At 34.3% G+C, this 72089-nt stretch overlaps 3 protein-coding genes, 2 long non-coding RNA genes and 1 other non-coding gene across 8 annotated transcripts; 3 read left to right on the top strand and 3 right to left on the bottom strand.

Annotated features, from left to right (window-relative positions):
• Positions 1-2578: 2578 nt before the first annotated feature.
• On the top strand, positions 2579-2685 carry LOC120092228. Its single transcript, XR_005485940.1, has one exon. It is a non-coding gene; the product is annotated as a small nucleolar RNA R71 (small nucleolar RNA).
• Positions 2686-22761: 20076 nt separating this feature from the next.
• Positions 22762-24044, top strand: LOC120090400. The gene is made up of 2 exons (XR_005485533.1): positions 22762-22984; positions 23098-24044. It is a non-coding gene; the product is annotated as an uncharacterized LOC120090400 (long non-coding RNA).
• Positions 24045-26801: 2757 nt separating this feature from the next.
• On the top strand, positions 26802-31604 carry LOC120090396 (IQ domain-containing protein IQM6-like). Of its 2 annotated transcripts, XM_039048032.1 has the most exons (9): positions 26803-27198; positions 27982-28596; positions 28720-28834; positions 29518-29583; positions 29664-29752; positions 29839-29926; positions 30051-30290; positions 30549-30650; positions 30794-31604. In XM_039048032.1, exons 2-9 carry the CDS (start codon positions 28127-28129, stop codon positions 31538-31540), a joined length of 1917 nt encoding a protein of 638 aa, XP_038903960.1. In that variant the 5' UTR covers positions 26803-27198; positions 27982-28126; the 3' UTR covers positions 31541-31604. The 2 variants fall into 2 exon arrangements, with proteins under 2 accessions (XP_038903959.1, XP_038903960.1); XM_039048031.1 differs by having other exon boundaries at positions 26802-27198; positions 27982-28834.
• LOC120090399 lies at positions 29446-31915 on the bottom strand. Its single transcript, XR_005485532.1, has 6 exons — positions 31611-31915; positions 31302-31511; positions 30998-31159; positions 30826-30869; positions 30467-30579; positions 29446-29954 (listed from the first exon to the last, which is right to left on the bottom strand). It is a non-coding gene; the product is annotated as an uncharacterized LOC120090399 (long non-coding RNA).
• A 308-nt stretch (positions 31916-32223) lies between these two features.
• LOC120090397 (homogentisate solanesyltransferase, chloroplastic-like) lies at positions 32224-37487 on the bottom strand. Of its 2 annotated transcripts, XM_039048033.1 has the most exons (10): positions 37089-37486; positions 36047-36168; positions 35796-35942; positions 35106-35331; positions 34535-34608; positions 33423-33515; positions 33059-33176; positions 32924-32986; positions 32671-32703; positions 32224-32513 (listed from the first exon to the last, which is right to left on the bottom strand). In XM_039048033.1, exons 1-10 carry the CDS (start codon positions 37302-37304, stop codon positions 32439-32441), a joined length of 1167 nt encoding a protein of 388 aa, XP_038903961.1. In that variant the 5' UTR covers positions 37305-37486; the 3' UTR covers positions 32224-32438. The 2 variants fall into 2 exon arrangements, with proteins under 2 accessions (XP_038903961.1, XP_038903962.1); XM_039048034.1 differs by lacking the exon at positions 32924-32986 and having other exon boundaries at positions 32249-32513; positions 37089-37487.
• Positions 37488-50970: 13483 nt separating this feature from the next.
• On the bottom strand, positions 50971-60331 carry LOC120091489 (probable homogentisate phytyltransferase 2, chloroplastic). Its single transcript, XM_039049554.1, has 10 exons — positions 60092-60331; positions 58535-58671; positions 56724-56870; positions 55448-55673; positions 55079-55152; positions 54103-54195; positions 52511-52628; positions 52028-52090; positions 51335-51367; positions 50971-51217 (listed from the first exon to the last, which is right to left on the bottom strand). The coding sequence occupies exons 1-10, from the start codon at positions 60281-60283 to the stop codon at positions 51143-51145; spliced, it is 1158 nt and encodes a 385-aa protein (XP_038905482.1). The 5' UTR covers positions 60284-60331; the 3' UTR covers positions 50971-51142.
• Between the last annotated feature and the right edge of the window lie 11758 nt (positions 60332-72089).

Here is a 72089-nt window from a genome sequence, read left to right as displayed (position 1 = left end):
TTCAGACAAACTTCATACATTTGCCCTTAAACTGAGAAATCGTCCATAAAGATTTCCACTGAGTCCTCGTGATACTCGGAGAAGATTGCCATCATGCACCTCTGGAACGTGCTCGACGCATTGCATAATCCAAACGACATGCGACGAAAAGTGAACGTGCCATATGGACAGGTGAATATGGTCTTTTCTTGGTCTTCTGGTGTGATTATAATCTGGTTATAGCCCGCATACCCATCAAGAAAACAGAAGTAGTCATTTCCTGATAGTCGGTCTAGCATTTGATCAATGAAAAGTAAAGGGAAATGATCTTTTTTCGTCACCGCACTAAGATTCTGGTAGTCCGTACAAATCCTTCAGCAAGTGACGGTCCTCATGGGGATTAACTCGTTGTTTGCATTGGGGACTACTGTCATTCCGCCCTTCTTGGGAACGCATTGCACGGGTTAACTCACGTGCTACCGGCGATAGGTTATATGATCTTGGCGTCTAAGCATTTAATGATCTCTTTGTTTACAACCTCCTTCATCGCAAGGTTCAGTCTGTGTTGAGGTTCTATAGAGCCTTTCTGGTTTTCTTCGAGCAAAATTATGTGCAAGCAGTACGTCGGGCTAATACTTCTTAGATCTGCTAGTGTCCACCCTATTTTTTTAATATACTTCTTCAGAATACTGAGCAACACATTTTTTTCTTCCGATAACGTAGAGGATATTATTACTAGCAAGGTTTCATTACGGCCAAGGAAAACGTACTTCAAATGATTTGGCAGAGTTTTCAGTTCCAGGGTAGGTGGTTGCTCTAAGAAAGGTTTCTGTGTTTTTCTCTCTTCATTCAAATTCAACTTTTCTTCGTTATTCACTGTCTCCGTTATTACATGGCAGGTTTCTAAGGATGCTATCGCATCCTCTCTATCTTCATCTTCTTCTTCGGACTCCAACTCTTCATCACAATTGTGTTCATCGTCAGACTCCGATAGGCCTTCATCTTCTAGAAACTTCATCGCCATGATGATGTTAAACCTGAGCTTCTTTCCATTGATGCTCATCGTGATCTCTCCTTTATGCACATCTATTTGGGCACGACCAGTAGACAGGAATGGTCGTCCCAATATGATTGGCACATCTTTGTCCGCCTCATAATCTAGAATGATGAAGTCTACAAGTAGAATGAATTTATCGATTGTGACCAAGACATCCTTCAGCTTTCCTTCAGGGTGTATTAGGGACCTGTCTGCAAGCTGGAGAGTCACCGTCGTGGGTGTCAGCTGTCCTATATTCAATTGTTTGAAGATTGAAATGGGTATTAAATTTATGCTTACCCCAAGATCGCATAATGATTGACCGATGTAGATCCCTCCTATTGAGTAGGGTATTGTAAAGCTTCCTGGCTCGCGCATCTTCGGTGGGATTATAGTGTTTGATTTTTGTGTTAATGCCACCGTAGTGAATTTTCCTGTGCTTCTTTTCTTCGACACCATATCCTTAAACAACTTGGCATATTTCGGCATCTGCTCTATTGCTTCTGTAAATGGAATATTGTTGTGTAGTTGTTTTAATATTTCCATGAAGCGATGATACTGACCTACATCGTTTTGCTTCTTTTTCAATCTTTGCGGGAATGGCAGTAGCTGCACTTTCACCGTTCCATGGTCTGGAGGCTTAGAGGTGGTTGCAACTTCAGGTTCCATCATCTCAGGCTCCTCTGACTCATTTTGCGTCAACCGTTTCTTTGATTTCATCGCATTTGAATCGGTCCTGCTAGGCTCCTTCCTAACTTTCGCAGTTGCCTTTCCACTTCTCAGGGTGACTACTTGACATTGTTCTTTCCCTGTGTTTCCCGGGTTTCGTGGGAGCACAATTGAGCTCGGCAGGGTCCCTTGCGGTCTATTTTTCAGCTCTCCCACAATCTGTCCTATTTGGATTTCTAGATTGCAGATGGAAATCGCTTGGTTCACGAGGACCGTCTCATTCTTTTCGATGTACTGTTTTAACAGGTTCTCTAAAGAGGATGATGGTGGTGCTTGAGAGCTGCTAGCTTGTTGTTGCTATTGACCGTTAGTTTGTTGGAAAAATCTTGGTGGTTCTTCTTTTTTTGCCATAGGTTGGTAGTCTTGTTGTTGGTTATTTTTCCAAGCAAAATTAGGGTTCTACACCCGGGGTTATATGTATTTGAGAAAGGGTTGTTCTTGACAAAGTAGATTGACTGCGGGTTTCGTGGACACTCTTCACTCGAATGCGATTCTCCACATGTAGCAGAACTGGTGCTTGTCTATTCTAGTGCGTTGACTTACCCTCTTTGCATTCCAAGATTGTTGATTGCGATGCCCTGTAACAAATTTATCATCGCATTCATTTGATTTTGCAAAGTTGCAATGGCACCATTATTTGCGTTACCTTTTCTGGGTTTTACTCGTTGATCGCTTTCTTGCCAATCCTCATGGTTTTTCGATATGCGATCAAGAATGTTCTTTATCTCATTATAAGTCTTATCTAGCAGACCACCTATTGTTGCTGCATTGGCAGCTGTCTGAGATGCAAGATTTAATCCATGATAGAAAATTTCCATCTGGAGGCAATCCAACAATCCATTGTGCGGGCAATCTCGCACTAATCTCTTAAACCTCGCCCACGCATCACTGAGCAATTCGTCTTCTTTTTGTTCAAAATTTGTGATTAACTTCCTCTTTCTGGCATTCTCTATTGGAGGGAAATACTTTTTCATAAACTTCTCCACAACCTATTCCCTTGAAGTTATCTCACCTGGTTCGAGGGAGTATGCCCATTTTCTTGCTTGATTGCACAGTGAAAATGGAAATAGCGTGAGTCGAACTTCTTCAGTGGAGATATTAGGGAACATAAAAGTGTTACAAATTTCAATGAAGCTTCAGAGATGGGCGTGCGGATCTTCGCCACGCCGTCCACCAAATTGTTCTGCTGTCTGGATCATTTGTAACATTATCGGCTTCATCTCGAACCTCGATCCATCCAATGCTGGCCTCATGATTCCTGGGGAGAAATCATACAAGTTTGGTGACGCATAGTCCCGGATGGATCTATTGCAATCATTTGCCAATAGGTTAGGATTTCCCATTATGTTATTTGCATTCGTGGCTCGTTCTTCCAGTTGTTCAGCCATTCTGTGAGTTTTTCCTTGTTGTCGGTGGTTATTTCTCTATCTTCTTCAAAATGTTTTTTCGATCTCTGGGTCGTAATTGGGCTCAAGAGCGTGTCCTTCACTCATGCGACGCTTGCTTCTTCCTTTATCGAAGCAATGGCACTGCACAGAGGTCAAAAGCTGCAAAGAAAATCAAAGAGGTTTGCTATTAGCGCAATATATACTGTAGTCCCTAGCAACGACGCCAAAAACTTGATGCGTAATATTATGATGCGATGATGGTGTAAGTTTGTGATAACGGATAGAAATACAAGTTATTACAGCTCAAATAAGTAAAACTGTGAGAGAATGTGATAGTAAAATAAGCAATATCATGTCCAAAAGTGCTAAACTGAAAGGAATTGCGATCGCATGCGCTAATCGCATAAAAGCAGTTAATTTACTTATTTTGTGCAGGAAAAATGCGATGCCGCAAGCAAAATTGCAATCCAAAGGAGCTAAGCATCAACGCGCTTGAAGATTGCGATCGCGAAGTCATGTGATCGTATGCGATCGTGAGAACTTTCTTAAAAAGGTGGTCGCATAAACACTGCGCATCAAGGTGACAATATAATAAATCATGATGGGACGAAAAGCTGATGATGGTCGAATCCGAATTTAGTTGACAAGCCGTTAAAGCCACACTGTTGCAAGTACACTCAACTTTCGGTGGCCATTAATCGGCGCATCAGAGCAAGAGAATTAATACCGCCCATCATTGCAATCATTAGAAAGAAAGGTTGCTTCACCTTGAGCTCTATAAATACCGAAGGCTACTAGTGTAAAAGGAGAACAAGTTTTAGAGCTTAGAATATACAAGGGAGAGAGCCGTTAGTCTGTTCACGTACATATTTATACTTATACTTAGAGTATGAAGACGAGGAAGCCGAGAGATCATTCCCGGACAGATCGAGAGACTGCCAAAAAGTGTTACAAAGGAGAGAGGGCCAACACTTGCGAGAGCAAGAATATACATCTGGAATAGAGTTTGAATAAGAACAGTGTAAAAAGCCATGGGAAGCAAGACATTGCTGACCAGACTTCTTATCTCTCAATTCCATTTGTTATTTTGTATTCAATACTTTATTTATAGAAAATGGAAATCTCAATTCAATCTATGTTCTATCTCTCCATATTCCGCATGAGTAGCTAAATTTCTGAATGGGTTGAAAAGTATTTAGTTAGCATGACTTAAGATTTACATTTTATGCAATCATCTTGTCTTATGTATGCGTCATTCACCCTTTAGAGATACTTGAGAGAGTAGTCTAAAGATAGAATCTACACTTGAGAGAGTCAGATTAGAATCTAGGCTTGAGAGAGTCAGATTAGAACCACATAAGCAAGAAATAGAAACTTAGACATAAGTTCTATCGCTATTTACATATCGCATGCACCCTAGAAATAGGATATGATTATATGTGGTCACCTTGTTTCATCACATAGACAAGAATAGAGGCTTAGACATTAGTCTTATCGACTTTTTCGTATACATCGCATGCGTCCTAAAAATAGGAATTATGGCATTTTGCATTGAGAGATGACGTGCTGTTATTTGTGTGTAGCATGATCGCATAACTTATGCATAATCTTAGGAAGTGTTAGCTAAACCCCTTTTCATCCCTTTCATTGTATACTCATTGTAACTCTTGATTTCATCAACTCTGTGTTCAACTCCGTTCCATAGGAAAAATCTTAATCAAAACACCATCCAACTCATTTGTTTTCATCACCGCAAGAGAATCAAAGTGACTGTCACAAATTTAGTTAGTATTCCCTGTCTTTGACCCTGGACTTACCAGGAAACCTAATAAGGCTTATACTTGGGTCTTGTTAGGAAAACTTGCATGTTCACCGCATAACACATATCACCACAAACTCACATCATAATCGCATCACAAGTCCAGGATTGAGAGATTAGTGAAGAATGGCCTTCTAAGTGGGTCAGAAGAAAGTTCTTTACTGGTGTGCGAATCTTGCCTTGAGGGTAAGATGATTGAAATACCTTTTACTGGAAAAGGTTATTGAGCCAAAGAGCCTTTTGAATTAGTACATTCTGACCTTTATGGTTCTATGAATGTGCGAGCCCGAGGTGACTATGAGTATTTTATCAATTTTACTGATGATTACTCTAGGTATGAGTATGTTTATCTGATGCAACGGAAGTCTAAATCCTTTGAAAAGTTCAAAGAGTTCAAGACTGAAGTTGAAAACACATTGGATAGACGGATTAAAACATTTCGATCAGATCGAGGTGGAGAGTTTTTGGACTCGACATTCCAGGACTATTTGATAGAACATGGAATCGTTTCCTAACTCTCAGCATCAGGTACACCTCAGCAGAATGGTGTAGCGGAGAGGAGAAATAGAATCTTGTTGGACATAGTTCGTTAGATGATGAGTTACGCTTCCTTTACGAACTCGTTTTGGGGTTTCACAGTGGAGACTGCGACTTACATACTCAACTGTGTTCCTTCTAAAAGTGTTACGAGAACACCTCTGAAGTTGTGGAACGGGTGTAGAGCTAGTTTATGTCACTTCCGCATTTGGGGTTGCCCGACACATGTGCTTGAGGCGAATCCTAAGAAGTTGGAACCACGATCGAGGTTATGCCTCTTTGTAGGCTACCCCAAATGTACAGGAGGGGGTTGTTTCTATGATCCGTCGGAAAATAGGGTGTTTGTTTCCACGAACGCTGCTTTCTTGGAGGAGGATCATATTAGGGAGCACAGTCCACATAGTAAAGTCGTGTTACGTGAGCTTTCCAATGACACTACTGAAACTTCAACAAGAGTTGTTGAAAGACCAGCTTCATCAGCAAGAGTTGTTGATGATAGTTCATCTAGTAGGTTGGTTCCACCTCAAGAGTTGAGGAAACCTCGACGCAGTGGGAGGATTGCGAACCCGCCTATTCGCTATCTGGGTTTCACAGAAATCCTTGCTATGGTAGCAGATGGTGATGTTCAGGAACCGTTGTTTTATCAGAAGGCAATGAAGGATGTAGACCAAGATGAATGGGTCAAAACCATGGATCTCGAGATGGAGTCGATGTACTTCAACTCAGTATGGGATCTCATAGATCAACCTGGTGGGGTAAGACCTATAGGTTGTAAATGGATCTACAAGCGCAAACGGGGTGTTGATGGGAAGGTGCAAACCTTTAAGGCTCGATTTGTGGCAAAGGGTTATACCCAGGTAGAGGGAGTCGACTATGAGGAGACTTTCTCATCTGTTGCCATGTTAAAGTCGATCCATATCCTCCTGTCTATTGTAGCTTATTATAATTATGAGATCTGGCAAATGGACGTCAAGACGACCTTTCTGAATGACAATTTTGAGGAGACCATTTACATGGTGCAATCCGAGGGATTCATTGCCCAAGGTCAAGAGCAAAAAATTTGCAAACTGAATCGGTCCATTTGTGGGCTGAAATAGGCGTCTAGATCTTGGAACATACGGTTTGATACTGCGATCAATTCGTATGGCTTTGACCAGAACGTTAATGAACCTTGTGTCTACAAGAAGATCGTCAACGCTTTAGTAATTTTCTTAGTGTTGTATGTAGACGATATACTACTCATTGGGAATGATGTAGGTCTACTGACTGCAATTAAGAACTAGCTAGCGACCCAATTCCAAATGAAAGATTTGGGAGAGGCTCAGTTTGATTTGGGTATATAGATCTTTCGGGATCGTAAGAACAAAGTCCTAGCACTGTCTTAGGCATCGTACATTGATAAGATGTTGCACAAGTACTTGATACAGGACTCCAAAAAGGGCCTACTTCCGTTCAGGAATGGAGTCACGTTGTCCAAGGACATGTGTCCTAAGATGCCTCAAGAGGTTGAGGAAATGAGACGAGTCTCATATGCATTTGCTATTGGCAGTTTGATGTACGTGATGCTTTATACTAGACCAGACATCTACTACGTTGTGGGCATAGTCAGTAGGTATCACTCTAACCCAGGCCAGGGTGACTGGAACGCAGTGAAGAATATCCCCAAAAATCTTTGGAGAACGAGGGACTACATGCTCGTGTATGGATCTAGGGATTTGATCTGTACTGGATACACGAATTCTGACTTTCAGATTGATAGAGACTTTGGTAAGTCCACTCAGGGTTAGTTTTTACTCTTAATATAGGAGCTGTAGTGTGGCAAAGCACTAAGCAGGGGTGCATCGCTGACTCTACTATGGAGGCGAAGTACGTAGCGGTTTGCGAAGCTGCTAAGGAGGTCGTCTGGTTCAGGAAGTTCGTGACAAAACTGGAAGTTGTTCCAGATATGTCTAGGCCAATCACCCTCTATTGTGACAATAGTGGGGTTGTGGCAAACTCCAAGGGGCCTAGGAGTCACAGGTGCGACAAATCACATAGAGAAGAAGTATCACATGGTCTGCGAGATAGTGTATCACTCCGAGAATATTGAGGGCTTCGAGTGGTGGTGTAGTCCCCGTTGCCTTGTGTTCATGCCTGTTGTTCGTGTAGACGACCGTGGTGTTGTTGGGCATTTACTTACTGGACGAGAAAGAGCGTGAGAAATTAGTTCACTGTGAGACTGGATTCTTGTGAAGAAAGTATTCAATTGGTACGTTCTCTTGGTCTCTTGTTTTTATCTTTTAAATCATACCAGTAATTAGTGTTTCCAATGCATATTTGTATGTTAGAATGTATGTGTGGAAATTCTGTCACAATGAAATTGGAAAGATCTACTTCCGCTCATAGGAACTCTGAGAGTTCCTTTAGTTTGACAGTTGGTGTCATAAGAGGGTTGGCATCAGCTGTCTTCACATCTTCTCCTAGGATAGAACTGATTTCTGGGAGAAGGTGTGAGAGGACGTGTGAACAAAAGCTAAAGTAATTTAATGGGGCCCACAAATCAAATTGAGATTGATTTATACCTAATCTTCCTATGTAAACATGGCCTAATTGTCAAATAAATATATGAGTTTGTAGGTCTCAAACAAAATAAAAAAAGAAACAAAGAAACAAAGAAACAAAGAAACAAAGAAACAAAGAAACAAAGAAACAAAAAAATATGATGTTGCGTATTTGAGGAAAATGTGTGAATAATAAAATAGAATATAGAAGGGAGGATTAGGAAGTAGGATTTAGGATTTAGGAACGGTTTAGAAAAGATAATTACTTCAAACATATATAGTGGGTGTGTGTATATATATTTTGGAGCACAAAATATAATGGATTTTGTTTGTAAAAAAAATGATAATATGATATTTGCAAGTTTAAATTTAGGTCATGTTTACCAAATCTTAATGAAAATTGGTGTAATCAGAATATGATTTCATTGATAGATGAATCGTAATAGACCTGAACCATAAATATAATTGGATATTGCTTTTGATTGTATTTACCTAGAATTATGAATCTGTCATATTTTACTATTACCATTACCGTTATTGTTCGGCCGTAATAGTAACAATAACGATAATGATAAATGTAACAATAAATGAGGCAAATTCTTAATTTTCATATTGTTACAGTAACAATATTTGTAACGGTAACGGTAAAGGTAGTGAGCCCCACGTAATTTTCAACCGCAATTCGATTGAACACTTTTTATTCTTCAATCAGATCACATGATTTGATTACAAATTTCAAGGCATACCCCATATCTCATTATGATTACAAAAAGCAAGTAAAGAACAACAAAAGTACTGAGGCCCACTTTTTGCATTACCATTGAGGGATTACTTTTCAACCGATATAAACGTGGCCTTACGTTATCGCCTTGGTCTATATGTTAGTTTCGTTTCATTTTAGTTATTGTGTCATTCAATATTTGAATGAATCGATTTAGTGATTTAACAATCTAAGTTCTTTATCATTTGTAACAATTTACCGAATAGCTCATAATAAAGCTTAACTAAAATAACGAGCAACTAATAATCTCACTAGTTATGTCAATATAAGCATAGCTTAAGAGTCAAAGCATCTAATTATTATTTCGATGTTAGAAGTTCAAATCTTCACTCTCACATTTTTTATTAGAAAAATCTAACTATAACTACAATATATATATATATATATATATAGTGTTATAACATAATTAGTTCTAAGACTAGATAAAGATCAAATGTTTACTCCTCACAAATGAAAAAATAAAAAAGACTCTATTAATAGAACTTGTGAATAAGTAAGCAAGTTGATTTTTAGAAGACAAAAAGATAATCAACCTTGACATATTTTATACAACTTTCTTTAAGACAAAATAATAATCAATATCAACATATTTTGTACCAACATAAAAATTATGATTTGTTAGCAAGAGAAGTGTCAAAACCGTGTCATCACAAAAATAAATAAAACGAATTTGTCTAACCCAATACAAATTAGCAGTAGCTAGAGAGGGCCATACTCAACCTCCATGAATATCGAAAAATAGTTTGTTACTTTTGGTGGACGATGAAATAGACCTCAGACTAGGGAAAAAAAAGGAAAAAAAAAAAAAGTTGCTTGTTCACAAAAATCAGCTAGGGACAAATCACCATGTTGAGCCAAGGTACCAAAATTCTTAGATCCTTAGAAATAGTGTAACTAAATTCGTTTTACAACAATAAAGTAACGCTGGAGGATTGCATGAATTGACCAACACGATTTATAATAAAATTTATTGATGGTAAAATTTGGTCAAATGAATTCATCTGATTTTCATGTACTGCCAATTGTAATTTATAATTTGGAGAATGGTCACCTGCAAACCATACAAAGTAACACACCAGTGTGGTGATTGCCACAGACATTCCGATGCTTAAGTCAAAATTTTGCACAAAGGTCAGTGTAAGTAGTTTTCAGGGAGGAATTGAGTTTACCTTCCAAGTAATTTTCAGGGAGGAATTGAGTTTACCTTTCATAGGACTGTCATGCCCCATTTATAGTTGAGTTCTAGAGGTTTTCCTCATCCCTTTTGGAAAAGGAGGTTTATTTCATTCTCTTATTTCAAAATTAGACACGTGAGACTTAGGCCAGGCCGCTGAGGATGTTCCAACGAAGAGGGCCAATTTAGATTGATCTCACTTAAAGAGGTTGCTTGGCCTCGATCTCGGTCTTCGAGGTCGAGGCGGGCCTTGGGCTATAAAGGCCCACACGCTCGGGGCCGTGGAGGGCCAAATGAGCTCTTTTAAGCTTAACTCTTTTTTTCTTCTATCTATTGGAACTCTTCTTGCTCCTAGTCGGTCTTAGGTCCATTTTCAAGGCTAGATAACTGTCTTGGTTCAATCATTACCTTTGACCTTTAATGGTCCGAAACTACCTATAACAAAAGTAATGCCATAATGTCTAAATATAAGATATTGCAAAGATCCAACTATTTCACGCTATACAAGGTTGCATCATGAAATATAGAAATTGAAACATGAAGGTCAACAAGGGTGGACAAATGAGTAAGATAATCATGCAAGACTGAAGTAGACCATATAGTGATAAATAAATGAAAAAGTCATTGTTGCATCAATGAAATAAAAGTTCTCTCTATCGTGATTGATTCACATAATGTCATAGCTAATCTCAATTTTTCCAAATTAGTTATCCTCAAACTAGTAATAAAAATATGAGTCGTCTCTCTATCCATAATTATATATAAAGGATCATATCAATCTTATAAAACAATCATATTCATCGATAAGTAAAAAAGGTCTGAAAGGAGCGAGGTTCAGATGGTTATCACCTTTACCAACAATTGTATATATATAGTAGCATAGCGAAAAAATAAAGTTTTAACTAGGGTGGGTAAGGTTTAGTTATCAAGACCCTAACTTAGTTTTGAGGAGGAGAAATAATATAAGAAAGATGCACTAGTGTCCTTGAAATCAAGAAACCAAGTATGATAGACAAATCAACACTAGAAGGAACAGAATCATAGTAAATGAACAAAGGCATTACTACACAGTTATTATTATAGGTATGATTCAATTGATTATTATTATAGGTATGATTCAATTGGTTATGATATTACTTACATAGTGTAGATCCTTCTTACTCTTTGGTGAACTTAATATGTGCTGGGGGTAGTACTATATATTTTATTGATCAAATATTGTATCTAATATGGGAGTTTAGAGGACACTTATGTTTTGCAACCATGAATAAAGCATTGTAATTAAGTTATTTCTACTTCTAAAATATCACGAGTTTATATTCTAGGGGAAAATTTTTGGATTTTACTATTTAAGAAAGTTGTGGAAATCAAATGATGTACCGAGTCGAAATGTTAAATTATATCACCTATAAGGTGAGTAAGAATACAATAGCGAAGACTCTCAACGTCATGAGATGATCACCTAAGGGACGTTTGGGGTGCAGGTTTGGAATTAAAAGCCTGGGAATTAAATGTATGGGGCTTATTTAAAGGGGTTCTGAAGTTTGGGAATCACAAATGCTTGTGTTTGGGGTGTGTGGCATTGATTTGAGTAATTTGATTTGATTTTTCTGTTTTTAGTGGTTGTTTTATGAATCGTATAACCTTTAGTGTGTCATGGATCAATTTTTATAATAATTTTAAATGAAAAAAATATTCTATTCATTTTAAAATAAAATTTATATTAGTCTTTTCTTTTGTACTCCTAAATTAATTCATATAATGTAGGAATGACAATGATTTAGTTATTTTTATTTAAAAAATAATATTTATTTTTTTTAGTAAAAAAAAGTAACAGATTTTAAATTAAGTTTTATAACAAAGTCATAACAAATTCAAGTTGGTTTTAAAATTCATAATTTATCTCTTTTTAAATAACAAATTTATCTTTTGATAACGAAGTAGTAAAGCTTGACATTTAGTAGACTAACACACTAATTTTGCTTTTAATCCCTAAATGATCTCTTTTTTCTCGTAGTCATTAAATGAATTTTATCTTTGAAGTTTGTATTTATTAGGATATTAAATATATGGTTAAATGTATTAGGATGCATAAGGGCATTATTTTAATTTTATTTTTCCTCGTATTTTCTGTATTTAATCTCATTTCTATTGTAATGTTAATGTGAACAATATTGAATATAAAATTTCTCTCTAAACTTGATATGGTATCAGAGCAGGGTTTTCAATCTTCGTCATGCTTTTCTTCCTCCGTCGATCCAATCCATCATCTATGGAGGTAGATTCATCTCCAATATGGTGTACAACCTCCTCTATCAATCTCAAATCAACCGTTAAACACGTTTTTTTTTAAGATCTGGTTCGCCATCCAGTCGTCTCGCCCGTTTAGTCGTCTGCATCCGATTATTCTTTGTCAGATCTGCTCACCACGACATAGCTTCTCATCGTTCGACGTTCCTGATCCGTTTAGTTCTTCGTGTTGGGAATGTCCTAAACTCGCAGTTCGTAAATGTTGTCAACATATTCTATTTATCATTAAAAAATGTCGTTGAGTTTTTTAATCAATAAATTATTATTGATATTGCATCCTTTTATGAAAAACCAATAAACGCATCCTTGGCTATAATATGAATAGTTTAACTTTATGTGGCGACATAAAAATGGATCAAGTTTTAGTATGTAACCAAAATAGACATAAGTATACGGATGAGATTGGGTACCTCATCCTAGTGACACTATTGGATGCGGCCCATTTTGTATAATGATACAAATGATGTGATCCTAAAGTCATTCATGTAGAGAAAAGTGAGTGAAAGCTTCATATGCAATGAGTTTGAATAAGACTGGGCCTCGAAATAGTCACTTTTCTTTATAACAACCATTTACTGTTAAAACTGACTATCTCAAACTCAATGACCTAGGGTAAGTCGATCTTAATCCTGAGCTAACTATGAACTCCCGTTTATTCGAGATTATCCTTTGATCTGCATAGGTGAGAGTAGTCTAACAACACTGCTCAATAAGCCTCCTTTTTTTGGAGATAAGACCAAATAGATAGTTGTAGACATAGCTTTGCAATATGGAATTCATTCTTACCCAATTTAGGGTTAGCAAGTGAGAGTTCTCTTAAGTGTTGATGCCTTGTCTTGAATAATGGGGTCCCACCCTCTCATGGAAGAGAGGGTTATGATTTATAAGATGGACTATAAATCAATTGTTCAATGGAGGATCAATGGGAGCTTAAAGAGCAAGATGTATTTACAGGGGTAAAACGGTAATCTTTGAATTGTAAATACGAATGACCTATGAAGGATTGATTTACCGATTATGGTTAAAATGGATAGAAATATATCTACAGTGAGGAGAGTGCAACTATCAAGCTATAGTAGAATGTTTTGGTAGTTAACGAATAGTAATTAATTTGGTTTAAAGAGTTTAACCAATTAATTACAAATCTTTGGAGCTCATGATCTATAGATTCATAAGATCCCTCTACTAACTTGTAATTTGGATTAGTAAATTGAGTAATCTTGATGAGATTTAAAATTAGAGTTTAGAATTTGTAGTGTTCAAATTCAATTAAGGTTTCTATTTATTGTATTCGATACAATTGAAATGTTTAATTTTATCGAAATTAAACGAAATTAGAGGATCGATTAATGTTTAAAATATGATTTTAATATTAATTGTATAAAATTAATTTCATTATAGTGAAATTAATTTTTTATTGATTTAATATTAGATATTAAATTAAAAAAATTAATTAAAAGGTTTGATTAATTAGTTTTATTTAAAATTAATTAACTGAATAAAACAATTGGTTTAATTAAAAATTAGTTTTAGAAATCAATTTTTGAAAAAATAATTTTGAAAACAAAAAAAAAAAAAAATTGAAAATTCAGAGTGGAGATTTCCAAAAAGTTGGAAATCTCCACTATGGTGCAAAGCACCTTATTCATCCAATTTCGTTTTCTCCATGGAGTAGAAGTTCTTCTTCATGCAAGCTATGTATTTGTATGATGAAAGCTTTATAAATTACAGTGTTGGGGTGAATAATGAAATTAAGCTTTCAAGAACTGTGCAGAAATAAAAAACCCTCAAAACCTTCTTCATATCTTCATCAAATCCAGCTCAATTTAGTATTTTCACCACGCAATCCTTGCAATAGACTAGTAGAGAAGATCTTTGTGGTGATCTACTTGTAGATTGAAACACATTTACGTGGAATTCAGCTGGTGTTGAAGAGTTTCTTCAAAGGTATTGTGTTCAACAAACCCTCTTCTGTAATAATTACTCGCATGTTTTAAACTCAGATTAAGTATAATTAGAGTGCCATTCAGATTTTCTCTACTGCATGTTAATATACTCTATCAATTGGTATTAGAGAACAATTTAAGCACTCAATTGTCGTTAATTTGAGTTTGGTGGGTGTTCTTTATAAACTGTATGAAAATGGTGAACTGATATGATTTTTCAATGTTTTGGCATTTGAATCTTTTCAATTATGTTGTAACTCTTGTAATTGGCTCTTATTTGATGGGCCTTAATGTGTGTTTAAGTGTCTGTAATTCGTTTGGAGTCATTAGAGTTGCAATTAGGATATAATTGAAGAAATAAGTGAAGAAGGTCGAAGCAGCAGGAACTGGAAATTCAAATTTCTGCCGGATACTCGATGTTCGATGGAATACTCGATGGCATACTCGATGATATTTCATGAAATACTTGATGCACGATGCCATACTCGATGGTACTCAATGCTTTTACTCGATGATATTTCATGAAATACTCGATGCACGATGCCATACTCGATGGTATTCGATGCGTTCACTCAATGATATTTCATGAAATACTCACTTCTCGATGCATGATGCTCTACTCGATGGTCGATGACATCTACTCGATGGTATTTTGTGAAATATTTGAGTTTGATGATGCTTGATGTCATACTCGATGCACACTAACATACTCGATGCTGGGTGGTATGCTCGATAGTATTCTTTACTTGCTGATACTCGATGGTTTTTCCCAGTTCAAGGCGGTTCGAGCGATCCAGAAGGTTTTTGAAGCCGATTTTGCTGATTTATGTAATAGCTAGGCCTTTGTTTGCTTGGAAATGCCAAAATTAAAACTATATCAGTTCTGTGTTTAATTATTTATGCATTTGATGTATGTTATAATTAAATAAATCTTGTATGTGCATAAAGTATGCCATGTAGAATTAAAAATCCCACCATAGGAAGCATGTTATATACATTGAAGTATGTTATAAAATTGTTATAAGGTATAATATGCATGTATAGGGTTTCAATTGTTTTAATATAAAGGTTATGTTAAAAATTGAATGTGTTTGATGTATGTTATGGATGTTTAGCATGTCTACTTTTTGTAAGTTGTTATAAAGTTGAATTACACATCAACATCCATAACAAAGATAAAAAGCATGCTCATTTAGGTTAACAACTTGTTTTAATAGTTAAAATAGGTCGTTATCTTATAAAATTTGGTTACAAACTCAATAAGTTCACAATCCTGTTTAAGGCTGGGGGTATTTAAGTTGACAGTTTACGTAACACCTCCTACCTGGGATTATGACTGAAATAACGAGAATTGATAACCAATTTTATGAGCTTGTATGAGCAGTATGAAGTTTAAAATTAGTTTTAACCTAGATATCATAGGTTTAAATCCAAATGTAAATGTTATACTTGGATAATAAACACATAGACTTATGTTGTTTAAACTTAACCATAACAAACCTAAATTAAAGAATACCCAAACATTTAGAACACTTCAGTGGAAGATTAATTATATATACGATATATCGTTTTTAGCTCTCATGTCCTCAAAAGTTCACACCGTGAGATCCATGCTTGGCTCCGTGCCGATTTTACCTCAACTGCTCCATTCGGAAAGTGTTTGCATGGGCCAATTACAAGGTGAATAAGGGAAGTATTTCATAGTAAGTGAGTTAAGGAAATGTGTCAACATATCCTACAGTCTCCTCCATTAGTTTGAATTGTGAGATTCGTATGTTGCGCTTGCTGTCATTTTTAGGCAGCACCAGCTAGTCATTAACACCGGCAATCCCTTCAGAGGATTGTAACATAGGACTCGGAACAGCTTCAGAAATGAATAGGGTCTTATAGTTACGTCTTACACATTGTCTTCCAATTTGGGGGCATGTTCATACTGTTCTATAAGATCTAAAAATGGCGGGTCACACTTACAGAATTACTAAGTGTTAGTAAGTTTTTGATCGAAAAACGGTAGCTAAATGAATGTTGAAATATGAGTTATTCTGGAGACAGTATTTAGTCAAGAATGTCTTGCTTTAGTGAAGGAATATTTGACTGCCTCATATAGCATTTATTCTAACTCACTATAGTATCGTTGAAAATAAATAAAGATATATGGGTATTTTATTAGTTTTTGCTAAAATTGGATTTGGATGCACTTTATTAAAAGAATTTGTTTAAATTTTTCCAGCATGTCAAACTCAATAATACAACTTCTAGCTTCACTGGAAGTTAAGGTTTGTGTTGACGGAGGAATGTCCTCCTATTCCTAGGTCGACAGCAAACCAAAGCGTTCGGGATGCTTATGATAGGTGGGTAAGGGCAAATGAAAAGGCTAAGGCCTATATATTAGCGAGCATATCTGATGTGCTCAACAAGAAACATGAACCCATGCCTACAACCCGTGAAATTATGGCGTCATTACAGGATATGTTCGGGAACCGTCATCTTCTTTTCAACATGAGGCTATAAAGTATGTTTATAACTCATGAACGAAAGATGGAACCAATGTTAGGGAACATTTCTAGAAATGATGGTTCATTTTAATGTCGCAGAAGCTCACAGGGCTACCATAGACGAAACTAGTCAAGTTAGTATGATATTAAAGTCTCTTCTAAAGAGCTACCTAACTTTCCATACTAATGTTTGGTCTCCTTGGTAGCTCGGATACAAGTTGAGAGTCAGTTTTTGGGTCAGTTTAAAATGTTCAAATTGACAAGAGGGAGTTCGATTATATCTGATATAATTGCACTAGTTAATTATATTTGATATAATTAACTTTATGTATTAGATATATTAATTTGGAGGAAATTGGATATAAATATGATTTATATCTAATGGAGGAAAAATACTATGATTAATATATGATATTAATTCATAAGTTATGAATATGATGCGATCATATTCATTGTCTATTAATTAAACGGTTAAAGGGGTAATAGGACGACGTCTCTTTTGTTTTCATAACAGATGAGTAAGTTGAAAGATCACTTTGAGACGCTTAAATAGCTCACGGTGTGTTATGCATAGCATGCGTGGACATTGTGTTGAAGAGTGTCATCACTTAGAAAATCTATACCTATACGATAGTGCCTGAACGATCGCTTACCTATACGATAGTGCTAAGTGATCGCTTAACGATTACACCTATGCGAGCTATTTACTAAACGATCGTTTACCTTTTCCTAAGCGATCGTTTAGCGCCCAATATTTACTAAACGATCGTATAGACGATCGCTTAGTTTTTCCTACACGATCATTTAGACGAACGCTTACCTTTTTCCAACATGATCGTATATTTTACCTAAACGATCAAGCATTTTGTCTATGCGATAGATGAGCCTATCTCCCACTTGTTTAATCGTTGTATATGATCTCCTTTCTTTCTTCCCTTTACCAAATCTGAACAAAGCCCACCCTTTGGATTCTCACTCCAAGAATACTGAGGGTTCTATGTAGTGGTGTTATCTTCGTTTCCTTCTGTTCGTGTAGAGACTGTTCGAGGTAGACCATTGGGTTTTGCTAAGCAATAGCTTACCATCTCAACAAAAGCGAGATTTTCTATGAAGAATAAGTCTTCAACTAGTATGATCTCTCAATCTCTTATTTATTATTATTTTGAGCATGTTAATAATTTAGCATTATGAATGCATTTTAGTATGTTTGAATGTATATGTGGAAATTCTATCCTAAGGAATTGGAAATATCCGCTTCCGCTCGTAGATACTCTTCAATAAGAGTTCCTTCACGAGCGTTCGTGGTCAAGGGTGTTGAAGAGGAGTCTTCAAAGGTATGTTTGTTCTTTCCCTCGATCTTCTTAAAAGCATATTGTAATTTCGATTTGCGCATAGCATGTTGTTTCCGTTTGTGACTATAATTGTGAATATTCAAATGTGAATGAAATTTGGAACGATCCTTCCGCTGCTCATGGAAATCCTCATGTTCTGTATTTCCTTCACACTCCCCTCATTGTAGATATATTATGTCCACATGATTTAACCATAATTAGTAAGTCGACCCTTCACAGGTTGTTCGTAATAAGGCTGGGTCAAATGTTTGTTTTACCCCCAAGATTACGTCTTACTCCTTAAGTTCCTATTGATCCTCTAATGAACAATTGGTTTGTGATCCAGTCACCAAACCAGATCCCTCTCAGCCCACTGAGAGGGTGAGACCCCTTGTTTAAGACCTGGATTCAGTACTTAAGAGAACAACCTTTCTCCTATCCCTAAATCGGGTAGGCATGAATTCCATCTTGCACCTTATGTCCCCAGCTATCTACCCGGTCTTACCCCTGAAATGGGAGGCTTATTGAGCCGGCGCTATTAAGCCAACCCTCACCTATGAAAATCTAAGGATAATCCTAAATAAACAGGAGTTCATGTTAGCTCAGGATTAAGATCGAGTTACATAGGTCATCTAAGTGAAATAGTCAGTCTTATACAGTAAACAACGTTCTAAAGTAAGAGTGACTTATTTCTTGGTCCGATCTTATGCAAACTCATTGCATAGGATGTCCCCACTCCTCATGTCAATACATGAACGAATCTGGATCACTTTGTTTGTAGTATCTTTACAGCTCTTTGTAACAACTACAGAATAGGCCACATCCAATAGTGTTACCAGAATAAGGTACCCAACCTTAATCATGTACTATAAATTGTTTTGGTTGTTTACTCGAACTTGATCTATCTCTATGTCTCTACATAAAGTTCAAATATTCATATAATAGCCATGGATCATAGTTTATTGGATTTAGACTTTTACGTATGCAATTTATAGAATCAATAATAAGTTTATTGACTATAGAATGTGTTTATCTTTTACAAACTGCGATTTTTAGGACATAAAACCCAACACTTCTATCTGTTGGAACTCTCCCTACTCCTAGCCGGTCTCAGGTCCATTTTCAAGGCTAGGTAACTCTCTTGGTTCAATCATTACCTTTGACCTTTTACTGGTCCGAAACTACCTATAACAAAAGTAATGCCATAATATCTAAATATAAGATATTGCAAAGATCCAACTACTTCACGCTATACAAGGTTGCATCATGAAATATAGGGATTGAAACATGAAAGTCAGCAAGGGTGGACAAATGAGTAAGATAATCATGCAAGACTCAAGTAGAATAAATGAAAAAGCCATTTTCGCATCAATGAGATAAAAGTTCTCTCTATCGTGATTGATCCACATAATGTCATAGCTAATCTCAATTTTTCCAAACTAGTAATAAAAATACGAGTGTCTCTCCGTCCCTAATTATATATAAGGGATCGTCTCAATCTTATAAAACAATCATATTCATCAATAAGCACAAAAAAGTCTAAAAGGAACGAGGCTCAGATGGGTATCACCTTTTACCAAATAGTTATATATATATATATATATATAGTAGCGTAGCAAAAAAAATAAAGTTTTAACTAGGGTTGATAAGGTTTAGTTATCAAGACCCTAACTTAGTTTTGAGGAGGAAAAATAACATAAGAAAGATGCACTAGTGTCATTGAATCGAGAAACCAAGTATGATAGACAAATCGACACTAAAAAGAATAGAACCATAGTAAATGAACAAAGGCATTACTACACATAGTTATTATTATAGGTATGATTGAATTGGTTAAGATATTACTTACATAGTGTAGATCATTCTCACTCTTTGTTGAACTTAATATGTGCTGAGGGTAGTACTATATATTTTATTGATAAAATATTGTATCTAATATAGGAGTTTAGAGGACACTTATGTTTTGCATTCATGAATGAAACATTGTAATTAAGTTATTTCTACTTCTAAAATATCACGAGTTTATATTCTAGGGGGGAAAATTTTGGATTTTACTGTTTAAAAAAGTTGTGGAAATAAAATTATGTACCGAGTCAAAAAGTTGAACTATATCATCTATAAGGTGAGTGAGACTACAACAGTGAAGATTCTCAATGTCATGAGATGATCACCTAAGGGACGTTTTGGGTGCAGGTTCGGAATCAAAAGCCTGGGAATTAAATGCATATGGCTTATTTAAGGGGGTTATGAAGTTTGGGAATCACAAATGCTTGTGTTTGGGGTGTGTAGGCATGGATTTGAGTAACTTGATTTTTTTGTCTGTTTTTAGTGGTTGGTTTATGAGCCGTATAACCTTTAGTGTGTCGTGGATCAATTTTTATAATAATGTTAAATGAAAAAAATAATCTATTCATTTTAAAATAAAATTTATATTAGTCTTTTCTTTTGTACTCCTAAATTAATTCATATAATGTAAGAATGACAATGATTTAGTCATTTTTATTAAAAAAAATCATATTTATTTTTTTTAGTAAAAAAAGTAATAAAGTTTTGAAATTAAGTTTTATAATGAACTCATAACGAATTCAATTTGGCTTTAAAATTTATAATTTATCTATTTTTAAATAAAAAATTTATCTTTTGATAACGAAGTAGTAAAACTTGAAATTTAGACGACTAACACACTAGTTTTGCTTTTAATCCCTAAATTATCTCTTTTTTCTCGTAGTCATCAAATGAATTTTACCTTTGAAGTTTGTATTTATTAGGATATTAAATGTATTAGGGTGCATAAGGGCATTATTTTATTTTTATTTTTCCTTGTATTTTCTGTATTTAATCTCATTTCTTTTGTAATGTTGATGTGAACAATATTGAATATGAAATCTCTCTCTAAACTTGATAAGGTATCAGAGCATTAAGCTAGGGTTTTCAATCTTCATCATGCTTCTCTACCTCCGTCAATCCAATCCATCATCTACGGAGGCAGATTCATCTCCAATATGGTGTCCAACCTCCTCCGTCAATCTCAAATCAACTGTTAAGCACGTTTTTTTTCCAGATCTGGTTTTCCATATGGTCGTCTCACCTGTTCAATTGTCCGCATCCGATTGTTCTTTGTCAGATCTGCTCACTGTGGCTTAGCTTCTCATCGTCCGACGTTCTTGATCCGTTTAGTTCTCCATGTTGGGAATGTCCTAAACTCGCAGTTAAATGTTATTAACATATTTTATTTATCAATAAAAATGTTGTTAAATTTTTTAATCAATAAATTATTATTGATATTGCACCCTTTTATGAAAATCCAATAAATGGATCATTGGCTATAATATGAGTACTTTAACTTTATGTGACGACATAAAAATGGATCTAGTTTTAGTATGAAGTAAAATTGGTCTACAAGTATACAGATGAGATTGGGTACCTCATCCTGGTGACACTATTGGATGCGACATATTTTGTATACTGATACAAATGATACGATCCAAAAGTTGTTCATGTAGATGTGAGTGGGGGCATCTAATGCAATGAGTTTGCATAAGACTGGACCTTGAAATAGTCACTTTTCTTTATAACAAGTGTTTACTGTTAAAACTGACCATCTCAAACTCAATGACCTAAGGTAACTCGATCTTAATCCTGAGCTAACTATGAACTTCTGTTTATTCGAAATTATCCTTTGATCTACATAGGTGGGAGTAGTCCAACAACACTGCTCAATAAGCCTCCCATTTTGGAGATAAGATCGGATAGATAGCTAGGGACATAGCTTTACAATATGGAATTCGCTCCTACCTGATTTAGGGGTAGCAGATGGGTTGTCATCTTCAGGGTTGATGTCTTGTCTTGAACAATGGGGCACCACCCTCTCATGGAAGAGAGTGTTATGATTTATAAGTTGGACTATAAATCAATTGTTCAATGGAGGATCAGTGGGAGCTTAAGGAACAAGATGTATTTACAGGAGTAAAACGATAATCTTTGACCCAGCTGTAAATACAAATGACCTGTGAATGATTGACTTACTGATTATGGTTAAAATGGACAGAAATATATTTACAGTGAGAAGAGTGCAACTATCGAGCTATAGTGAAATGTCTTGGTAGTTAACGAATAGTAACTAATTAGGTTTGAAGAGTTTAACCAATTAATTACAAATCGTTGGAGCTAGGTTCATAAGGTCCCTCTACTAGCTCGTAATTTGGATTAGTAAATTGAGCAATCTTGATGAAATTTGAAATGTTCAAATTCAATTAAGGTTTATATTCATTGTATTCGATACAATTGAAATGTTTAATTTTATCAAAATTAAACGAACCTGGAGGATCTTAATGTTTAAAATATTATTTAAATATTAATTGTATAAAATTAATTTCATTATAGTGGAATTGATTTTTTTTATTGATTTAATATTAGATATTAAATTAACAAAATTAATTAAAAGGTTTGATTAATTAGTTTTATTTAAAATTAATTAATTGAATTAATTTTACTAAATAAATTAGTTTATTTAAAAATTGGTTTTAGAAATCAATTTTTGAAAAACTAATTTTGAAAACAAAAACAATTTTGAAAACTCAAAGTGGATCCAACTTTGGTGCAAAGCACCTTATTCATCCAATTCCATTTTCTCCATGAAGTAAGAGCTGATCTTCATGCAAACTATTAATTTGCATGATGAAAGTTTTGTAAATTAAAGTAGTGAATAATGAAATTAAGTTTTCAAGAACTTCTTCAAGAATTCTGTAGAAATCAAAAACCATTCAAACCCTCTTCACATCTTCATCAAATCCAACTCAATTTAGTGTTTCCACTACATAATTCTTGCAAGAGATAGATAAGATCTTCGTGGTGGTCTACTTGTAGATTGAAGCACATTTAAGTGGAACTCAACTAGTGTTGAAGAAGTTTCTTCAAAGGTATTGTGTTCAACAAACTCTCTACTGTAATAATTACTTTGAAGCATGTTTTAAACTCAAATTAAGTATAATTAGAGTGCTTATTAATTATGATTTTCTTTGCTGCATGTTAGTATACTCTACCACTCCGTTCTCCCTCAATCCTTCGTTTGTGTTGTGCCGCTCAGATCTGCAACTCTCAGTCGCATCCGTCGATCTCCGTTTCCTCTGCATCTCCACCTAGATCTGGCATCGTCCAGCATCGTTCTTTGATCTCCGCCGACGCTACTTTAGTCTTCATCGTCGCTCTTCGCCCCAGATCTGTCTCAGTTTGTGGGTCTTCGATTTGTCATTCGAAGCTCCTGGCCAGACCTCGCCTTCCAGTTTGTGGGTCTCCGCTCCTTGCTTTTCGATCTATCGTGCGAAGCTAGGGTTTAAAAAAATCCCCTTGGTTTATTTAACTTCGATCGATTCGGTTTAACTAGTCTAGTTTAGTCATTCTGGTCTAGTTCGATCAGACTAAACCATTTTGGTCCTCTAGATTTTGTTTGGTTCAGTCTTCCAACCAGTTCGACCGATTTCGTTTGTTCAGCTGGATTTAGTTCAAGTCAACCAAACCCGTTAATTCCATTTCTGTCGGACCAATCTCTCTGGTTTTTTATCTCCAATCCAGGCGTTCTTCTTGGATTTTCACCCAGATTTACTAATTTGATTCAGAAGATTTCTTCATCAGGATGTTCATTACCTGATGTTTCTAGGATGTTCATTTCCTGATACCGCATTCCTTGTTTCAGGATGTCCTCATTGTTTGTTTTAGGTTGTCCTTATTCTCTATTTCAATTGTCCTCATTCCCTGTTTTTTCAAGTTTTTCTTCCTTTATTATCCAAGATGAATGTGATTAATATTCACTCTCGAGCAGTATAAGGATATTAAATGTATGGTTAAATGTATTAGGGTATATAAAGGCATTATTGTAATTTTATTTTTCCTTGTTTGTCTTTATTTGATCTCATTTTCATTGTAATGTTGATGTGAACAATATTGAATACAACAACTCTCTCTAAATTTGATAGCGTTTAATAGCATTCTTAATCAATTCATCAATTTCTACTCTTTTTTTTTTTTTTGTGAAAAAATGAGGAAAAAGGAGAAGGCAATGAGAAATTGAATGGAAAAGGAAGGAGGAAAGAAAAAAATAATCGTTGGTGACCGCCAATGGGTGACCAACGATAGTAGGTGAGCAGTAGTTAGTGAAGAGAATATGATGATCCATGTGCAACATGATTGATGTAACACTTCAGTTATTAGATCTCCTAGATGAAATCGTCTTCTTGTTTTTGTGTGTGTGGAAATGAGTAAGAATGAGAGAGAGAGAGGAAGAAAAAGAAAAAAAAAAAAAAAAAAAAAAAAAAAAAAAAAAAACCCAATGACGAATGGTGGCCGGTGGGTGACTAAAAACATCTGACATCCACAACAAACCATATTCCAACCAAGAAGATCCTTGAACAAGGGAGATTATTTTTATTCTTATGTTTGTGAAAATAAAGAGAAGAAAAGAATGAGAAATCTAAGAGAAAATGGAGGAATAAGGGGAAATGAAGGAAAAATTTATCGACGACAATTATTGACTATCACAGGCAATCATGTATTGGTTGAAGACAATCACAACGATCACAACGATTAGTCGTTGGCCATCACGATGATAGATGGTAGATGAAAGTCATGATGATCGGTCATCAACCATCACTATGATTGGTCGTTGACGGTCATGATGGTCGATCACTGATGGTCAAGACGTTTGGTCGTTGACAGTTGATAGTCGGATCGACCATGAAAGTCAATCAACGATCACCAGTGACTTTGATAAGAGCTATGAGATTAAGGAAATTACTTTCTCAAACTCATGTAATTCATTAAAAAAAAACTTATTCCAACCTATGGGTTTGATTTCTTATCCTGAAAATATTATTCCAATAGCCCAAATATGAGTTTGACTTTAAATGTCAAATCCCCTGATTCCAAACCCTTTGGCCAAACATCCTTAAGAGTTCTAATAGACATCGAAGTTATGGTAGAAATTACACCCGACCGTTTGCCCATTTTATTAAATATTTGATAATATTCAACCCGTCCAAATTGAGCCATTTGTTTCTTCAATTGCTTGTGCAACAGGTCACCTTAATCAAGATTTTGTGGTAATTGATGTGAAACAAAGATATACATTTATATTGTATTTGGGTTAAACAGAGCGTTTTCTTTTTATAAAGTATAAAGAGTAAGAAAATTCGTTATGGTTCCTTTGATGGGTTAAACATATCTTAAATGGTTATCTTCATTACGAATAAGGATCATAATAGCTTAGGCACTATGAAATGTCTTTGAAGAAGTTGGTTCAATATGAATGTATTGAGAAAGAGATTAACGATGTGTTTCAAATACATTTTCAAGTATTTAGTTTAAAAATAAGTTATTTTGGAAGAATTTAGACATTTGACAATTATTCAAAGCAGTTTTTCAAGTATATTTTAATTAATTTTTATCAAAGGTGTTCAAATAAAAATGAATTTTTTTGGAAAACATTTTTTTTTCAAATTAATCCAAATGGGTCCATAGAAAGTTGTAAATAATTTGAATTAATTTATTTTTTTTTCTCGAATTTAAATTATGCAATAAAATCGATATTCTATCTCACTTTTCTATAGTTCCAACTCTGATCACTCATCAATGCTCTTCAATAAATAGATAGTTTGGTACGTCATTTGCATTTGGGTTTTTCATATTTTCACAAATTTAAGTATAACTCAATCGTAGTATAGGTTAAAATCGACTTCATTCTCATAAATGTGATGTAAAATTATGTTTTTTAGTGCAATAACAGTGATGTGAGATCAAACCTCTGACCACTAAGAAGAAAGATCATGTAGCTAAACTCACTTTTGCCTAATGTGAAATTACTTAAATTTTAATCATTGTTGGTTGATTAATGCGTAAGATACATGTGTCCAATGCAAAAATAGTTTAGCTTTAAAAAACGAATAGAATACAATTTTGATCCCTGTAATTCGAGATAGGTTCAATTTTAGTCTTATACTTTTAAAAGATCTTAAATTTAGTCTTACAAAATTAACATTATTGGTTGAATAATAATAATAATTTCCATGCAATGAGAAATAATGTGAAGGGAAATTCTTATAAATAGAAAATTCTCAAATATATTTACACTTTATAACAAAAATTCCAAAAGTGCTTATTTTTAAATATTATTTTATATTTAAAAAGGCCCTGTGTGAATATAATTTCAAAATTTATAGTGAAAATATTAATAGATAATAAAAAAATTTTAAAAAATCAACCTAACCATATGGACTAAATTTAAGATTTATTAAAAGTGCACCAATTAAAATTAGACATTTAAAATTACATTGATCAAAATTGGACAGCTCTCAAAGTATAGTGACCTATATGTATTTTAAAGAAAATGACACCATAGTTCTGTTGAAATTTATTAGTTTCGGAAAGATTTAGTTAATCATAAACAGATTAATATTTGTAATTTTGTGAGTTTTTAAAGACATATTTAACCGACTTTTTGTTAAATATTTGGATGAAAATAGCCATTAACCACCAGGCTGGAAAATCTGAGGTTAGAATATTACTTTGATACTTATACTTTGAAATTCGTTCAATTTTAATCAATATATTTTTAATATCTCTAAAATTTAGTCCCTCAAGATTATTATTATTTTTTTTTTATCAAAATTGATTAAATAGTAATAATAATAATTTTTTTAAAAAAATATAATATATAAATGTTTTAAATGCTTAGGGTAGAATTATAATATATAATAAGAAGAAGAAGAAGAATTTTAAATGTTTTTAAGTTTAGGGTAGAATTAAGAGATGATATTTCATCCCTCGTGGCAATATTCTAGGTAGACTTTTACCTCTCTGCAAATTCTAATTGTAGTAAGGTCCAAGAATGGGGGATTTGAGAGTCAGAAAAAGGAGAGAAACCCTCCAATAGGAAGCTGTGTGAAAGGCAAAAGCCCACAATCAACGGTCTGTCTCACATTAATACCAACCACCCTTCTTCTTCTTCTTCTTCTCTCAAACCCCCATTTGGCTAATTTTCGTTCGCTCTAAATTTCTTCTCTCTCCTCTCTCTTCACTTTCCCATCTTTCCTTAGCCTTAAACTATTCTCCTCTCCAATTTTCCTCATTGTCTCGGATTCAGGTTAGAACAATTCCTCCACTCTCCATCCATCATTTTCCCATTCCTTTGTTTCCCTCTCAAGTTCTTAGACCTTCATTGTTCTATTGTCAATTTTGAAATGTGACATGTTTCTGACTGATGGATGAAGTTATTGGACAAAATTTTGAGAAATTTCTGGTTTCTGATGAACAAGGATGTTTGTGTTGTTCAAGGCTGGTCTAAGGAAATTAGAAAAGCCTTGTTTGATAGTTGTTTTTTTTTTTTTTTTTTTTTGAAAATTCTCTTTTTACAAGTTATTGGTAATTTTATCACATTTAAAAAGAAAAATACTTAGGTACATCTCATGCTACACACATTTTCGTGTATCCTACCAAATTGTCAAATCATAGTTTATCACTTGACAAATTCTTCCTACATTTTTCTTTAAGGACCTGATTGGGAGGATAGAATGGAATGGGTTTGATATTTTAATTCTTTTTTATGTTTGATGAGGGTGGGATGCATAGACATTGTGAGATGCACCAAAGTATTACTCTTTTTGAAACATTCATTTAATTTTAAGCCAAATTTCAAAACAAATCAAGTTTTTATAATTGGTTTTTAAAAACATTTTTAAAAAGTAAGGAATAGAGCAAATGGTTCTAAAAGGACCTTATGTTTAAGATTAATTTATATTTTTGTTTACCACTACATTTTTTTTTTCTTGAAGCATAGCATATCTCTTGATTGATAGATGAAGCTTATGGACAAAACTTGAGAAAACATAACAATGTTTTGTTTGTGTGTTTTTCGTTGATGTTACAGGATCGAGACCCTATTGGTCTGGGTGATTTGGACTAAAGTGAGAAATTTTGGATAGGTAAACAACAAAGGAAACCAACCAAAAAAAAAAAACAAAAAAACAAAAAAAAGGAAAAAAGGAAAAAAAGAAAAAGAAAAAGAAGGAAGAATGGGGCAACTGTTTTCATGTCCTTTGGGGGATTTTGAAGATTTGGATTTCGATGCTGTTCTTGTTAGATCAATTAGTTTTCAAGATGGAGAGATGAGGAATCCATTACGGTCTGTTAGTTTCAATGGAAGAGATTCAGAGCCAACCATACTAAAATCCTGCGGATCTCTCCGCATGAGATTTGAACGTCCAATTGCCACAAGATCAAGGGAATTGGAGACGGTCTATTCATTCAAAACTCCATCTGCAGAGATGGAAAACAGTGAGTTTGGGATATCGGTAGGGTCTAAGAATAATTGTGATCGATGTAGAAATGAACAGTTTTCGACGCCACGGAATTACTCAACACCGAGATATACAGAATCTAGGCACGAACACTATAGGGCTGCATTGAAGCTACAGAAAGTGTACAAGAGCTTTAGAACAAGGAGACAGTTAGCAGATTGTGCTGTTCTTGTGGAACAAAGATGGTTTGTGTCCAAATTCGTTTGTACTCTCTTGAAAATTTTAAACATGTTCATGTCAATCTACCCTTTCAAGAGGAGGAGTGGTAAAGATTTGGAGTTTTCTTTTCCTAAATCATCACTTAATAGGTGGAAGCTGTTGGATTTTGCCGAACTCAAGAGAAGTTCAATATCATTCTTTGATATTGAAAAACCAGAGACGGCGATTTCACGGTGGTCGAGGGCCAGAACCAGAGCTGCCAAGGTAACTAAGAACTGAACAAAAACATGTCAGCTTTTGTTCTTTTGGATTATTGGATCTATAGTTTTTGAGTTTTAGAATGAATTTGATCTATAGTATGCAAATGAGTAACAATCCCTGTAGGCCTAAAAAATATTAAAAGTAAGTTAGAGAGAGAACTATTACAGTATGGTTGGATTCTCCACCTACAATCCTGCAATCATTAAACTAGAAAAATTGATGGTACTTTTAAGGAAAATCAAAAGGTTTCTACTGACCCTAGGTTTTCTTTCTTGCTATTTTCTTTTTTTCATGAGCATTGTTTTTTTCAAGAGATTTAAAAAATAACAATTATCCAAATTTTCAATAATATAAAAAATTGTATAGAATTATCTTAGTGAAATATTATAAAATTGTATCTTAATAGAAAAATGGAAATTATAAAATATTTGATTCATTATTTTATATTCTAAGAAATATTTATAATTAACGTGTATTATAAGAAAAACTAACGTCGTCTAAAGTTGGGAACCTTAAGCTATCACATCTTGCCTATATCTTAGCTCTACACCCCTTTACTTCTTCAGGGTTGTAGACCCGTTTCCATCTACTTTGATAGCATGTAAAATTATTCGTTGATCCAAAAACTTTTAGTTATAATATATTCAACCTTTAATGTGCATTCTTAACACAAACTTCTTCCGTAGGTAGGGAAAGGTTTGTCAAAGGATGAAAAAGCCAGGAAACTTGCTTTACAGCATTGGCTCGAGGCAGTAAGTCCCCTCTCGAGACATGGTTTGAATAGGACTATAATGTCTTCTTTTAGGTGATAGTGTTTCTTTCTCGTAAACAGATTGATCCTAGACATCGCTACGGCCATAATCTTCAATTTTACTACGTCAAATGGCTCCACTGTGATAGCAAACAGCCCTTTTTCTATTGGTAAGATAAAATGGGTATCTAATTTCTAAATATGCTTAACAAACGAAAATAAATATCATTAACTCTAACAATCCTCTTTATATTAGGCTTGATATAGGAGAAGGGAAAGAGGTGAACCTTGAGAGATGCCCCAGACTTAAGCTTCATCAACAATGTATCAAATATCTTGGTCCTGTAAGCCCATCCATCCTCTGAGATATCCCTTTGACACAAAATGAAACATACATTAAAAGCTTAATTTTGTGGGGCTTTCTTTTTCCTCTTCTTAAACATTGTTCTCAATTGTTCATGTATGCAGATAGAAAGGAAGGCCTACGAGGTTGTGGTGGAAAATGGGAAATTTTTGTACAGGTATAGTGGAAAACTTCTTCACACAACAGGAGGACCAAGAGATGCTAAATGGATCTTTGTATTGAGCACATCAAAAACTTTGTATGTTGGGCTGAAGAAGAAGGGTACATTTCAACATTCAAGTTTCTTGGCTGGTGGAGCCACATTGGCCGCTGGTAGATTGGTGGTGGAAGATGGTATTCTAAAGGTTAGGATCATTAATAAAGATTGAGATTGGAATGCCTTTTTATTTATAAATTTTCTTCGGAAAAGCACTTCCTCTTGAAGCACTTTTTAAATGTTCAAAATCTCTCTTGATTATCTAACCAAATACTATTTGGTTAAAAGTATTTTTCACCATCTTCAAAGTTATTTCAAACTCACCTTTTAAGTGCTCGTGCCTTTCACGTCATTCATCATCCTAACGTGCTATATCTCCTTTTTCTCCTTTCCCCTTAACTTATAGGCAGTTTGGCCTCACAGTGGCCATTATCTTCCTACAGAGGAAAATTTTCTGGAATTCATGTCTTTCCTTATGGAAAACAACGTGGATCTAACCGATGTTGAGGTAAAACGAGCACAAGGTCCTTGTTTTTTATATTTGGTTAAAGAAACAAACAAACTTCTGATTATGTGATGTAATAACAAGAGAACTTCCTTCTGGTGATTATAATTGCTGACCCAAATTCTATGTACCGATGATATACTCAGAAAAGCCCATATGAAGAAGAAGAACTCCTCACCAAGGACAAATGCATCAGTCTTCAAGAAGATTCTAAGGACCATACTGGTGGAATGGATACAAGAGACACAATCAACGAGAATAATCCATCGAGTCTTTGCTCTAATCATACAGAGACTTCAAAACAAAGAATATCAAGATTATCCAGAGGATTATGCTCAAAGATTACTAACCTTCAAATACCAGAAAGAAGCAATGTGTTTGACATATTCAAGAAGGAAACACTTCCACCTAGTTGCAGAGCTCGCATTCCGGATTCTCCCTCGGACGACGGCTACGAAACAGCTGAAGAATCCTTTTTATCAGAAGAGGAATTCATGGTTCCTAAATCAAACCTATTTGACGAGGATGAAGAAGACAATGATGACCGACCAATCCCGAAGGAGAAAATCTTAAGACGGATTGTATCACATAAAGAAATGAAATCATATCAGTTGGCAAAACAATTAACAAGCAGATGGACAACTGGAGCTGGACCTCGAATTGGTTGCATGAGAGATTATCCACAAGAGCTTCAGAACAAGGTATTAGAGCAAGCTCACTTGTCTCCCAGAGGTAAAGTTGTTCACGCTTCTCATTCCCGGACTCAATCTCGAATCGGCTCCATGGCTTCGACTCCAAGTTCATGTAAAGACACAAGCACAGCCAGAAGTCCACTTGCTTCAAATTGCATGGTATTGCCTCAAACTGCAACACCTCCGGCTGAATGTAATTAGAATATAAATAACAAACGCGTGTAACACACGTATTACTCTGCAATTACTGGATAGAAAAGATGAAATATACATAGTTAATGTGCTTCTTTAGGCTTCAAAATGGAATGAGGGATGAAAAGCTTTTGCATGCTTTCATTGCCTACACTAATATACATAGATGCGGAGAGACTCTTTTCAAGAAGAGGTATCGTCTTCTCAGATTTGCCCAAAGAGAGTATTCTGTTTGCATAACTAACACAGTTAACTTGGTCTCCAAACAACCTTAATGTTTGTTATTAGAACATGAAATGATACCTAGTTCAACAATAATAAACATTAAGCCAAATTGCACAATGAAAACCATTCAAATTGTTTGACAATTTCAAATTAGAAAAATGGTACCTGCCCTATTTAGCCAACTGCGGAGAACCCATATCCTCTATTCTTATTTGTAAAATCTTGTACTGATAATGAATGAAAGGAGATGGAGGTCGGAGGTCTGGCATGTGTTGTACAAGAAGTTGATAATCACTTTCTGTTCTTTTTGGCCTACATGCATACCCAAATCCTGAAATAATGTCATTGACTTGTTTTGTCTTTCCTGTCTTCCTCACACAGGATAAGTAACAATCCACAATAAAGATTTACAGATTACAGCTATAATTACAATTTTACAAACACTACATTGAAGCTGACTGTCAAAATACCCCAACGAACTGAAGGGCGAGGGGGTTGGCAACCAGCAGAGGCTGAAGAGAATGCAATTGATATAACTGAAATTCATTGGATGATAATACATCATGATGCTATAAAAATTATGGCAATATATACAAGTTGACAAATTCAACTCATCCTTGCTTTCTAAATCTCATGCACCCACAAAAAGATCATAAATGAATAAAGGGTTAAGAATGTTCCGCTAGATCAAAGGAAATATGATATACTCAGCATAGAAGAGATTCCATATAAACCGATAAAATGTCGAAATTGCTTCCTGCAAAACAAATTAGATTACTTATTAGGCTCCATACTTTTTGTCATTGGAAACAACTTACCTCAGTTGCTCACTCTTTAATGTGATAAATACGTTCATCATAGTTTAACATAAGAAGTTTCACTAATATTATTTAGTAACTAGAACTGGAAATTACCTGAGAATAATTTGCTCTCTCCAACAACCATGACTGAGATTCAAAAAAACCAAGATTTAATAAGTTTTGAGTCAATGGACAGGATCACTCTAGTTCTCGATTACTATTAATACAAACAAATCAAGAATAGAAAAGGCAGGGAGATATTGTCATCAATGTGAACATTTGAAGTTGAATCTAACAAAGACAGGTAACATAGGCACAAATAGCACTTTCATTTATGGTTTGTAGGAGAATAACGCAAGAAATGAACCTGGAAAATTAGGGACAATGCCAAGATTGCATGAACAGGGATCATTATGATACGGTTAAAAGCCTGTAAAGATGAAATTACAAATTTACTTCATGAGATGTGCAAAAGTATTTGTAGTTGTAACATCATACGGACCTGAGGCATGTAAATTGCAGCTGCTATAGCAGCAACATAATTTAACAGCAGAAGTCCAGAACCAAGAAGTGAAATATTTCTAACTCCAAGCTTTGTTGCTAAGGTCGATATCTGAAACCTTTATTACAATGCTCATTCAGATGATGACATGATAATTGCATACTGATAGTATACACTTCCTAAAGAATTTAGATGAAAGTTATGAAGTTCGAAAAATTGAAGCATGCTGAGAAAATAATGCTCAAGAAGAATAAATAGAGGAAACAGTGAACAAAGAAATGTTTGTTGGGAAGAAAAAAGGTCAAGTAAACAAGATCACTTCAACTAAAGAAGTTGTCACATGGAAGTAGTTTTAGCATCTTACTTGCGATCTCCCTCTACATCTGGAAGATCTTTTGTTATGGCGATCACTAAAGCAAACAGGGTCACAAATGTGGTAATGAAAGCCACAGGTGAGCTGCAAAAATTTTAATGTCCACATATAAAAATCTACGAAGACTTGTGAGCCCGATTAACTGCAAGTAAAAACTAGGCAACTAAAGCTTAACAAACAAAGCAGACACTAACATCGTGACTCCATTTATACAGACTATGCTTCTTCCAAGTTTTGATATCAATAATAAGCAACTAGCAGCGATACTTTCATCAAAAGCCAATCTTGCATGAGCTTTGGGTCCTAAACACACTAGCCCAGACCAACTCCACTTAGGCATTAATTGCAACTACAGGTGTAAGTAATTTTGTTTTTTAAAATAAGGTTCCCAAGCTGGTATGTGATGCCCGGACCATTAATTCATGGCTTCAGAGCATGTGTTTCAGAGCATGTGTTTGTTTAGAACTTTGAATGTGAATCACTAAATTCCACTATTTCTATAACCTTTTTTTTAATAGGAACCACTATTTCTATATAGACTCCAAATAGAGGCAATGCGCTGGTTTATCAGACTAGTTTGCCGAGTTCATTAAACAATGACAGCCATTCAACGATGAGAGCAGGATGAATTTTGGAAAGTTGTTAGATTCAATATCTCCTTGTGGGCATCGGTTATATGTCCTTTTTCTTTTTTCCTTCTTTTTTATATAGGAGGTTACACGACTTTTTTTTAAATATGAGCTAAATTTTAATTTGTTGGATTGGAATTATTTTTTAAATTGGACAAACCCCTTTTTGTGGGTCTTGTTTATTGAATTGTTTTGTATACCTTTCCTTACACTTTAATCTTCTCGGAAAAAGTTTGGTTTCTCACTTAAAAATAATAATAATAACGAATATAGCTAATCCACGAAGTGTACAAAGTTTAGGTTGAATAGACAAAGTTCAGCTATTCTCGAGATAAATGTGGTTTTTGTTAAGCATTCACAATTCTTGTATTCAAACTTCAGTAGAATAATCAATTTAAAGTAGGGGGTCATCATATATCTGCACCACGATTCAATCTAACTAAAATGCATTGTGAATTATTAATGGTGACTAACCTCCACTCAAACGTAAGTCCAAGCGCAGCTCTAGTGGCATAATAGACGCCAAAATTAAGAAGAAAACCTCGTACCTGCAGAATTAAGTTCACTATTTGAGTTATCATCCATATTGTCAACAAAAGCACACGCCAACCAGATGATATGTTCATTAAAGCTTAACCAGAATGCTCAAAATCAATTTCTAAACTAGAATGGAAATTCTTCGAACCATCACAAAATAATAATTCTTTCAACTTAGCGAAAATGGTATAAAATTGGACATCTGAGTGCAGTGAGATATGATCTAAATTTCTTTTTTAAAAAAATTGTTTTTCCTGAAATAGGGAGTTTGAACTCAGCCATAAACTTTGTGAAAATATTTAAACAAAGATACTTCATGACGTGGAAGGTCTCCTCTTCAATTAGCATGCAGCTCAATTTCAGGTAGCAAGCAAGCACGCCATACTTTTGCAACTTGCTATTCATCAACTTTTCCGACATCTAAATCTTCAGCACCTTTTCAATAATTATATTAACACTATACGACATAAATTGAAGTTGATCTTCAAGGGAAGAGAAACGGATGTACTGTGGCAATTATAAGAAATGCTGCAACAGGAAATCTCTTCATTCTGAATGGAGGAACAGAGTAGATAGTCCCAAGGAAAAGACCGAGACTGTAGAGAGAAGTAATAAATGGCCCAAAGTTCAATCCGACAATTAATAGACCAGCAACTGCAAAAAATATCACCAAGAGCCATGCAGATTTGACTGAAAGATCTCCTGCAGCTATCGGTAAATACGGCTTGTTGACTCTGCAAATCAAACAAAAAGGGTAAACTTATATGCAGTAATCGCATCTCATATAAATATTTGTTCTCAAAACAAATGAGAAGCATCTCTTCCATTAGTAGATTGAACTAATATGCATCAATGGTTTATCATGTGGATTGAAAAAGCTCTACTTATCAAACGACCCACGAGGCTTAAATGGATGAAAGAAATGCCAATCAGAAAAAAATAAATAAAAACGTTGAAAACCAGAAGAAATAATTTTCCAAGCCAGCTCAGAGCTGTTTATCTTTAAATCAGGACAATGATCAAACTCTATAGGATTTATATTTTAAAGAAATGCCAGTCACGTACTAGGTTGTCGATTCTAGTTACTAACCACTTATCACCTTTAATGATCCAATATTGAGGAACAAGCAAGAACGACATCTGAGTATGAAACCAAGCAGATTGAAACTGATTGACGGAAAAATATGGATATACATACTTGTCAATTCCAATATCATAAATCTGATTGATACCGACTATATAACCATTTCCACATATAAGAGCAAAAAGACCAGACAAAGCCTTGAACAGCAAGGACCACTTTATCAGGTGTGAATTTTCAATCAATGCTCTAGTCACCAACGAACTGTCGAAATGAATCAAAACTATAATAGTTAGGAGAATATTAGATTAACCCAGAAGGAGTCTCAGTAAAGCAGTGTATTCTGATCCACTGACATAGCCACTTACACGGATCCTAGAGCTGTTCCACGTATTGTATGGGGCCTTAAAAACCTCCAGCAAGCATCTCTAAATGCTGAAATATTGTTCACTAGGGGATCAGGTCCTGCAGCTCCAACTTGAGTGCAGGCCTGGCAGCACCCACTATATAACATCAATACCATGGACAGATATAGTCTGAGTAGAATTTTGAATTACTGAGTAGGACAAAGATGAAGACTGTATATATGTCGGTATAAAGAGAACAGCAGTAAAAAGTAAAGATGATATCCATTTGAACATACACACCAGCCTCTTTCTCCCCCTGTTTTTAGTTATCTGCTTTTACCTACAAATTGAGTAAATTCGTAGATTGCCTCTTAACCACTAGGACAATTTACGGTAAAGTTGATTGCAATTGAAAACCTAAAATAACAGAGGTTAAATATATGTTCTGGTCTCTAGTGTTCGGGTATTTGTGCAATTTGGTCCTTATCATTCAAGAAGTTTTTATTTGGTACTCTATGTATTAACATTTTTCAACTTAGTCTCTCAAAAGTTAGGGACTGTTTAAATTGGTTGATGATAAACTTACATTTGGATTACACACTGTACAGTAAGTGTATTAACAACAATGAATTTTATCACTTATTTATTTTGTAATATTTTTTTTCTTCATTTGGAGGTGAAGACTTATTGTTCAAGTAGTTCGGTAAATCTTAATCTTTCGCAAATTATTTGGTGTACACCGTTCAGTAAATGTTAGTAGGCTCCTAATTTATAGGACTTAAAATTAGAATTTTCTTGTATCCAAATTTAAACTTCGATTGAACGAGGGAATCATCTCAAATTCACCAAAATTTTGGTCTGCAAACTTGCAGTTAGGGAGTTCCACCGCTAATCCCCAATGTTAGCTCTCATATTCACCACGTTCGTAACACAATGTAAGTGAAACAATCGGATTCCAATCACTCACAGACTAGTTATTCATCAAGCATAACAAGAGAAACTCGAAAATCACAAATTACAATTCGCAAACAGAAGCAGCAATCGCTAAGAAAACAAAACACACCTGAATGGAAGTTCGTCTCCACGATTTGGTCAAAACATTTCTCCTGCAACCGCACGGCCATCTCGGCTGCAGATGAAGAGCGAAATTCGGGAGCAAACGTGAAGGAGTAGTTGCTGCGGGCCTAACTAGAAGCTTACAGTGAGGCAGAGAAGGCTTGAGAGTGGAATTTACAGCCGGAGTTCGAAGCGAAACGGATTGAAACATTGAATGCTCCATAGGGAAAACAAGAGGAATTGGAGCAGAAGAAGGAAGATGAGATTGAAGAATCTCCAGTCAGAATTGCAATTGGATCGGACCTGAGGCTGAGACCGGAGAGAAGTTTAACCGGAAGATAACATTCATTGTAGGGGCAAAATTGCTTCGGAACCTCTAGTTTGCTATTACACGTTCACTCCAAATACTCGTAGTGAAGTTTATAAGGTTGGTATTGATTAATTATTGTTAAATTACCTTTCTAAGATAAAAAGAATATGTTAGATTATAAATTTGACGTTAGTGTCCCAAACTTTTAAAATTATAAATCAAAATTCAAATTTTATATTCAGTAGATTAATTAATTTACAAAAATTAAATTTGTTATCGAAACAATAAAATTAAAATTCATGAATTTATTAGAGGTAAAGTAATACGTTTGAAAATTATTAGGCACTCTTCAAAATTCAAAAGCACAAATATCAAAGTTTTGGTTTATTCATTATTTATTTATTTCTTTTGGAATTAATTCGTTTAACTTCAACCATAATTTTTTTCCAATTTTTCAAAATCTTTTTTTTCTCTTAACAATTGGGGTATTGGATTGAACCTCCGATCTCTAGAGATAAAAGGTCATCCTAATACTACTAAGCCAACCAAATCAATGTTTTAAAATCTTGTTATATATATGGATCTTTGTGGGAGAGGAATAATAAAGTGTTAAGTGGTGGAGAGAGGACCCGATGGGATTTGATCTTTGGTGAAATGTTTCGTGTTTGTTGGAGGTTTGTTGATTGTCTTTATATTTTTCTAAGTCACTTTCTGATAGTTTGCACGATTGTCTCAAGAGAAGTTTTATCATCTGCCTCAGACATATTTATTTTCTACAAAATATTTTACTTTCCTAATTTGGAAACTATACGTGAAATATTTTCTATTTCCTAATATGGGAAGTCTCAGTAGAAATATTTTAATTTATATTTTTCTTATTTATGGTGCATCTTATTTTGACAAAAAATGAAATATTTTATGGACATCTTGTCTTATTTGGCGACGATTTTTAAAAGGCGAATTCTGATTTTCTTGGGGTTGCCGCATTTGTTCATTGTGAGGAGTTTATTTTTTCTTGGTGGCCGATTTGTTCAACATTATATTCTTGATCCATGCTCACTATTTTTCACTATGCAACATCGTTATGTGAATCGTTCAATAACATGAAGATTATTTTGTCTTAGCGAGAGCCTAAAGCATCATTAAATAGAATGGATTCTCGGTCTTAGATGGAGCCTAAAGACTTCATTCATTGAGAGTGATTTCTCAAGCCTTAAGAGGAGTCTAAGGTATTCATCAAGAAGGGAGTTCTCAAAACTTAGAGGTATAGGAATTGAAGCCTCAATGCAACAGAATACAGGACCAAACTCGAAATTAATTTACGAATTCGTGAAATACCCATACACTGGAAAATAGCGAATATTTCACATAGATTTATAAAAATAAACCTACATTAAATTAAATCTAGGTTAAGCATGTTATAGAAAAAATTCTATAGAGAAAGGAAATAGCTACTCACATTTGTTGACGACTCAGATGAAATGGCCAATTCTCCAATTGAGTTGGAATTCCACGAACACTACCAACGGGCTACCTCCCTATTCTCTTAGAATTGAAGAGTGGTTTGTGTCGGGTTGTATGTCCTAAAACTTGCAGTTTGTAAAATTAAACATATTCTATTTTCAATAAATAAGTTATTGAGGTTTATTCAAAAAAATTGTCATTGAATATATAAATTGCACTTGTAAAAACTAAATCCAATAAACTAGGATCCATGGCTATTACATGAGTACTTGGACTTTATATGGAGACATAAGAGTGGATCAAGATCGATTAGATAGCCAAAACAATCTATAGTATATAAATAAGGTTGGGTACCTTATTCTAGAAACACTATCGGATGTGGCCCACTTTGTATTTAAGTACAAACGATGTGATCCTGAATCGTTCATGTAGAGACACCTATGCAAAGAGTTTGTATAAGATCAGACTAAGAAATAAGTCGCTCTACTTTATAACGTTGTTTACTATATAAGACTGACTATTTCAAAGCGATGACCTAGGTAACTTGACCTTAATCCTGAGTTAATTATGAACTCCTGTTTATTCGGGATTATCCTTAGATTTGCATGGGTGAGGGTTGGCCTAACAGTGACTCAATAAGCTTTTCATTTTAGAGGTAAGACCGTGTAGATAGCTGGGGACATAGGGTGCAAGATATAATTTACCCACTTTTAGGGATAGTAAAGAGGTTGTTCTTGTTGGGGTTGATGCCCTAAAGTCTTATGTCCTGTAGTTTGTAAACAGTTTGTACGAACGCTTGTGTTGTATAATATATGATATTTACTTCACATCTTGATTTTGCTCAATTGTATGTTTTATTTGATTTACCATAAACCAATAAACATAAAATCCCTGGTTATTTATATGTAGCTTAAGCATGTATGTGGTGACATACAAGTAGATCATGTCTTGAGTGATAACCAAAATAGTCTGTAGTATATGGATATAGAAGGGAAACCTTATCCTAGTAACGCTACGGATGTGGCCCGCTTCATGGAATGGTCACGAGTGTTGTGAATTGGCACAGATGGTTTGATCTTGATCATTCGTGTAGGGGACATGCGAGCAGAGGCATCTTATACAAAGAGTTTGTATAAGACCTGGCCACGAAGTATTAACGTCTCGTTATATAACACCGTTCATGACAGAGACTTCACTTCACTAGGATGACCATAGGTAACATGACCTCAATCTTAAGTGAGTTGGGAACTCCTGCCATTGAGGGCAGTCCTTTGATTTGTATGGGTGCAAATGGGCAGGTCGCCGATTCAAACCTACCATTTTGGGGATTTGTCTGATTTGGGAGTTGGGAACTTAGTTACACAAGATGGAATTCACTCCTTCCCCGAGGCAGAGGTAAGTAGATAAGATAACTCCCTTGAAGGCTTATTCCAGGGCTTGAACGGTGTGGCGCCACACACATTCTCTTGGCCCGAGAGGTATTCACACATAGTTGAACTATGTTGTATTGTTCATCAGAGGAATCAGTGGTACTTAAGAAGTAAGATGTAACTACAGGGGCAAAATGGTAAATTGGCCCAGCTGTACATACGAGCATCTGTGAAGGATCATCGTACTCATGATTGGTTATATCCGATGAACACAAAAATATATCTGTGGTAAGAAAAGTTCAGTTGTTGGTCTTTAGTGGAATACCTGACAGTTAATAGTGGTGGATCTCGTGGCTAAAGAGTTTAGTAGGCTATTCACGTACCATTGAAGCTTTGAACCATAAGCCCATTAGGTCCCCTGGGTAGCTTGGATAAAGTCGAGAATCAGTGTTTGGGTCAGTTTGAAATGTTCAAATTGACAATAGGGAGTTCGACTATACATGATATAATTGAACTGGTTAATTATATATGATATAATTGGCTAAATGTATAAGATATGATATCAAACTATAGGGTAAGAATATAATATGATTATATTAATTTATCATCAAATTGGTTAATTATGAGACAATTGACCATTTTATTCTCCTCAATCGTGCATTAGTGGGAGCAGCCGCATTCGGTCATGGTAACAGATGAATAAAATGAAAATTGGTTTCATTTTTGAAAATGTTCTAAAATTCGCAATCGGTGTGAAAATGTAAACAATCGCCGAGCTTGAGAGCCTATATGATAGTAGCTCATTGTCTAAACGATCGCACACTAGTGCCTAAATGATCGCACGCCTATCCCTAAACGATCGCTTAGCTTTCCTAAACGGTCGCATAGCGTGCCGCATTTTCTAAACGATCATCTACCTTTTATTAAAAGATCGCTTAGTAAAACCTACACGATCGTGTAGCTTCATCTAAACGATAAGCATCCCTACTATACGATAGCTCATACTCTCCCACTTGCTTATCGTCTACACGATCGGTCTTTCCTCCTACCTCTACCAAATTCACCAAATACCACACTTTGGATTCTCACTCCAACCAATGGCTCCAACTAGTGGTGTCGTCCCTACTGTTTACTTGTTCATGACTGCTCGTGTTGCTACCGTTCGTGTAGACGATCGTGCTGCCGTAGTCGACTGATTTGCTGGGCGATTGTTCATGTAGAGGTTCTTTCGCTGCTTTGAGTTCGACGTTTGAAGAAAGTCTTCAACTGGTATAAGAACTTTTTCCCTTGTGTTTTATTGTTCAAATCATGCCGTTAATTAGTGTTAATTTGCATAACTATATGTTAGAATATATGTGTTGTATTTAGGTCACAATGAAATCAGAAAGATCTGAATGCGCTCATTGATGCTCTTCGATAAGAGTTCCTTCAGTTCCCTTAAGTACTGACACTGGATCTTGAACAAGGGACCCCACCCTCTCGTTGGCCCAAGAGGGAATCGGTTTGATGATTGGATCATAGACCAATTGTTCATTGGAGGATCAGTGGGACTTAAGAAGCAAAATGTAATCTCGGGGTAAAATAGCTTTTAACTCAGCCGTTAAAATTTGAATTTTATGAAAATTTAAATAATAAATTCAATTTTAAGTAATTAATTAAACAAATTAATTATAATATTAAATTAATTAAATACAAATTCCTCGATCATGAAACCTTATTCATGTAATCAATATTTAAATCAAATTTAAATATTATCCAATTCTCCAATATCGTTTAATTCAATAATTAAACGTATAATTATATCGTATATAATTACTGGCTCCCTTAATTTGAATTTGAACGTTTCAAATTCTGTCATCACGTTATTCTAAGATTTAGTCTGTCTGTGAGCTAGTAGAATGACCTAATGGACCTACAGATCATGGGCTCCAACGATCCAAGATTAATTGGCTAAACTCTTTAAACCGAATCAATCCACATTTATTAACTACCGGGTCACTCCACCAAAGCCTAGTACTTACACTCCCCTCACTATAGACATGTTTCTGTCCACTTGATTTAACCGTAATCGGTAAGGCCTCCCATTTAGGGGTAAGACTAGGTAGATAGTTGGAGATATAAGGTACAAGACGAAATTCACTCCTACCCGCTTTTATGGATAATAAAGAGGTTGTTCCCATAAGTACTGACTCCGGGTCTTGAACAAAGGGTCTCACCCTCTCATTGGCTCGAGAGACTCAATTTGATGATTGAATCACAAACCAACTATTCATTAGAGGATCAATGGGGCTTAAGGAGCAAAATGTAATCTCAGAAGTAAAACAACATCTGACCCAACCGTTATTACAAACAATTTTTGTGCGCGAACTTTCTGTCGGACGAAAATTTGAAAATGGAACCAGGGTTTAGAACGATGAGAAAAATCCATGCACCATATTGTTTTGGGAACGAAGCTCATTTGGTACCGCAAAAGACTCTCGGGTCCGGCGGGGTTGCCCATGGGCCCAATTTTTGTACTCAAAACATTATACGGGCGAAAATTTGAAAACAGACCAAGGATTCAGTACGATGGAAAAAAGTCGTGCGCCATACGATTTTGGGAACGAAACTCATTTGGTGCCGTAAATGGCTCCCGAGCCCCGCAGGGGTGTCTCGGGGCCCAATTTTTGTGCGCAAACTTTCCGTCAAGTGAAAATTTGAAAACGGACCCAGGGGTTCAGAACAAATGTAGAAAAAGTCGTGTGCCAGACAGTATTGGGAACAAAGCTCATTTGGTGCCGCAAACGACTCCCGGCCCGACAGGGGTGCCCTAGAGCTCAATTTCTGTACGCGAACTTTTCGTCAGGCAAAAATAATGAAAAATGGAACACGGGGGGTTCAGAACGTTGAGAAAAAGATGTGAGCCATACGGTTTGGGGAACGGAGCCCATTTTGGTGTCGCAAACAGCTCCCCAGGCCTGGTGGGGGTCCTTCGGGGCCCAATTTTTTGTACGCATACTTTCCGTCGGGTGAAAATTTGAAAACGAACTCAAGGGTTTGGAAGGATGAGAAAAAGTCGTGCACCGAACGAGTGTGGGAGCGAAGCTCATTTGGTACCCAAACGGCTCCTGGGCCAAGCGGGGGTCCCTAGGGACTAATTTTGTGCGTGAAGTTTCACCAGGCAAAAATTTGAAAACGCATCCAAAAGTTCAGAACGATGAGAAAAAGCTGTGTGCCAGACAGCTTTTGGAATGGAGCTCATTTGGTTCCTTAAACGGCTCTCAGGCCCGGTAGGGCCGCTCTTGGATCCAATTTTTGTGCGCAAACTTTCCGTTAGGCGAAATTTTGAAAATGGACAAGGGCTTTAGAACGATAAGAAAAATCCTTGCGCCAGACGGTTTTTAGAATGAAGCTCATTTGGTGTCGAAAACCGCTCTCGGAACTTGTGGGGTGCCTCGGGGCCCAATTTTTGTACGCAAACTTTCCGTCTGGCGAAAATTTGAAAACGAAACCAGGGGTTCAGAATGTTAAGAAAAGGTCGTGCGCCAGACGATTATGGGAACAGAGCTCATTTGGTGTCAAAACGGCTCCCGGACCCGGCAGAGGTGCCCCGGGGACCAATTTTGTGCGCGAAGTTTCACCAGGCGAAAGTTTGAAAACGCACCCAGTGGATCAGAATGATAAGAAAAAGTCGTGCGCTAGACGTTTTTGGGAACAAAGCTCATTTGGTGTTGCAAACACCTCAGGGGCCAGTAGGGGTGCCCCGTGGCTAATTTTTTGTGCGCAAACGTTTCGCCGTAAAATTTAAAAATGGACAAGGTGTTCAGAACGATAAGATATAGCTATGCACAAGACGATTTTTAGAACGGACAAGGTACCTAGGAACCAATTTTTATGCACGAACTTTCCGTAGGGTGAAAATTTGAAAACAGATATAGGGGTCAGAACGATAAGAAGGTGTCGTGCGCCAGACTGTTAAGGGAACATAGTTCATTTGGTACCGAAAACGGCTTCCGGGCCCCGCGGGGGTGCCTCGATGCCCTTTTTTGTGCTCAAACTTTTCGCCGGGCGCAAATTTGAAAATAGACCCAGAGGTTCAGAAGGATGAGAAAAAGTCGTGCGCTAGACGATTTTGGGAATGAAGCTCATTTGGTGCCCAAACGGTTACCAAGCCCAATTTTTGTGCACGAACATTTGCCGCACAAAATTTGAAAACGCTCTTAGAGGTACAGAACGATGAGCAAAAGCTGTGCGCTAGACGGTTTTGGGAACGGAGCTCATTTGGTGTCGCAAACGGCTCCTAAGCCCAATTTTTGTGCTCAAACTTTTTCGCCTGACGAAAATTTGAAAACAAACCCAGGGGTCTAGAATGATGAGAAAAAACCGTACACCAAACGGTTTTTTTAACAGAGCTCATTTGGTACCCCAAATGGCTCCAGGGCTCGTGGGGATTCCTCGAGGCCCAATTTTTGTACGCAAACTTTATTTGGGCGAAAATTTAAAAATGGCCCCAGGGGTTCAGAACAATGAGAAAAAGTCATGTGCCAAACGGTTTTGGGAACGAATCTCATTTGGTGTTGCAAATGGCTCTTGGGCCCCACAGGGTACCTCGGGGCCAAACTTTTTAGCTAAACCTTTCCTTCGAGTGAAAAATTAGAAAACAGACCTAGGGGTTGAAAACGATGAGAAAAAGTTGGGTGCTAGACGGTTTTGCAAACAGAGCTCATTTGGTGCCCAAATGGCTCTCGGGCTCTGCCAAGGTTCTTTGGACACAATTTTTATGCGCCAGATGGTTTTGGGAACGAAGCTTATTTGGTTTTGGGTTCAGAACGATGAGAAAAAAGTCATGCGCCAGATGGTTTTGGAAATGAAACTCATTTGCTGCCCTAAACGGCTCTTGAGCCTAGCGGGGATGCCCCCATCGAGTGAAAATTTGAAAATAGACCCAAGAGTTCAGAACAATGAGAAAAATTCATGCGTCAGATGGTTTTGGGAACGGAGCTCATTTCGTGCCCTAAACGGCCCTATGGCCTAACTTTTGTACGCGAAATTTCCGTAGGGCGAAAATTTGAAAACGGACCCAGGGTTCAGAACGATGAGAAAAAGTCGTGCGCCAGACGGTTTTTGGAACGAAGCTTATTTGGTGCCCAAATGGCTCTTGGACCCCACAGGGGTGCCCTAGGACCCAATTTTTGTGTGCGAACTTTCCACTGAGCGAAAAATTGAATACACACCCAGGGGTTCAGAACGATGAGAAAAAGCCGTGCGCTAGACGGGTTTAGGGAACGAAATTCATTTGGTGCCATAAATGGCTCTCGGGCCTTGAGGGGTGCCATGTGGCCCAATTTTTGTATGCATGCATTCCACCGTGCGAAAATTTTAAAACGGACCCATGGGTTCAGAACGATGAGAAAAAGTTGTGCGTCAGATGATTTTGGGAACGGAGTTTATTTGGTACCCAAACGGCCCTGGGGCCCAATTTTATTGCGTAAACTTTCCATAGGAAAAAAATTTGAAAATGGACCTAGGGATTCAGAACGATGAGAAAAATCCGTGCGCCAGATGGTTTTTGGAACGAAGCTCATTTAGTGCCCAAATAGCTCTCGGGCCCTGCGGGGTATCCGGGGGCCCAATTTTTGTGCACGAACTTTCCACCGAACGAAAAATTGAATACGCACCCATGTGCTTAGAACGATGAGAAAAAGCCGTGCGCCAAAAGGTTTTGGTGACGAAACTCATTAGGTGCCGCAAATGGCTCACGCACCCGTCGGAGGTTCCCTGTGACCCAATTTTAGTATGCATACATTTCGCCGTGCAAAAATTTTAAAACGGACCCAGTGGTTCAGAACGATGAGAAAAAATCATGCGCCAGACAATTTTGAGAATGAAGCTCATTTGGTGCCCCAAATGGCTCTCAAGTCTGGCGGGGATTCCCCCGGGTCCAATTTTTGTGCGCGAATTTTCCGTTGAGCGAAAATTTAAAATGGACCCAAGGGTTCAGAATGATTTTAAAAAGTCGTGCGCCGGACGATTTCATGCCCCAAATGGCTCCAGGGCCCTGGGGCAATTTTAGTGTGCGAAATTTTCCCTGGGAGAAAATTTGAAAACGGACCCAAGGGTTCAGAACGATGAAAAAAAGTTGTGCACCAAACGGTTTTAGGAATGAAGCTCATTTGTTGTCCCAAACAGCTCCCAAGCCCGACGGGGCCCAATTTTTGTGTACAAAATTTTCGTCGAGCGAAAATTTGAAAACGGATCCAGAGGTTTAGAACGATGAGAAAAATTCGTGCGCCATATGGTTTTGGAAACGAAGCTCATTTAGTTCCCCAAACGGCTCCCAGGCCTGACAGAGGTGCCCTGGGGCCCAATTTTTGTGTGCAAACTTTCCACTATATATATTTCCCCTGTATATATTTCCCCCTTAATAAACCTAACCCTAATCACCTAGAGAAACCAATAAATAATATATATAGATATATATATTCTCCTTTTCCCACTCTTAGAAACAAAATATTTTATTAAAAACTCAATGTTTAACTTCCCAAAACAACTTAAATCTTTTCACTTTAACTTGCAAAACCAAATCTTTCTCATGTTTATCTTAAAATTAAATTACCCTACTAATTCAATTCTAGCTTCGACGTTAAAAAATATATTTAAATATTAAAGACAATAATTTAAATTTTACCTAAAATATTCTGAATGTCATATTCTTCCTTCCTTAATAACTTTTGTCTTTGAAAGTTTTAATCCTGAAAGAGCTCTAGGTACTTCGATCTCATCTCGTCCTCTCGTTCCCATGTTGCTTCTTCAAACTGATTATTCTGTCATAATGCTTTTACCAGTGTTATCTCCCTATTGCACAAGGTTTTTATCTCTCCAAAAAGAATTTGCTTAGGTTTCTCTTCATAACTCAGATTCTGATTCAATTGTAAGGGCTCGTGACTACTACATGAGATGGATCCATCACATACTTTCTCAACATCGACAAATGAAAAATATTGTGGTGTCACTGCTAACCGATAAGTGACAGGGTCAATTCACTCTAAGACCTTAAAACTAAAGGAACTCGTTTTACAGAGATCCTTGAGCGGAAGCGGATCGTCCAAATTCCATTTTAATTGAATACAATAAACATACAAGATATGCATTCAATGTAAATTACAGTATGCCTTTTATAAAGAAAAAGGGTTCAAGAGATACTACCTTTGAAGAACTTTTCTTCTTGTAAATCTCTTGATCAGTCACAAACCTCGAACTCAGAAAAAACATGAAGACCCTCTTCAAGAATTCTCGAACCAACAAGAGACACAACCTCTGGGAGCCTTTGATATTCTCAGGGTAAGAGTCCAGGAGTGGTGGGCTCTAACTATGTTGGTTTGGAGGGTTTGTTTGAGTTTGGATAAGGAAGAAAATTGAGAATTCATAATGTTTCTATTCTTCAATCGTATAGTGCTCACTACACATTCGACACTTCAAATCATATATAATTGAACCAAGTTAATTATATATAATTAAATTCTCTCTTATTAATTTGAACAATTCAAATTAACCCAAAATTTGATTCTCAACTAAATCCTTTTGAGCTACCAAGATGACCTTAAATAAAATAATATAAATATAATATGATAAGTTAGTTCATATTTATTTATATTAAACTATATGTTATATCAAATATAACATATAACCTATAGGATCATATACAATATAAATTATAGTTTCTTTTCTTTATTTTATGACTTTAACAACTATAAATCACATTCATAGATAATATATTTGAATCTCATTCAAATATTTATTTCCTCCAATTAAACTATAATGTATCAAATACATTATAACAATTATATCACATATAATTGAATCAAATATAATTAAATTCCGTCTTATTAATTTGAACAATTCAAATTAACCCAAAAACTAATTCTCAACTAAATCCTTTTGAGCTATCAATGGGACCTTATGGACTTGTAGCTTGAAGCTCCAACAATACGTGAATAATTAATTAAATTATTTAATTATATTACCCACCATCTGTTAACTGTCAGACACTCCACCAAACATCGATAGTTATACTCTTCGCACTACAGATATATTTCTGTGTCCATTGGATATAATCGATCAACAGTACGATGACCTTCACAAATTGCTCGTAAGTACAAATGGACCAAATTTTCGTTTTGCTCTTGTAGTTACATCTAACTTCTTAAGTACCACTAATCCATCTAATGAACAATAGATCATAGTCCCACTATGACTAAACCTCTATCGGGCCAAGAGAGGGTATGGCGCCACATTATTCAAGACCCGAAATCAACCCTTAAGGGAGCAATTTATCTACTTACCCCTACTTCGGGGAAGGAGTGAATTTCATCTTGTGTAGTTGTGTTCCCAGCTCCCCAATCAGACGAATCCCCAAAATGGTAGGCTTGTTAAGTCGGCGATCTGACGACTCTCACCCATATAAATCAAAAGATCGCCCTCATAGGTAGAAGTTCACAACTCACTCAGGATTTATGTCATGTTATCTATGGTCATCCTGGTGAAATGAAAGTCTCTATTATGAACAATGTTATATAATGATACTAAACATTTCGTTATCCAGTCTTATACAAACTCCTTTGTATATAATATCCCCGTTCGCATGTCTAATACATGAATGATCAAGATCAGATCATTTGTAGTACTTTACAACAATTGTAATACCTACAAAGTGGGTCATACTCGTAGTGTCACCAGGATAAGGCTGGGTACCTTATCCTATATATTATTAATCACGTAAAGAGGTTGTTCATACAATACTATAGACCATTTAGGTTATCACTTAAACATGATCCACCTGTATGTCTCCACATACATGTTTAAGTTACAACGATAACCGTGGATGTTAGTTTATTGGCTTGTGGTTAATGCAACTAGAATATCACATATTTTATAGGAAAAGTGAACAAAATATCATATATTATTAATCACATAAAGAGTTTGTTCATACAATATTTACAAACTATAGGACCCTACGAGATTTAGGACATCTATCCCAACAAAAGATGCATCAAAGGGAAGTGAAAAATCAAGAAGAATTGCAGAAATTTTGTGAGAAGAAAGAAAAACGAGCAGTTTTGCTAGAAGATTTCTTTTAAATCTGTCTTATAGCGTTGCAACATTATTGAGAGCATTGCAATGTTGTCTGCGAGGCGCGCTATTTTTCCATCAAAACCCATAGCGTTGCAACACTGTTTACGTGAGGCGCACAAATTTTTCATTTTTCCATCAAAATTCATAGCATTGCAATGTTGCCCTATATATTTTAATATTCTTGACGTTTTAAAAACGTCAAGAAACCATTAATTGAACTTGACATTTTTAAAACGTCAAGTACAATATTTTCCAGAAACCTCTGCTTTTTAAAAATAATTATTGATGTTTTTTTTCCTTTAAAATCACCTATTTCTTGACATTTTTTCATAAAAACGTCAAGTATTTAAAATTGCAAACGTAGAAAAATGTGGTTTTTCTTGTAGTGTTAGTTTTTTAAAGCTAAGCCTATAAACACTCATTTCTCCTCTAATTTCGTAATTTATTATCTACTTTTTATCAATATTTCTAAAATCAAGTCAAATTTTGAAAACTAGAAAAAGTAACTTTTAAAAACTTGTTTTTTTTCTTTTTGAATTTGACTAAGAATTCACCATCGTAAGAAAATGAGAGAAAATAAACTTAACTTTCAAAAACAAAAAACGAAATGGTTACCAAAAGGGACCTAAATAATTTAAATTATGTCTCGCTTTTTGAAACTTAAGAATTTTGCTCTCTTACTTTTATCATCGTTTGCAAAACACCTTTAGTTTTCTTTTTGCCCTCTTCATCTTCCTCTCTCAAAATTTTCCTTTCTCTATTTTTTCCACATAGGTGTCTCTGCCCATAAAGGATCAAGAGTGGTCAGATGTGTTGTGGGTGGCAAAAGCTGGATTGGAGCGAAATATGTGTGTGGGACACTAGAAAGCGAGAGAGTGATTTGAAGTGTCGAATGTGTGGTGAGCCTTGCATAGGCGAGAGAACGAGAGGGATCAAGATGGAGTGAGCATCGAATGTATCGTCAGCGAGAGAGGTGAGATTGAAAAGGAGAGAGCCAGTGAGATGTTCAACCTACAAGCACAATGCTCCATTTTGGTAATTTCACTCAAATCCACACGTAATTTCAACCCAATATTTTAAGTCATCTGTACGAATATCGAAAAATAATTTATGAAACTCATCTCAATGGTACAAACTCCCCCAAAATTAAACAAGAAGTATTAAAAATGGACAACATTTTTCCTTTTGAAGTTTAAACTCACCTTTGATACCTAATCATAATCACACACTAGCATAAGCCCTCTCCTCTTAGTTTTGAGTAGGTCATGGCTAGCAAAGATCGTAGTTTTATCCTTGCCAGCTCCATTATCAAAGAAATAAGGAAACAGGCGATGAAGCCTCTAAAATCTCTTTACTTTTCTATATATATTATCAAGAGTAATTACAATTGATAGCATTTTTATGAATAATAACCAAGTGTATAACATCATTTAAAAAAAAATTGCAAATATAGACTCTTACCAGTAATATGGTCTATCACTGATAGATTCCTACCAATAATATGGTCTATCACTGATAGACTATTTAAATTTGGTCATATTTACAATTTTTTTACATTATGTTATATCTGTTAATACTTTGAATCTAATGTCTATATTTGTAACTGTTCCTATTATCAAATCAACAAAACGGTCTGTTGAGTAGTCAATATCATACAATGAACACCCTAATAATTCTATCGATACAAATTCATAAGAAAATACATGGTACCATCCATAGTTATCTACATCAAAATCTATGAGTGGTCTGTAAAATGCAAAATCTCTCTCCCTCTCTCAAGGTTGAGAAGTATATAATGGGAAGGTTCTATATAAAAGGGAAGATCAAATATTCAGCATAGAACAGCTTCCACAAGAACATGTAAAAGTTTGAAGCTGCTTCCTGCACAATGTATTAAAAAATATATAAAAATAAATAAATAAACAATAACAAACATTTAAAACATTACCTTTTTTTAGAAAATAAAGTTAGTTACATTAAACATATAAATTACATTACCTTGGTGTATTTTTCTTGATCTAATACTCTTGTCTGAAAAACAAAATTACACCCAAATTTATTAGGCTAGCTAGTGGTTAAAAACAGGATTATGATATAAATTTTATCAGTAATTGTAGTTGTATTTACTCTCTAAGAAAAATTATTTCAAATGGTAAAACTGTTGAAAATATTTACAAGATATAGTAAAATTTTAAAACTATCAATGATAGACATTGATAGATACTGATAGACCTCGAGGTCGATAGTACAAGCACTATGTCAGTTGGATTACGTTCTTGTTGGCAATCTAGACGCATTTTCCTTTATTTCATAATATGAAACATCAATAACAACAAGATAAGGCTAGAATTTCATCTTTAAATACTCTTTTTATCATTAAAGATCTCCGAGCTGTATTAGGATCAACAACATCCCAATATCGCTAGCAAAATAGAGCAGGAAAGCCATCGAAACCAGGAACCTAAGCTCAACCAAAGCTCGGCCTAATATAGTTTTCCACATAAAAGACCCACTTAGAACTTTCATGAATTTTTAACCTAACATGCTTATTAATTCATGATATTATCGCTATTTGATTCTATCATACCAACTAATTAAATTTTATTTAACGAGCATGTCAACTATCACGTCAATATTTGATAAATATCGATTGAATAAAAGCATAATAAAAATATAGAGGGAGAGAGAGACCTGAAAAATAAGACTCACTGCCATAATTGCATGAGTTGGTATCAATATGCTTAGCTTGAAAGCCTATAATTAAATTTTAAAAAAAATATTACACTTCTGAATTAAGTTATATAATTTTTTTATAAAAAAATCCAATTGTTATATTTAGCTTTAATTTTAACATAAAAATTAGACAGAGCAAAATATTGTTGATCTTTTATTATTCTAAAAACTGTTTTTAAATAATGTTAAGCCAAACAAATTTTCAAATTCAACCTTTTTAATTTTAAAGCAATTAACAAGTATTTTTAAACATAATTTCTAAATAGACTTCAAAGAAAACAAATACAATGATATAAATTGAGTTTAGTCCAAAACATTAGTTAATGCAATATTGACAGAAAATAAGTGGAAAATTCAAAAATGAAAATAATGTTAAAAATTTAAATATAAAAAGAATTAGAAAATGGAAAATAATATAAGATCTAGAAAGAAAATATGAACCTGAGGCATAAAAATGGCAGCCAAAATGGCAGCAACATAGTTCAGAAGAAGGATCCCTGAACCAAGAAACGCCAACCTTCTTACTCCAAGCTTTGTAGCAAAAGTTGTTATTTTATATCTGAAAAAAAAGTAATAAAGAAAAAAAATCAATTTTAACTCTAAACTCATGATTTATTCATTTGTTTATAATTTATAAAAACTTATTTTATTTAAAACTTTGATAAAAACCTATTAAAATACACATGAAAGATTATTTTGAGTAGTTGTCAAACATTCAAATTTCTTTAAAAATAATTTTTTAAAAAAAATTAAATACTTGAAAATATAATTCAAACACACCCTAAATCATTGTAAGAAATATTCTCACGTACATCTAAGGACTATAAAACATATATTTGGTATGTAATTAATAGGATATAGACAAACTTAATATTAAAACTATATTATTATTTTTTTCAAATGTATTGTAATTAAAGTGTAGGGGGAGAGAATCAAACCTCTAATCTCGACATCGATAATACAAATACTATGATAGTTGAGCTACGTTCATATTGGCATTAAAATTAGACTTTGATCAAGTTGTGATAGGGTTGTTTAATGATTGACTCTGTGCATTAATTTTTTTTTTTCCTTTTTGCATGGGTGCTTGATAAAATTAATGAATGAATTAGCCAACTTTGAATAAATGGTAAAAATTACAATATTTATTTAAAGTTATAGTTTAAAATTTAATTGAAAAGTTTAGGATGAAAATTCATATAACTGGATTAGATGATATGCAAAAAAGGAAAAAAGAAACATGTTTGAACTTTATATAAATATTTTTAAAAGTGTCTAGTTCATTTTCTTTTCTAATTACATTAGCTGCGCCAAAAAGTCATTAAGAAAAAAAATCTTAAGTATTTTCTAAAACACATGAAAATTGAATAGGTTAAAATCATTTTTAAAAAACAAGTTAATTTCAAGTTGACTTTAAAAATAATATCCTTTTAGCCTTTAGATTCTCCTAAAATCAAGTAAAAAAAATTAATTAATATTTAGTTTTTAATGTTATATTTTAAAAAGAAGAGTATCTATTTCTCGCCTAATCAAATCTATTTTCTATTTTTCATGAGTTAAATACATATTTTTTTTCAAAAAGTATACCATGATGTTTTTTTAAAACTAAAACTATTTTTCTTAATATTTAAAAATTAATCTATAAGAAACAAAATTTATCATAATAAACAATTATTTAAAATTTTAAATTATATAAAAAAATTTAATTACAATTCTATTTTAGTTATTAAATCTAAAATAAGATCTTCTTGTACTTATTTACCCAACATTCTGACTTGCTTTTTAAAGTTTGAGCTGAAATTTACTAAGCACTATTTTACTTTTGTTTTCTTTATTTTTTTTCTAAAAGCACGGTCGTCATCAATTATGTTAAATATTTCAGCAATCCCAAATGGAGCCATAATCCTTCACATATTGTATATTGTTGAACTCGAAGAAAAAAAAAGTTGCATATATTTTTAAATTGTGAATTTGTGAATAGTAATTTCATTATGAACAATAATATAAATACGGGTAAAATAGATGAAACTTACTTGCGATCACCTTCTATGTCGGAAAGATCTTTTGTTAGAGCAATGACCAAACCAAAAAGTGTAACAAATGTGGTGATAAAGGCCACAGGTGAGCTGCATTAGATACAAGATTTATAAGGCATCTCTTTGTGGTAAATTATCATCAAAAGTTAATGAAGATTTTTGAGCATTATTATTATCATTCATGATAGGGACAAGACCTTCAAACTATCTCCACAATGGTATGATATTGTCCACTTTGGACATGTTTTGTTTTTTATTTCACCCAAAAGCCCTCACTTATATACCCATGATCCTCCTATTATCTAACCAATGTGAGACTATCCTCCCTTCGAACAAAGGACCACCGAGCCACCGAGCCTCCCCTCGAACAGTCATCCATCCATCTAACTCATATCTAGGCTAACTCCTTTTCACCCGAGCATATCACCTATCCAATAGAGTTCAACCACGGATCACACCATGACTACTTCCAAGGCTCCACTGTACATCTTTGTTCGGCACCAAAGATTCTTAACTACTTCCAAGGCTCCACTATACATCTTTGTTCGGCACCAATGATTCTACCGAGCATGGTTAATTCAGGAGCATGGCTCTGATACCACTTGACAGGGACAAAACCCTCAAACTATCTCCACAATGATATGATATTGTCCACTTTGGGCATAAACCCTCATAGCTTTGTTTTTGTTTTACCCTAAAAGGCCTCATACCAATGGAGATAGTCATACTCACTTATATACTCATGATCCTCCTCTTATCTAATCAATGTGAGACTTTGGTCGAATTCCCAACAATTAATATAAAAATACTTTGATGTATCTCGAGCTACCATTATCCATTAGTCCGATAACAATTTGTCACATGTTATAAATCGTTATTTTTTAATATTTTTAATTTATTTTTTTTCTATGTTATTAGATGGAGTTACAGTTAGCTGCCTCAAGTGATACTCTAATAAGGATGACATTTTTACCTCCATTGGAATGGAAGTCCAAGAACAGATCTTGATGCATAATATACACCAAAGTTTACGAGAAAACCTCTTACCTGTAAAATTGTAGTTAACATTATTAACTAAGGAGAAATCTCTAACAAATTATGTTACAAATATCATTGTTCTAAGAATTCGACGAACTAACCAACTTGCACCTTAAATTTATACTTAATAATTAATGAACATAGTTTAACTGCGACAAAGTGAAAATAAGAAACAAAAATAATGTAAATGTCATCTCCGATATTGATCGATCCGACCCTAATAGGCCTTATAAACACTTTGTAGGTACCCAATCTAACCTAATTTTTGTTGTTGTGTTAAAAAGAAAAGAATAAGGTAACATACCAAAGCAATGCAGATGAAAGCAGCAATGGGGAATCTCTTCAATCTAAAAGGAGGAACAGTGTAAAGAGTTCCAAGTAATAGAGCGAAACAATACAAAGAACTGAGGAATGGGCCTGAATTAAGCATGGCCAATGATAGCCCAACCATCAAAAACGACGTCGTTAGGAACCAGGCTTCTTTCTTTGTGATATTTCCCGCCGCTATGGGCAAATATGGCTTGTTCACTCTGGAAAAGTAACAAAATAATAATAATAATAATAATATTTATTATTATTATTATTATCCAAATTTTAATTTTCGTGAAATAAAGCCTTAAAAAAAGTAAGTAGTAAAAGAGAAATCACGATAAATAAATAATTTTATATAGTATGTATATTTTTTTTCTTCAAAATATGTCCATGTTGTTTTTCTTTAAAAAAAATATATTCTTTTTAAGATTTTTTTTTTTTTTTTTAAAGCTATCTTGTACCTTAAAAAGTTAGAAACTAAAGAAAAGAAAATAAGCTATCTATACAAAATTATCTCCATATATATTCTTATAAAATCTTAATGAAATTCCCTTTTCGAAAAAAAAAAATCTTATAAAATCTTAGCAACATTAAAAAAATAATAATAACAAGAAAACGGAACACAGGGCCCATATGTCTAGATTTCATTCTCCAATCACTTGTAGAAAATATTTACAATTTTTTTTAAAAAAAAAATTCATAAATTATTATAGTATAATTTTTCATAGAGAAATGTACCTCGTAATTAATATATAGAGGTTAGAATATACATTTGAATAGTACTGAAAAAATACCATTTTAATTCATGTATTTTAGAGTTTATTCGTTTTTATTCTCTGCATTTTCAAACATCAAATTCTAGTCTTGCACTGCTAATAAATCTTAATTTCCATCCCTATAAATTCATTTTTATTGATTTTGATTAAATGATAATAATAATTTTCAATATGAAAATACAACATGAAAATATATTTCCAAAATTTATTATGAAAATATTAATATATAATAATTAAAAAAAATAATACACAGATCAACAGTAGAGACTAAGTAGATGCATTGAAAGTACAAATATGAGCCAAAATTAAGTAAGAAAAGTTTAATTTATCATCAAATATAAATAAATAGATATGACAGGGACAAGTATTTTCGTTATTTTTAGATTTTTTTAAAAATTAACAATTAAATTGGGTTAAAAAAACCTTCATATTCAATGCATATAATAAATATCATTGAATTTTATCCAAAGAAGATAGAGAGAGATTATATACTTGTCAATATCGACGTCATAAATCTGGTTGATGCCGACGATATAACTATTTCCACATAACAACTCCACTAGACCGCAAAGTGCTTTTGTTATAATTGACCACTTCATTAGATTTGGATTTTCAATCCACACTCTAGCCGCCAATGAACTGTGTATTCATAATATTACCCAAGTCATATTATAGAAATAATTTTTTTTTAAACCCTTAAATAAAGTTTACTTTTTTTTTTTTTTTTTTTTTTTGACCATTTCCATTTTTCTGGCACATTTAAATAAAAGAATTATTTTATCATTCTTTACCTATAAAACACGATAACTATTCTAAAAATAAAAGGTGAATACGTTTTTTAGTACAACTATTGTGGAAGTGGGGGATCGAACCTCTCATCTTTAAAATAGAAGGACATGTCAATTGAACTAAATTTACTTTGACTTATTTTAATATTTAATCATAGGTTAAAATGCTAATTCCATCATATACTTTAGGTCTTATTTTATTCTAATTGTGTATTACTTAAAAGCTTAAAATGGGTGTTGCCCTAACTGATCCACCATTTCAGATAGTTGGTGGATCGGGAATCTAACCCAGCGAAGAAGGTAGGTTCAAGCTAAGATTCTGCTCGTAAGAGTAATAGTATGCTAGATCTTCGATTTTTTTAAGCAAGCCAGTGCGGGGAAGACTCACTTCCTCAAAAGTTGCATTAATGATAAAGATCTCTAGAGAATCCGCTAAAAAAAGATCGAACGTGTGGGAGGATATCCCCCAGAGAATCCGACAAGAAAGAAGATCAAAGAAAATAGATATGAGCAATATCAATCTTCCATTTCTAAGAGGAAATATCTAAATTAATCTTCCTACTTTTAATAAATTTCAAAATCAATATGGTAGTCTTCCAACTTTTGATCATTTATTACTAATTTTGTTTAAAGTATATCTATTAGCATTATTTCTATAATTTTAGAAATATAGTATATTTACCTTGTTTCTTTTTCTGTATACAAATTATTATCATTATTTTACCAACGTCAGTAAAATTAATTTCAAACTAACAATGATAATAAAAAATAATAATAAGATCGATCTAGGTAAATGGGCTAAATTGAATATTTGAAAATATAAGTAGTAAAATGGGATAAAACTCCTAGTACATCAATTAAAACAATATTTTAACTTTGATTTTAAAGCTAATTTCATGTAGAAAAAAATTTACATTTAAAAAATATATTGTCTAAATTAATACGGTTATTAATTAAATATTTAATCCTTAAAGTCTTAAAATTCAAGGGTAAAGAACTCATGTTTTCTTTTATGTTTTCATATTCACGTAGTTGAGTTGTTTGGCAGACAACGAATTTTGTTTCTAAAAATTGGATTTTATGATCCAAACGGTAAAAATTCTAAAAACGACATTTTGATGTTTTCATTGTGTTCAGACTTTGAATTTTTGGATTCTAAAATGCATAATTATATTAAATAAAGATAAAAATATTTGGAAGCGCATTATATCATATTACAAACTAAATCTATTTTGTAAAATAATATAATATGTATTATGTAATGTATTATAAATTATATAACATTACAAACAATAATTATAAATTTTTTAACATAAATTATATTCATAAATGAATCAATAATAATTTATCGTCAACTAAATATTAGTGGATAACTACAATTAGTTTATTATTTATATAAATATATAGTATCAGGTTAAATAGGCTCTAAAATGATAAAGTTATTTATTTAAAATATAAATTGCAAGAAAGACAAGGTTGTAAAAATAATAATAAAACAAACAATTCCAAAATTACCATGAAGCCACAAGAGTTCCATAGAAGGTGTGAGGCCTGAGAAAGGTCCATAATGCCCTTCCAAAATCCCAAATTTGTTGTGTTTTTGCTTCTTCACCACAGCCATATTCCTTGGCTATTGCTTGGCTGCTCACCTCCTAATAGTATTCCAACGCAACCAAATTACTTTATTACCCTTCAAATGTTACTTTCAAATTGTAAAAATATAATTTATTCACTCAATTGAAACTGACCCAACTCTCAATTTTCATAAAGTAATTCATTTTTTCAAACTTTTCAGTCCACCAAATATATTAAAAAGTAAGGGAAAGAAAAAAAAAATACATATTGAGGGTTGGTGGTTGAAAATGTAGGAGAAGGGTCTACAAATTTGTTGAATATAAAGGCGAGAAATATTCATGTATCTAAGTGGTATTTAAATTTTTATCAATTTTTAAATATCAATAAAAAAAACCGAGAGGTTTAAATATTACTTTCGTTTCCATACTTTTGACTTTAGTCCATTTTAGTTCTTATACTTTTAACTTTTATGTTGATTATTGTATTTTCAAAATGTTCATTTTCATTATTGTACATTTTAAAATGATCATTTTGGTCTCATTATTTTCATTTTAAGAGGATCGAAATGATCAGTTTTTAAAAATTCAAAGGTAAAAAAGAATAAACGTTTAAAATGTAAGAAAATGAATATTTTGAAAATGTATAGACCAAAATGAATATTTTGAAAATGCGAAGGCCAAAATTTGATCAAAGTCAAGAGCATTTAGACCAAAGTAAATTTAAGCAAAATAATAATAATAATAATAATTTATATTGGAAATCATATGAAGACCATTCATTATTAACTAAATATGATTTAAAAAAAAAAATAAATGGATCAAATATAGCTACCAATACCTTAATTATTACCTTTTCTAAAACACAATATTTAATTGTCAAATTCGACTCAACTTACATACAATATGCGTTAGCAACTAAAAGATTTATGGTTTGAATCCTTAGTGTCTCTATTATACTAAAAAAGAAATAAAACTAAATATTTAACCAACCATCATGGAAAACGAGAGATTATGAAAAAGAAACAGTAAGATGATATCCTCGAATATTTCTCGAACCTAAATAAATATATAAAAATTTCAATATTATATATATAGAGAAGGGTTAAAATATGAACATTTCTCTCTCCTATTACTTTATAATTATTGTTTTGAGATATTTTTAAAAATAAAAATATTTACAATTTATAGCACTTTTGGAACTTTTGTTATAAAATATAAATATTTTTTAGATTTTTTTATTGATAAAAATTTTCCTTTTAATAAAAATAGAAAATATTTAAAAATATTTACAATTTATAGTATTGTATTTTTTCATATAAAGAAAACTGAAGATTTAAATTAAAAGACCTCTTTAAAAAATTAAAGCAAAAGAAATCAATAACATTCCCCATAAACACCCTCACAGCAATTTCAGATAAATTCGAACTAAATAAAAGAAAAATTATATATAAATACTCCAAACTAGAAAGGGAAGATTAAGAGAAAAAAAGAAACAGACCCGAAGACGTGGAGAACGATAACAAGGAGGTGTTTGGGAGCTTGTAAATAGACTAAAAGAGCCTCGAGAGAGCAACGGAGAGGGTCGAAAGTTGAGGGGTTTAATTGGTATTTTACGTTTACCAAACGACGACGTATCAAAGCTCTGAGAACCAGGGGCAGTGGCCGCCATTGTTAACAAAGACGAAGCCATTATTATATATGTTTCTGAAAGCTTGTTATATATAGTTGAAGAAGAATCAAAAGAAGTGAAACGGCTATTTATAGACATTTTTTTCTCTCTAGTCTAATCAATGAGATAATGTCTGGTCTCTTCTTTTGACTTCTAAAGGGAATAGATGGCTTTCCTATTTTAACTTCTATTTTACTTACATGAATTTCTTTGCAATATCTTTATATTTATTTAAGAAAATTCTTATAAATAGAAAAATCCTAAAAATATTTACACTTTATAGTAAAATGTTCTAAAATTGTGTGTACTTTTAAATTTTTTTTCCTATAAAATTTAAATATTTAAAAACACCCTTTATATTTATATAATATACATATCATGTAAGTCTTCGTATAATTTTTTAATTTCACATATATATGGTAAGAAAATCGACTTCCAGAGAAATAGAGAGAGAGAAAGGCAATGGAGGTTTCCTATAATGGTTTAAATCTACTTTAAAATAATATTCAAAATGGACTTAAATACTATAAAACTAAAACATTAGCTTAAACACTACAAAGACTAAAACATGCTCAATGGGATTTTATATATGAAATCAACATAAACTAAATAACATAATATAAAATGCTATATAACATGTAAAATTTAATACTCTAACACGACCCTAGCTTTAAACTTCAAAGAGTTGAAGTATATTCGGGTTGATATTTTAAATTGAAAAATATATTTATCTTGATGCGACACAAGACTGTTGTCTAATAAAAATATTATCATGTGACAATTTTTTAAAATGATTATTTATTTATTTATTTTGTGTAATAGGGAGCATGGGTTAAGTGTCACCCATACTAATCATTGATTTTTCAAATTTATAAGACGGATAAAAATAAAAGTTGTGATATCTAGTTAACTCAATTTATCTAAGTAAAAAATCTTATAAAAATTAATATAAATGCATACATACAAATTTTTTAAAAGTATTGACAATATGCGAGAGATAGACGAGGGAAGGAAGTATACAGAATTCTATATCAATAGAATATGTTTCATTTTTTAATTAATATTTAGGTTAAATTATAAATTTGGTCCCAAAAATTTGGAAAGACAAAATTATTTAGTTTCTATGGTTTTGAGAGTTGTAAAAGTTATTTATGAGAATTTTATCAAATCATAAATATTAAACTATAACTTTAGAGACCAAATTTTTCAATCATATTTCTACTTTAATCTCTTTACTTGGTCTAATGAAAAAACTTATATTGATTTTGAAAGAAGTCTACGGAATCCTTTTATTACAAATTAGTTATTGTTGTCATGCGACAAATTTATCAAGCGTTTTGTCTTGAAATTGCAATTAAAAATATGAGATGGATTAGAGGGGAAAAAAAGGATCAACACGGTCATATTTAAAAATATATTAACTAAAACAGGTGTACTAAAATTAAATGGACTAAGATGAACCCAATCTAAAATATAAAAATCAATTATCACAAAGGGAAAAAATAATAAATTATGAAAAGTATGCCAAAATAGTATTAGCTAAACACTTGTTTTCTTTTTGAACTGAGTGATAAAATTCTTAAATTGTGAACGTTTGATCCCTAGGAGGCGTTTGGTGCATGATAAAAGTAGAGAGTTGAGTTTAATTGAGTTGGTAATTATTATCTGGAGAGTTAAATTCTCTGGAGAGTTAAATTGTCTGTGTTTGTTTGCAGAGTTGAGTTGAGTTGATAATTATTGTCTGTGTTTGTTGTGCAGAGTTGAGTTGAATTGAGTTTGAAAGTCTGTGTTTGAGTGCAGAGTTGAGTTGAGTTGAATTGGGGGATCTGATGCAGGTTTTTGTGAATAAGATGAGTTATATATATATTTTTTTTATATTTTTTAGTTTTATGCTTTGCTATTATTGATTGATTTTCAAATATACATGTATTTTCTCAAATCATTTATGACATAAACTGGACAATAAAAATTTTTCTCAATTTGTAGAACAGAAATGTAAATTGCGGTGAAAGTAAAAATTGCGTTGATAAAATAAAATCCTAAACTAATATGATACAAGATAGAAGATACATGATACACAATACTAAGGTCAAGAACTAACTGTGAAGTTGTACAAAGATTCGATGTATGCAATGACAAGTCTTTATGAATGAATCAGAAAGAGAAGAGCAAATAGTAAAAACAACACAAGTTTGTCAATTGCGTTAAAGATGCAACTAAGGTTCCGCTTTCCCTTGGCGTACACCTCTTGGTGATCGGCCACGTTCAGATTAATATTCATATATTCTTTTCAAAAACGGTAATAATTCTAATTCTCTTCAATCTTTAAAACCTACCAACAAAATACATTTCATATTGATGCTCAATTAATTGGTATATTGTATATTGTATGTATATATATTGAAGGTAATTATCTCAATTACTAATGAATTGGTATATTGTATGTATATATATTGAATCTTGCTAACTTAACATTATTATTTCACATATCATACAATTTATTTTTATATAATATGGATAGTGTACCTGGAATTGAAATTGTACATAGGATAATTACTTTTCATTTGATTATGATGGTAAGAATGTGATGTAGTATAGTAACATTTTTCAGAAGATCGCAAAATAATATGAACCGACCAAACATGTTGCTATTTCAAAAAAAAATCACAAAAGATATATTTTTTGGGGTTGAAATATTAAGTGGTCAGTCTAGTGGTTCCTAGCAAGTAGGCGTGTAGAATACCGTAGTCGTTTGTCTTCTGGTACAGCTAGGAAGAGGTCTATTTTTTATATGTCCATGCCAATAATATCAATCAGGTCACATTTATCATCCCTAGTGAGCCCTTCAATACCAAATATGGCCTGAACTACCTCATTCCGACCCCTAAATTCCATCTCATATTTTTTGGCTTGCCATGCAACGAGTCTGCCCATGTACGCTGACTGCATATCAGCTGTTGATCACATGATCTCGATCATTTCATTCTGAAAAGTGGGTCATTTCCTTTTACTCCCTCTAGATGTCTCCACTGATACGCTCACTCTGCCCGTGGAAATATATGGTACACGTGCTCTCCCCGTGGACAATTCTTCTTGGTTTTCTTCCATTGCATCCTCAAGCAGTTGGATTTGTTCATTATTAGGGGTAAGGTATTCTTGTGATCCTAGCCGAATCTCGTCCTCCATTTCCCAGAACAAATTTGACGCCATCACCATTGGTGGCTCGCAATAGTGTCTGATTGCCCTATCCTTCCCAAACACACTTGATAGTTCATCATAATGGGGGAATGACTTGTTCCACAAAGTCTTCGCATTAGGATGACTTTGCATTCGTATATGGGAGCTATATTAGAAATTATCCAAAAATAGGTTCAATGTACAATGTTTAATATTTTAAAAAATTTACTCGAACCCAGACGTCGAATATCTCTCTCTCCACCTAAACGGACTCAAACTTCTCGTTCCATCTGAACCCTGATTAATTTAACATCTCTGTTACTGTCAAATGTTTTTTCTTCAAACTTCTAATCTTACATTCAATAGTGTTCTGGTTTAAGCCACACCCTGGAAACTTCTCCCCTATTATGCGTTCCAACTGCTATAGATATCTCGACCGAAAGGTCTCATTGTCAGACTTCCAACCGGACTTCACCAAAGAGGTTAGGACATTGACCAACCCAACGTCCTCGGCTTTTGTCCACGTATGTTTCTATCGTTTTCCATCACCCGCCATTCTAATTCATCCATGCATACATCGTAAAGACATTACTCAAAATTAAATAGCTTCGTGCGACATATTATAAAAATAAAAACTAAAACCATGAATTGAAATAGTCGAGTTAAAAATGTTCACGAAATAAATGAAGCATAGGAATATTGTTCAATAGATAGATATTATGTCTTTCTTTAAAAAAATGATATTTGCCATTAAGAAAACATTTCGGCAACCAAATCATCTCAAAATTTGGTCCATTCGTCTGAGATCTTAATAAATTCAATATTCTCTCCCTCCGTAACAGCAGACGCATGATTCTCGTACAGCGAATCATCAAGTGAGGCATCGATCTCAATTTCCCTTATGATTAAGTTGTGAATCAGACAACACGCAGTTATCGTTCGACATTGGACTTGTACCGGGTAGTAGGATTTGCCCCTAAGAATTTCCCATCAGCCCTTCAAAAGTTCGAACGCTCGCTCGAAAATATTTATTGTTGATGAATGCTTCATGTTGCAAAATTCTTTCGGTGTTGTTGGTGTGTTGCCCGCTCCATGCCAGTCTGGGAGATGGTAGCGCTCCCCTTTATACGGAGCAAAAAATCCTTCAGCATTAGGGTAGCCAGCATCACACAAATAGTAATACCCTGTACCATTTTCGGGATTATAATACATGTCAATTTAATGGAGTAACTGAATGTTACTTATGTAGTGATTTTCATACCCTTGGGAACTCTCAATCCATGCTGTCACGCAACTGAATCCCTTAGGACCCTAGAGTCAACGGTCGAGCCCTCATAGCCTGGCATAACGAATATGAATTCTTTGTTGAGGTCACACACCGCAAGAACATTTGTGGTGATTTTCCCCTTCCTCGTGCTATATCATGGTCGATCTACAGCACTGACATTCACTTTCACGTACGTGTCGTCCAATGCCCCCAGGCAATTATGTTCAAATTGTTTAATCATGACAATTCGAGAAGATGTCAACATAATTTATTTCGGATGCATTTATAGAATAGTACTAGAACTTTTTTCTACCTTAAACCATTTCCATCATCCATCAGTACATGCACTTGTAACTAATTCGGGGGTTTTCAACAACACTGTGTGTAGTTGAATTACTGCTCTAAGAACTGCATTAAAATATCTCGAACCCGTCTTGCCAGATCTTGAAAAATGTGTTCGTACTACTCTATTCTTCACATCATGCGCAAGAATATATAGGAACATTGCCACCATCTCTTTAATACCAACACATCTACCTGGATCCAAACATCTCGTCGTTCTAATCATATTGTATAAAATCATGAACATCCTTCTATCTATTCGAGTACTCTCACGACACGCCAAGTCACTCTTGTAAATGAGGTGGAAGAACGTCAATTACCGAATGCAGTGTCTAACGTTTGCTGTTGTTGTTCTATCCTTCTATTATTGTTAAGCAACGTTGTCAAAGTGAAGAATAATTTTCTTTGAGACTCAGTAATACTTGTTATGATTTTAAACAATTCCTAAACAATCTCCATCTTACTAGGGCAATGGGGGAAGTATGTAGATCCTGAAATGATGATTACGCTTATAATCAGTGAACTTCGGTTTAGTTACAAAATGATAAGTCGTGACAACCTAGTACATCACTCATATCTGACTATCCCAAGCCAAGTATACATTACGATCATCCAAAAAACAAAGCCTATTACAGTTGCAATAATTGTACTACATTGTCTTAAACCCTGATCACTAACTTATTCAATGTGTGTTATACTGTAAGACCTATACACGTGCTTTGTTGCATCGAATGTTTCATAGGACTTGTATAATGCCCCCTTGTACCACTGACTTGTCCATGACATTCGTGCCAGGATAGGTAGATCCCTGGGATACGACCAACGAAAACGACATAGAATTCATGTTTTCTCATCTACCTATAATTTCAAGACATAGGTAGTCAATACCAGTAATCAACATGGAAGTTAATAGTTTTTTTGAGGAGTTAGGATGTAGAGGCTATGGTATAAGGGCCCTCTCATACAACCCATTACTACCTATAAAAAAGTAAAGTGTGCAACTAGATATGGTAGTTGACTCATTATAAATGTCTCTAACGTAATAGTGATTAAGTATTATAGTACTTGACATAATTGGTTTTTCACGTGCCTAGTTAAAATTTCATTGTAAGAAGTTTTTCATTTTATTTAACTTAAAAAGTATATAAGTAAAAACATCACTATAAATAAAAGTATAGTTATTTCGCTATTTCAAACGTGTATTGCACTGTAAATAAAAAGTATACTTTCAAACTTATAAACTTATTTTAGTGTGTACATTTTTAATCTACTTCACTATTAATAAAACTTTTATTTCACTAATAATAAATGTATAGTTATTTCACTATTAATAAATATTACGTTTGTACATTTGAAATGTTTAGTACACTATAAATAAAAAGTAAGTGTCAAACTTATAAACTTATTTCAATTTGTACATTTTTTACTTACTTCACTATTAATAAAAATTTTATTTCAAACTTATAAACTTATTTTGAAACTTAGTTTGAAACTTACTTTGTCTTTTTACAATACATGGGTGAAAAATCAGACTTTCTAACTTTGAAGTTGTTAGTACAAAAATTATGCTTATGGGTAGAAAATCAGACTTCCTGACTTTGAAGTTGATATTACAAAAATTTTATTTAAATTAAATTATGCTCTTGTTGACTACAGTTGTTCAACTAATTAATAAACGCCATTCAAATAGGTGTTGGTTAGGAGTTAGTGATCTCTTCTAGGTATATATATGTCATAGGGTAGAAAGCAGTGGGATTCAGGATTTTGTTCTTTCACTTACAATTTTATAAAAAAAAAAAATTTTACAAGTAATAAAGATTGTAATAAATTGAACTACTAATTTTTTGTGATAAATCTATACTTTTTTTCCTAGTATGATAGATCCATAATTTTATAGGAAGGTATAACTTAGTATTGAAATTATTTTTAAGTACATTAACATATAAGATACCAGTGTATAAATAGAATCGATATCGTAAACAAAAAAATATATATAAATAGTATTGGTTTTTTTTTATATATATAAATATACATGAAACAAAATAAATTTTATAGTTATAATTGCTTACTAAAATTAATATATATACACACATGTATATGCTTTCATTTATAGTTGATAGAAAATTATATTTAAAAATAAATTAAATTAATAATTTAAATTATTACTATTGTTAGAGACAAAGCCCAATTAGGGAAATTATGACACCATACTGTTAAACCCTAAATTATTAACACCTGTATGAGCAAGAGTAGAAGAGAAATTGCACCAATGATTCTAAATGATGAATGAAATAACCGTGAAGGGGGAAATAATCGTGAAATGGGAATGCGAGAGAAAGGAGGACCACTCTGGAGCTATAAACGGAAAGGAAGGGGAACAAAGAGAGGGGGGACATTTTGGGAAAAGGTTGAATAAGCATTTTGAGGAGAGGATTACCAACTCTTTCGAATGTATTGGTTTTGTTTATCTTTCTTTACTTGTTATTTCCTTGTTTGGTCTATTTGTTGCCTAGTATAATTTTCTGCTCTTGAATACTATAATAGCAACTTTGTTTACTTCATATATTAATATAAATATCAGAGTTCTGTTGCTCTATTTCTTTTTACTGTGTTGTTAGGATTTACTAAGTGTTGGGAAGTAGATACCTAATAAATTGGTATTAGAGTTATACATCCTAGGACGAACAAGAAAAATGGTGCAAAAACAAATGGAAGAAAGAATGAAAGCAAATGTGAAGGAGATTTCCAGAATGAAGGATATGCTATTGGGTCTCTGTAAGAGAATAGATAAACTAATCAAAGAAGTTCGAGAGAATAGCTCAATCAGAAAGGGTGATGAATTTGGTGCGAATGATAGCTCCCGACTCAAGATGAAAGGGAAGATGGATGAGGTGGATTCAAGCCAAAGTAACAGAATTGGAAGATCTGACAAAAGTAAATATAAATGCCTGGAAATGCTAATCTTCACGGGAGAGAATCCAGAGTCCTGGGTTTACAAGGTAGAACACTACTTTGAAATACATGAGTTGAACGATGTTGAAAAGGTGAAAGTGGTTATGGTAAGTTCTGCTCCAGAAGAGGTCGATTGGTATAGATGGAGTCATAATTGTCGATCGATACATACATGGGAAGAGTTGAAGAAGTAGATGTTCGAGCATTTTTGACCGTCAGGTGAAGGGAGTCTTAGAGCACGATTGTTGTGAATAAAACAAGAAGGAAGTTATGTCGATTATGTGAAGGAATTCATGCCCTACTCAGCGTCGTTCCTTAAGATGGTGGAGAATGTACTCAGAAATGCCTTTATGAACGGACTCGAACCGTTGATACAAGTCGAGGTCATCAACTGTCACCCTAAGGGCCTGGATGAGTGTATGAGGAAGGACAAACTCATTAACGATCATAACCTAGCCCTCAAGTTGGCCTTGAGTGACCTAGAAATTATTGGGCCTAGTAAGGGAGAAGCCTAAATTGGAAGCAAATCAAGTAATATGTATGAAAAAATAAACCCTAAAGGAGTTGAGACGGGGTCGACGAGGCAAATGTCAATTATGAAGGAACTCTTATTAAAGAGACCCTATGAGCGGAAGCAAGATCGTTCTAAAATCATTGTGACAGAATTACAAGCATTCACAAACATACAAACAAGTTATGCATTTCAGAACAAATTATGGCATGATTTCAAAAATTAAATACAAAAGAAAGAGAGACATAACTTTTGAAGAACTCTTCTTCTAACTTTCTCTCACTCTCGTGGAGTATGGAACAACACCTCTCGCATCGCTACGAACACCAATCCAATCATCTAGTGGATCGTCTGGTCAATCACGAACAACCTTCTCCACGAACAAGCAGCCTCTCGGACACCACCACTCAGTAACTTGGTATTCTCGGAGTGATAATCCAGGAGGTGTGGGCTCTGTTTGATTTAGTAGAGGGAAGGAGAAAACAACGATCGCACTCAACAACCAAGCAAGTGGGAGAGTATAGTATCCATCACATAGACTTTATGCTTGGTCATTTAGTAAAGGTACACGATCCTTTAGTAAAACAAGTTGATCGTTTATGCGATTATTTAGAGAATATCGCTCTGGCACACCATCATTTAGTAAAAGATTACACGATTGTTTACTGCGCGTGTACAAGATCGTTTAAACAAATACTTGAAGCTGTCATGCAGTCTCTTGTGAGCTAAACGATAGGCTGTGTACTCGAATGAAGCGATATTATGATTCTTTTTTTTTCATTTTGTCCTTCAATTATGAAAACTGAATAAAACCTCCCACTTTCACCCACGGATATGGATAAACTACCAACAATTATCTCATAGTTGTTTTAATTATAAATAAATATAATAACTAACTTATCATATTATATTTATAACCTATAGTTCTAGTATACATCATATGCAACATTTAAGTCATAGTTCTTTGCTCTTTTACTTAATATAAATCATACTTATACCATTTTCCTCCATTTAATGTATCTCATACATCATGTCAATTATATCATATATAACTGAACCGGTTTAATCATATCATATATAATCAAACTTCTTCTTGTTAATTTGAACACTTCAAACTGACCCAAAAACTAATTCTCAACTTGAATCCATTGAGCTATCAATGGGACCTTATGGACCTATAGCTTGAAGCTCCAACAGTATGTGAATAGCTGACTAAACTCTTTAGTCACGAGATCCACCATTCGTTAACTGTCGGGCACTCCACTAGATACTATAGGAAATCTAACTTCTCCAGACGTCACATTTCGTTGGAAAAGTGTGGAAAATTCATCGGGAGAGGATCTTCCAATGCACTCTAAAACGACGTGGGGGGTTAGGGTTTTTTTAGAAGGAGATAAATAAAAAATAGGAGGAGAGGGGGAAGAAGAAGGGGTATGGTTTAAACCAGACCCCGCGACGTCGGAAGACCCGGGAACTCCCGACTGTTAACACCCAGCGTCGGGAGTTCCCCGGGAACTTCTGACGTCGGTTTGGATGCAGGAACTCCCGACGAACTTTTATGGCGTCGGGGAACTCCCGACGATCTTTTACTTCGTCGGAAGAGACTATCTCTCCCAACGACCTAACTCCCGACGCATTAAAACGGCGTCGAGAGTTCCCGTTTTTCTTGTAGTGAAAGACTGAAAACTGCACTCTTCTCACCACAGGTATATTTCTATGTTCATCGTATATAACCAATCAACAATATGATAACCCTTCACAGATGCTCGTAAGTACAACTGGGCCAATTTACCATTTTTCCCCTATAGTTACATCTAACTCCTTAAGTACCATTGATCCCTTAAATGGACAATACATCAACTATGAGTTGACACCTTTCAAGCCATGAAAAGGTGTGTAGCGCCACATCGATCAAATTATGGAATCAACCCTTAAAGGAGCAATCTATCTACGTACCCTTGCTTCGGGGAAGGAGTAAATTCCATTTTGTGTAATTGAATTCCCAGCTCTCTAATCAGACGAATCCCCAAAGTGGTAGGTTTGAGTCGGCGATCTGGCTACTTGCACCCATGCAAATCAAAGGACTTCCCTTAAAGATAGGAGTTCCCAACTCACTTAGGATTGAGATCATGTTACCTATCATCATAGTGAAGTGAAGTCTCTTTCATGAACGGAGTTATATAACAAGCTTATACACTTCGTGGTCCGATCTTATACAAACTCCTTTATATAGAGTACCCCGCTCGCATGTCTCCACATGAATGATCAGGATCAAACCATCTGTAGCACGTCAAAACACTTGTAACTATCTACAAAGCTGACACATCCATAGTGTCATCAAGATAAAGTTTCCCTCCTTCATCCATATACTAAAGACCATTTGGTTATCACTTAAGGCATGATCCACTCGTATGTCTCCACATACATGCTTAAGTTATAACGACAACCAGGGATCTTAGTTTATTGGTTTGTGGTAAAGCAGTTAAGACATCCCATGTTTCATAGACAACAATGAAGAAAAAAACCCATATTATTACATCACAAACGTTTGTTCAATACAAGTGTTTACAACCTACAAGACCCAACGAGAGTTTAGGGCATCAACCTCAACGGATTCTAGTTAAGGAAAACTTCATGAAGATAGATTTTTCGATGAAATGCCTATTCGATAGGAAATATCGAGAGCGACTGAAGAATGGACTGTGTTTTCATTGTAATGAAAAATATTCGCACGACCAACGTTGTAAGGTAAGGGAGAATCGGGACTTGACGTTGATGACGAAGAAGTGGTCGAAGAGACAAAGATTGAGGATGTCAAAACAGTTGAAACTCTAGAGTTGAAGTCGATCGAGATAATAGACAACGTGGAGATCTCTCTGCGTTCAATGATGGGATTTTCAAAGCGAGGCACAATGAAATTGAAGGGATCGATAGAGGGAAAAGAGGTTTTCGTGTTGATTAACTGTCGGGCAACTCAAAATTTCATCCACCAAAAGTTGGTAGATGACCTGCCCTTCTAGTGACTAACATAGTGAAGTATGGAGTGGTGATTGGCAATGGAGAGGCAATACGGGGGAATGGAATTTGTAAGTTCGTGATAGTCAAATTACAAAAACTGGTTGTAATGGTCGATTTTCTTTCGATTGATTTGGGAAAAATGGACATGGTCCTGGGAATGCAATGGTTATTCATAATGAGATCATGGGAGTACACTGGTCGTCGTTGACAATGTGATTCATGGGAGGAGAAAGAATAGTTATGCTGAAAGGAGCCCCATTGTTGACCAGGTTGGAGATTTCTCCAAAAGTTTTAATTAAAGAGTGAGAAGAAGAGGATAAGGGCTTTCTTATTGAATTTCAAAATATTGAGAGAATCGATAATCGAGAAGTACTATCGGATGATGAAAAGAAAGAAGAAGAAGTCTTTCCTATCATGATTCAAACACTACTAAAGAGAAATGAGGATATTTTTGAAAAACCAACGGAATTTCCCCCGAAGCGTGATATTGACCAACAGATAATTACACAAGATGGACAATGGCCAATCAATGCTAGACCATTAAATATGGACATCATTAG

Source organism: Benincasa hispida, chromosome 11 (genome assembly GCF_009727055.1).
Source record: "Benincasa hispida cultivar B227 chromosome 11, ASM972705v1, whole genome shotgun sequence".
NCBI classification, from domain to species: Eukaryota; Viridiplantae; Streptophyta; class Magnoliopsida; order Cucurbitales; family Cucurbitaceae; genus Benincasa; species Benincasa hispida.
Note: the sequence above shows the minus strand (reverse complement) of the source record. Positions and strands in the feature narration are given on the sequence as shown.

Bases quoted from the DNA above. Each gene is read 5' to 3' on its own strand.
- LOC120090396 (XM_039048031.1), top strand. From the start codon at position 28,127: ATGGGGCAACTGTTTTCATGTCCTTTGGGGGATTTTGAAGATTTGGAT. The intron at 28,835-29,517 runs GTAACTAAGAAC...CTTCTTCCGTAG, and splicing joins CCAGAACCAGAGCTGCCAAG to GTAGGGAAAGGTTTGTCAAA. The intron at 30,651-30,793 runs GTAAAACGAGCA...TGATATACTCAG, and splicing joins TGGATCTAACCGATGTTGAG to AAAAGCCCATATGAAGAAGA.
- LOC120090397 (XM_039048033.1), bottom strand. From the start codon at position 37,304: ATGGAGCATTCAATGTTTCAATCCGTTTCGCTTCGAACTCCGGCTGTA. The intron at 36,169-37,088 runs GTGTGTTTTGTT...GGGTGCTGCCAG, and splicing joins GGAGACGAACTTCCATTCAG to GCCTGCACTCAAGTTGGAGC. The intron at 33,516-34,534 runs GTTAGTCACCAT...AAATTTTTGCAG, and splicing joins GGACTTACGTTTGAGTGGAG to CTCACCTGTGGCTTTCATTA.
- LOC120091489 (XM_039049554.1), bottom strand. From the start codon at position 60,283: ATGGCTTCGTCTTTGTTAACAATGGCGGCCACTGCCCCTGGTTCTCAG. The intron at 55,674-56,723 runs GTATATAATCTC...TTACTTTTCCAG, and splicing joins TATGACGTCGATATTGACAA to AGTGAACAAGCCATATTTGC. The intron at 51,368-52,027 runs GTCTCTCTCTCC...TTTGTTTTTCAG, and splicing joins CAGTGAGTCTTATTTTTCAG to ACAAGAGTATTAGATCAAGA.